Source organism: Passer domesticus, chromosome 11 (assembly GCF_036417665.1).
Source record: "Passer domesticus isolate bPasDom1 chromosome 11, bPasDom1.hap1, whole genome shotgun sequence".
NCBI classification, from domain to species: Eukaryota; Metazoa; Chordata; class Aves; order Passeriformes; family Passeridae; genus Passer; species Passer domesticus.
The window spans coordinates 34,663,129-34,732,418 of record NC_087484.1 but is presented as its reverse complement, the minus strand read 5'-3'; the positions used below and the strand labels follow the sequence as shown (position 1 = coordinate 34,732,418).

Here is a 69,290-nt window from a genome sequence, read left to right as displayed (position 1 = left end):
AAAGATGGATGGTATTTTTACACAATTCCTACATCAACCCACTGAAATTTATACATGGCAGAGAAGCATTTTGGTGGGGTGCAGACCCCTGCCCTCCAGTCAGCTCAAGAAAAGGGCTTTTGGTGGACAATGCATTTGTCTGCAGATTTCTTTGAATTAGGGAGACCCCTCGGGACTGCTGTATCCTGAGGGAACACCATGGGCCCTGACCTGTGCCTCAGCTTCCAGGACTGCTCTTGGCCAGCATCCTGACGTGGATGCAGGACAACTGCCAGGCACTGCTGGGACCCAGTGGGACAGGACCGGCTGTCTCGTGTCCACGGAGCCCCCCTCACACAGCCAGGGCCACCCCAAAACCAGACAAAGGCTCACGTGTCAGCAGAGAGGAGCAAGGAGCACTGGGCTCCTCTCAGGGGATCTCAGCGTGGTGCTCCAGTGGGAGGGGCAGGCAGGCCACCCACCTTCAGGGCATCCCCTGCATCAACAGGGCGTGCATTTTGTCCTTTTCATCCCTCCACACCAGAACCAGGCCTGACATCTCCTCCTCTGCAGTTTTTACACTTAGGACGTCATCTCACGCTTGGCCAGTGCATCAGATGAGGCCGCAATCGCTTCTGATACCACCTCCATGCCAACCACAGCTCCACTGTGTGCTGTTCGTCTTTCACAGGTTAACTTCCCATCAATTGACCAATCCATTGTTTCTCTCAAGGGTCACATTCCCACCAGTTCAACCATAAGGTTTCCTTCACTGTCTGTTCTTCATTATCTTGCTGACGTGCACAGCAGCAGATCAAATGTGGCAGGACCTTAGACACGACTTCACTCCTGACACACGGGCTCCTTGTGCCACTGCTGGCCTTCCGTGTGCTCAGCAGGATCCGTACCTGCACAGGGTTGTGGAACTGCACCTTCAGCACAGGGACCGTGCCAGCCTGAGCTGCCCTCGTTCCTCTGGGTCTGTGCACAAAACACGGCGTGGCAGAGAACGGCAGCAGGGGCCTGTGTGTCCCAGGGCCCTGGATTTGTTCTGCTGCAGCTCCACAGGGATGCAGGCAAAGTGAAGAAGCCAAACTGTTTATTCATGGAAGGCGAAGCAAAGGGTTGAGCTGGGTGGGGAAAAGGGGAAGGGCAGGATCTGAGGACTAGAGGGAAAGAGCCGTGAAAAGGGAGGGAGAATGGAGGGAAAAAGAAGGGATGGGCAGAGTCTGAGGGCTGGAGGGAGGGAGCTATCTATAAGCAGGGAGAGGGCTGAAGCCATGCAAGTTTCCCACAGGCTCAGCTGTGCCAATCATCAGCGGTGCCTGGAGCTCCAGCTGGTCTCTTCTGGTCTCAAGGCAGTCTCATCTTCCATGGCATTTGCAGGTCTTCTACAAACTCTGGTTCTTCTGTGCCAGTTCTGCAGCTCTCCCACTGACTATCTGTTGAACTAACATGTATGCCTGGGAAGGGCTGTCATCTCTCCTCAGGGCTTGAATGGCTGGAAGGGAGAGGAACAGAGCCACAGTCAGAGCCTGGATCGGTGGGAATCCTAGGAGACCGTCCTGCCAGGGCCATCCCACCCAGCTCTGGCCATGGCCACAAGAGAGGGGGTGTCAAGTGGATCCGCTGGCCACGAATCCCCCCCCCCCCCTTCTAGGCCATTCCCACTGACTAAGAAGATACCTTTGGGCAACTCAAAAGATTTCAAGAGATTTTCTAATGCTCTCCCAAAAAGATTGGGTGACTCCGTGAAACCTTGCGGTAGCACCGTCCACCCAAGCTGTTCCCTTCTACCTGTATCCGGATCTTCCCCCTCAAAGGCAAAATAATCTCTACTGCCCTCATCCAAAGGGCAAGTCCAAAAGGCATCTTTCAAATCCACTACACCGTACCAGGTGTAATTAGGGGGCAATTGACTCAACAAAGGATATGGGTTAGCAACTATGGGAAAATGAGGAATAGTTCTTTGATTTATTGCCCTTAAATCTTGAACCAGTCCGTAGCTCCCGTCACATTTCTTTACCGGTAAAATGGGAGTATTATGGGGTGGCATGCAAGGTTCTAATATTCCTTGCCCTATTAAATTTTCAGTTACTTGTTTTAATCCCCTCCGGCCCTCCAGTGATATTGTTTATTGCTTCACTCAGATTGGTATTTCTGGATTTTGTATTTCAACTTGAATGGGCGGAATGTTCAACCTCCCTACTTCACCTGAATGCCAAAAGGTATTATTAATTTCCAGATTATCCTCTTCATTTAAAGAATAGATTTTGAGTTTTCCTTCACAGGGGTTTATCTGTATTCCCAAGGCTGTTGTTGAATCTCTGCCCAACAAATTATTCTCAGCCTCCGGGAGCAACAATAAGTCACTCACTCCAAATCTCTCATCTGTCTCTATTTGCACCCCTTTAAATACAGGAACTGCAAAAGCCTCTCCCTTAACTCCAATTACTGGAATTTTCTCCTGACTTATCTTACATCCCTGTGGTAATTTCCTTACTGTTGACCTAGAATTTCCCATGTCCACTAAAAATATAATTTCTTCACTATGGGGACCTAGTTTTAACTTTATCAAGGGCTCTTCTGGTTGTGTTTCAGTCCCCTTCATTAAATAGAGCCCCTGACCACCCTAATCTTCCTGAAAATTTTCCTCATCTTGCTGCTTTTTCCTACAACTTTTTTGTAGGTGTCCCTTTTTATGACAATAAAAACAGGTGGGTCCTGTACCCATAAAGGCAGGGCAAGAATTTTGGAAGTGTCCCTTCTTGTGGCAGAAAAAGCACGTGGGTCCTGGGTTTCTAAAAAGAGGACCTGACGTCTGCTGTTTGTTCTTTCCTGAGGGTTTTTCTCTATTCAAAGCTGCCTGCATTTCTTTAACTGCTGCCACCAAGGTTCTTGCATCTGCCCTCTGCTTCTCCTCATCCCTCTTTACATACACCTTTTGTGCTTCTCTCAGGAACTCCTGAAGCCCCCTGTCCCGCCAATCTTCTCATTTCTCCAGCTTCTTTCTGATGTCTCCCCAAGATTTCGCCACAAACCGAGGTTTGAAAAGAACCTGCCCAGCTGCAGAATCAGCATCTATACCTGAATATAATTGCAAGTCCTCCTTTCATCTCTCTAACCATGCTGCCGGGGACTCATCCTTTCTTTGATGCTCACTCAAAGCTTTTCCCATATTTTGTCCCCTGGGCACTGCCTCCCAAATTCCTCGAATAATTGTCCACTGAAGATCACTCATATTCTGCTTATGCCCCACATCCTGATTATTCCAATTTGGATCCTGCACAGGCCATTTCTGATCACCCCGCTCTGGTCCCTGATGTTCTCTGTCCCAAATCCTCATCCCTGCCTGTCAGATCATCTCTCTTTCTTCTCTGGTAAACAAAATTCCTAGGATAGACTGCAACTCCACCCGGGTATATGTGTTTGGTGCCAAAACCTCATCCAACTATTTTGCCACTCCAACAGGGTCCTCTGCATCTCGCCCATCTCCTTCTTAGACTCCCTGACATCCCCTGTATTTAGGGGAGCACTCACATAACTAATAGGTGGTCCCTGTCCTGCATTTGCCATTGGAACGCCTCTATGTGGGTAATAATCAATTTTCCCTTTCTTCCCCCTCATCTCCATCATTCTCCTCCCCTTGCCTCCCCCTGCCTCTGGTGCTGTGTGCCACTGGTTCCTCTTGAATAAGAGGTGCCTTTGGATTCACAGGGGGACCCTCAGGGACTTGAGGCTGAGCTAGCTGCTTAGGTTGTCCATAGGGGGGTGGGAGATGATTCAATGGGTTTCACGGCTCCTGCCTGTTCCTTTTGACCGCTTGCTCTTTGTATAATAAAGGATACAACGGGTAACCCTTACCTTCTTGCTTCTGAACAACAAACCCACTTCTCCCCTCAGGGATCTGTAAGGCAGCATACTCACTCTCTTCCTGATTAACAGGCTCTTTGGAATTCACATATATATTTAGAGCCTGGCAAATCCAATCCTCAAATAATCTAAACTTAGGCCAATAGAAATTATTTTTCTGGATCATTTCCTTTGTCTATTCAAACATACAATACTTAATCATTTTCTGCTGACTTTTTCCCCTTTGGGATTCTCATTCATCTTAAAACTGTATCATCATCCCCAGCGGGCTGTCTTGAGGAATGCTCTCTTCTTGAGAATTTCCTTCACTGTCCTCAGATCCTCCAAATTCCTGTGAATTTTTCACACAATCCGCAGCCCCTGGGTTTAGGCACTTACTTTTTCCCTGACTTATCCCTTGCGGCACCAAACTCCAGTAGCAGGAGAATCTTGGTTTCTCACACTCATCCCGTGCTTCCACTGCCTCACTTATTCCTCTGTCACACTACCTTCTCAAACTACTTGTTCTACACCTATTGATTTTTCTCTCTTTCTCAATCTATTTCCACTTCTCTTTTTTAATTTTCTCCTTCTTTCTCAATCTATTTCTACCTTCCTTTCTTCATTTATTTTACACTTTTCTGGTTACCTCTTCTCACTATTTCATCACATACTAAACCTCTAGCTATCAACTCTTCAAAGGAAATGGAACTAATTCAATCACTCTTCTCCTTAGTCTCCTTACTGAGTCACTCTCCTCCTCAAGGACCTTCCCACAGGTTCTTGGACCTTCCAAGGGAATCCCTTCCTTCCTTGGTCAATCCCTCCCAGGGGCCTCCCTTGTTCACTTCTTGCTTTCTTCCTTTCTCGGCCGGTCTCCTGGCGGAGATCTCGCAAACGCGGTACCGGCAGCTCCCACTCACTTCGGGGGTCCAAGGCTGCCCAGCCCCCATCTCAGATACTCCACACACACTCACACATGCACACAGCAGCCCCCCAGACCCAAAACCTCGTGATACTCACAGCCTCCTTTCCTCACGAGGGTCTTGGTGCACAAAGAAGTTTTATATGGCTACTCCCTTTCTCCTCTAAGCCGCTACTCTGATAGGAGCCTCATTTGCGCGCTCATAATAACTAATTTGCTTATGCGTTATTGGAATTAAGGCTCTCTTTTCCAAGGGAGACTGGTCTAGTCTCAGGACCACTTAAAAGTCTGGTGGTGGGGAGCTCCTTTCCCGAGGGCTACCCATCTCCCCGGGACTTGGAGAGCCTTCCTGGGTGTCGGCACCAAAATTGTTGTATTTGCCTTTCTTCAGCCCCTCTGGGCTCAGAGTTGCTGCTCTTCTGGCTCAATCCTGCCTAAAGCCAGAGAGCTCGGCCTCCCCCACACCAACAGGAACAAGACTCGGCAAGCAGGCACTGGAGCTCAGTGCCTAAGGCTGAGGGGCCGCGGGCTCCAGTCTCGAGCACAGGGAGGGCACACGCCCAGCCCCACAACTCCTGGCCTCACAGCCCTGAAAGGCCGGGACCAGGGTTCCACACCTGATGCCAGGGGTTCCCTCCAAACGCCCACTGAGGAAGCGCCAGAGCAGCCGGCTGTCAGGAACAAGGCGGCTGCCAGGGCGCTGCTCATGGCCTCTGACACCCAATTGCTCAGGGCTTCCCAGTGCCCCAGCCCCTCAGGCTCTCCCCCAGCCCGGCCAAGCTGCCCGGCAGCAGCGCCACAGCCCCACAGGAGCTCCAGAGGAGCCCCAGCCAGAGGCACCTGGGAGCCCTCAGCAATGCAGCCAGCAGCACACGGCCAGGAGGACACGGATGGCGCTTCCTGCCTGCCACAGGCCTTGTGGCCATCTCCAGGCACCGCTCCAGCATGGATCCCCGCAGCGCCAGCCCTGCCCACCCGCTCTGCCGGCAGCACAAAGGCTTCAGCAGAACCACCACAGGCCAAGGGGCTTCTGGCCATTGTCCCTGCAGCACTGCACGCCTGGGCAGCTGGCTGAGTGCAAGCACCATTTTCCCCCTCCTCATCTATGCCCTGTGGATGCAGGGCAGCAAAAGAAACATCCTGGAGCCTGTGTATTATAACGCATTCTATATTTATAAAGTAAAAGCAAACAAAAAGGAGAACATTTTAGAAGAAAAAAAAATTCCCCATTACTCAGGGTCCCAGCAAAAAGAGCCTCTGGGATTAGTTCTCCACTGAGCTCCAGCAGCTCAGCCTGCGGAGACGCGAGAGACGCGGCCGAGCCTTCCACACCCTGCGCAGCTGATCTTGCAGCCTCTGGAACCTGGAGACTGGAGCCCGCTCTGCTGACCTCAGGATGCACAAGGTTTCAAGGGCCAGGCTTCCGACACCAAGGCTGATGTCACTGGCCATTTCTTCAAGGGCTGCAAGAGAAAGGAACAGAGTCACGGTCAGAACCTGGACCTGTGGGGATGCGAGCAGAGTCCCCTGTCAGGGCCATCCCAGCCGGCTCTTGCCATGGCCAGGAGGGAGCAGGGACCAAGGGGATCAGCCTGAAGCTGCTGGCTATGGATCCTCCACGTGGCCCTGAAATCTGTGTGTGCTCTGCCCAGACCAGCCTTCCTCTGCACCGGGAGCAGAGCCCTCCACAGCTGGGGCAGGGCTTGCAGGTCTTCACCCGCCAACCACTGGTGTCAGCCCGCTGCCCTCACTCACCAGTGTAGATCATCAGGAGCTCTCCTGGCTGCCCCCTCAGGTGCCGCCCGGCCACCCCTGTGAACACAGAGCCTGTCACGGCGGCAGCGGCACAGCTCCCTGCCAGCGGCGCTGCCAGCGCTGCGGCCACACGCCCTGCTGGCCCGGCAGGGCTCAGCCCGGGCCCTTGCCGCACGCTGCCGCCCAAGGGCACGGCTGCCAGAGGGCGGCAGCAGCGCCCGGGCCAGGCGGGGCTCCACGGCGCCGGGCCCGGATGGCGCTGCCGGGGCAGCGGGCGGGGCTGGGGCCGAGCTGCGGCGGGCCGGGGAGGGAGCCCGGCCTCGGGGCTCACCCATGAACCTGATGGCCGCCTCTCGCAGGGGCTCCTGGGGGCTCTCCAGGTAGCGCAGGGCCCGGCGCAGCTGCTCGGCCGCTCGGCTCGTGTCCTCTGCCAGCTGCAGAGAGCGGCAGCAGGGAAGGCTCGGCGCGGGCTCAGCCCCTGTGGCGGGCGCTCCCTGCGCCCAGCCCCGGCCTCCCCTGCCCGCACAGCCCTGAGGCGCGGCCAGCAGCCGCTGGCGCCGGGCTCCGCAGGGGGCAGAGGGCCGGCTGCTGCCCGGGGAGCCGCGGGGCCGCCCCGCAGCCCCGCCGCGCCGGGGCTCCATGGGCACCCGGCTCGGGCCCACAGCAGCCTGGAGAAGAGCCCGCGCGGCCTCTGGGAGCAGCGGCGGGCAGGGGCACAGCTGCCAGCCCCGCACACTGAGCACCGCGCTCAGGGGCCTTCTCCAGGCTGAGGTTGGGGATTCTCGGTCGTCCTTACCAGGCACTTGCTGAACTTCCACAGTTTTTCCTCCTTCACCAGCTTTTTTATATCCCTCCTCTTCAGGAACTTGGCTGCACAAAGCAGCGTTTCCCGAGAACACTGGAGAGCAGCAGAAACGTGGAGATGGCCCCACAGCCCAGGGCACAGGAGCATCCCAATGCCACAGCCTGGGGGAGGCTGCAGCCTGCAAGGCGCCAGGACAGGAGGCAGCCCAGCCCCCTGCCAGGGAGACAGCAGCCGGCCACAAGTCCTCACCTCAGCAACAATCTGATTCTCATCATGGCAGTGGAAGTAGAGTGGCAGCAGGCTGTGGTGCACGGGTGACTTCAGGGCATGTTTTCCATCTTCCGTTAATAACTCCAGCATCTCTTGAAAGACCATCATGGAGCTCAGCTGCACCTGGCTATCATCCTGTATGAAAGCAAGAACAAAAGAGCTCAGCATCAGCTGCTTCGGGCCCCGCAGGGCACAGGCCTGCATCTCCACAGGGCACCAAGTGCCCGGGCAGCAGCCAGTGGCCGTGGCTGTGGGCACAGAGCCTTACGCGGTCAAAGAGTGGCAGGAGCGCCTCAGCCAGCTGCAGGGCGAGGGAGCTGGGTATTGGGGTACCATTATCCAGGAATAAATATCTGAGTAGGAGAATGGTCATCCTGATCACGTCACTATCATTTTCCTCCAGGAGCTCCACAAGACTTTCAGTCAGGCTCCACATTTTTTCAGCCTGTGTGGAACACAAGTTTGTGAAAGGCCACCCGGCTGCAGCAGGGCCTAGAGGCCAAAGCCTGTCCTGAAGCACTCGGGCAGCTGAAGCGGGAGGCAGGAGAGCTGGGAGCAGCTGCCCCGGGCCCAAAGCCCAGCCAAGCCCAAGTGACAGCCTTTTCCAGCCCCACACTGCCGGCAGGGCTTCAGCCACTGCCCCCTTCTCACCATCAAGGGATTCTTGCCCAGCACCACGAGGCCTCGGAGTGCCAAGTGACGCCTCTCCCCGTCCTCGCTCCGCAGGTTCTTTGTCATGATCTCCAGAACACTGTCGCTGCATTCCCTCAAGTCCAGGCACTCGAGGACCTGAAAGGCACAGGGCAGTGACAGGGCACCTGGCCAGCAGCAGCCCGGAACCGCACAGGGCTGGGCCCAGGCAGCAGCACAGGGCACGGGCACCGTCCCAGGCAGCTGCGGCTACGAGAGGGCAGAGAGCTGGGAGGCAGCTCAGCCAGGCAGCGCTGGCCTTCAGGCTCACCTCCACAAGGAACGCCAGGGCAGGGAAATCCCAGTATGGCATCTCTTTGCTGAGCAGGCCAAGCAGGTAGAATGCAATCCCACAACAAAAGTGTATGGATGACAGGCGAATTTCTCTGACAAGAGGAAAAAGGAAACAAGACCCTGAGCCAGTGGGGCAAACCTCTGCCAGGAGTGACACACACAGTTCACATCTTTCCTCACCACCCTCCCAGCAAGGGGCCCTGGGCCATTTGGGAGTTGTTTGCTCCAGAGCAGCCTCCTCTCCCAGCCTTTTCCAGTCTGCTTGGCCATCCCTCAGTGACAAGGGCCTCTGGCCCACAGCCACAGGGACTGTGTGGGGCTCCCTGGGCACAGAGCACAAGTGGCTGGAGCAATGGGGAGAAGGGGGTCTCACCTGGCCAGCAGACCCACGGCATAGTGGTGGGTGTCAGCACAGAGCAGTGTGTCCCAGGCACCCTTGCGTTCCATTGCCACCACCACATCCTCACAGCGGAGAAGGCAGAGCAGGGACTTGAGGGTCCGCACTGCAAACCTGTGTGCAGAGCAAAGCCCAGGTCACACTGGGAGCACTGGCTCCTTCCCAGGCCACGTGGCAGGGACAGGAGCTCTAGGATGGAGCACCTGTTGGGGCTGGTGGCAAGGCCGTGTTCTTCCTGGCATCCCTTCCAGAAGGTATCCACCTCTTCTGGCATATCCAGAGTGCTGAAGAACACTTGGAAGAGCAGGTGCACAAACAGGTGTGGGAAATACACCTTCATTATACGTGGGATGCAGGGCACCTGGAGGACCTTCCACATCACCAGAGTTGCCTGCAAAGGACAAAGGCCCAGAGAGAGCGCTCAGTGCCGAGGTGTCCGTGTGGCAGGGCCCGAGCGTGGCAGGGAGAGACCTGGAGAGACGCGGGGGGAGCAGGGGGCCTGGTGGCCCTGAAGCTGCCCCTGGGCCAGGTTTCAGGCCAGTGCCTGAGGCAGGGAGATGCAGTGGGGGAAGGAGGATGGAGAGCTGCTGGAGAGGCAGCCTTGGGGCCAGCAAAGGCCACTTGCAGAAACTCACAGCCAGGGCAAAGACACCCGTTTTGTCCCCATCGGAGGTGCACGTGCTGTGCTCCGGCCAGCTCCCCAGCACATCCAGGAGCACCAGCTGTGCCAGCTCCGCAGTCCTGCTTGAGCCCATGATGGTTTTCCACATGGCCGCGGCAGCTCTGCAGGGTTAGAGCTCTGTCTCAGGGGCGTGTCAGACACAGCACCGCTGGGAGCTGAGCTGGCTGCCAGTTCTGCCTCTGCCCTCTGCCCCTGGCCAGTAGCAGCCAGGCAGCCCAGCCCTGTGGGGACAGAGCCCTGAGGGGCAGGGAGGGAGCACGGCAGCAGGCTCGGGGGCTGACATGCCAGGGCTGGGAAAGGGAGCAGCCAGAGGGCCCTGGAGGTCTCTGCTGCTCAGGCACCTGGGCCAGGCTGTGCAGGGTGATGGGCTGGGGAGCCCTGAGCCCTCTGGGCAGCTGGGCCCTTACCTGTCACAGGACGGGGCCACACGCAGGAGCGTCATGACCGCGTCATTTGTCAGTGCTTCAGTGAGATCCAGCAGGGCCATGTCCAGCCTGTGCTCAGCGGAATCATTGGCCAAGAGCCACTGGTGGATGTACCTCACCATGGCGGGCACCTGGAGAAGGCACAGGGAGACTTGGAAAGCTGCCAGAGGGAGCAACGTCCCCAGCTTCCCCAGAGATGTTCTTCCCATCCCACCACACTGTGATGGCCTCAAAGGCTCACAAGGACCAGCAGGTGTGGCTGGGGAGGCCAAGGAGTTCCTGGGAGGATGAAACGCTGGCCACAGGCTGCTTACTTGCTTTGGATGGTAACAATCTTCCTCTACAAGCATATACAGCAGGGCAGCACTGGTCTTGCTTTGGAAGATGGGCGAGTATGGTCTGTACGCAGCGCCCCTGGTGATGGTCTCTTCCTGCCGAATCCTCTTGATGAATTTGCAAACGAGCTGTAGGAGAAGGGCAAGAAGCCAGGGATGTTCCATGGAGTGCTCCACACACGGTGCTCGGTTGAGCAGGGACAGCAGGCCCAGCCCAGGTGGGCATGGCTGCAGGTACCTGCGCTGTTCTGTGGAAGCGGCCACGGCTGGATTGCTGCTCTTGTGTGCGCTCCATGGCTGCATCTGGCAAAGAGCAAGTACAGCCAGAGCTGAGGGGCTGTGGGAGAGGCCGGAGAACACAGCCCAGCCCTGCGCTCCCCAGGCAGGGACAGCCCCGGGATGCCCCAGGGGGATGGAGCACGGCCAGTGCGGGGTGTCTGCCTGGGCCCTCTTCTGTCCTGTCCATGGGCATTTCCCCAGGGGATGGGACGGGACGGGACGGGACGGGACGGGACGGGACGGGATGGGATGGGATGGGATGGGATGGGATGGGATGGGATGGGATGGGATATGCCACAGGATGGGGCCAAGCTGGCTGCAGGCTCCAGTCCTATGGCCCAACTCTGCCACTCACCCTCCTGTGGTGGATGGAATGGCACCACCTCTTCTGTCTCCTGTCCTGGGTCAGCTCCAGAGCCTTCTTCCTCCTCCTCCACCCAGGCCATCCTAGGGTCTCTTGGGGGTCTCTGCTCCATGTCAGTGACTGGAGCTAGTAGCAGGACAGATGCCTTGGAAATGCTCCAGAGCACCAAGTCCCACGCTCTGCCCTCGAGGGCACCTGCAGAACAGAAGCCTCGGAAGGCCACAGGTCACCAGGTCCTGAGTCTGGCCTTGAGGTCAGCTGCAGGAACAACGCCTCAAAAAAGCTCCAGGTCAGACAGGAACGAGTGCGCTGTGCGGGGGCTCCTCACAGCACCGCTCTGTCCTGTCCTGTCCCGTCGCCTGCTCCAAGCGCTGTGGAGTGTTCTTGTCACTGCCAGCTTCTATGTCACCACGTGTCACAAAGGACACACTCCTCCATTCCATGCCACCGTGACCGTGCTGCAGCGTGTCACAAAGGAACCTTGCACACACTGCCACCTGCCCTGGGGCCGCCCCCAGCCCACCCAAAGTGGCCCCGGTTGGAAGGAATCCCTGGCCCCAAGTGTCTAAGGCAGCCCGACAGGATCTTTAGGAAGGGCTCAGCCCATCAGCAAAGGCTGCCCTGCTCTGCGGGCTCAGGGCAGCAGAAGGAGCCCCCAGGGCTGCCGAGGCAGCCGCGCTGGCAACGGCACGGGGCCTTCCAGGGAAGCTGGCATGGCCTCCTTGGGACACGTCCTGGCTGCTGGCCATCCTAAACCCACGGCTGTGACAGGCACAGGGAACGTGTGGGCCAGGGCACCAATGCTGCTCTGAGCCCTGGGGCCCGGGCAGCGCTGCCATCAGCAGGTGTGGCAGAGTCCCCGCCCAAGCAGAGCTGCCACCCCCCGAGCCCTGGCAGCGCTGCTGCCCCTCTCCTGCCCCAGAGACCTGTGCCCCGGGGGGCTTGTGTGCCACAGGGAGCCAAAGCCCACGTGCACTGGGGGCTGTGCTCCTCCCTGCAGGGGCTGTTGGCAGCAGCACCTGGAGCTCTGCTGCAACACTTGGTGTCTGTCAGAAGCTCTTACTACATGCTGGAAGTGTTTTCTCATTAAAGTAATTTCCTGCAGTACAAAAGCCTCTTTACCGTGATGACACAGAAGAATCTGGCATTAAAGACTCCTCACTTCAGGAAAGCTTTACTTTCCATTTCTCAACTCAAGTAGTTCCAAAAAAGTTGCAAACTCCCCCAATCAATTGTGATGGCCTGAGAACATGAGAGTTGGAAATTGCCTTCCCCTCTCAAAGCAGCAACTCATGTGCCTTGATGTCATGCATAGGGAGTCACTTTACAAACATCACACTACCCAGAGGTGAACAGAAGGCCATTCTTTGCTTTCAAATGGTTTTCAATGAACGGATGGTAACATCCTCATTCCCTTAAGGAATAGAAGCTCTAAAAGAATGCAAGTCCTCTTCTTCCCTGCAGGATAATCAGGTCCATGAACAGACATAGTCACAGGTATTCTTTCTGCCCTCCATAACCAATGCTCCACCAAACCACAGATGCTGTCTTCAAACTGACTCCAATTCCAGCCTAGACCTCTCCCCTTCCAGACAACTCCTTCCCCAACCTGCCCCCCAATACCAGTCCCCCCAAACACCCGCACAGGAGCCCTCAACACCCCGCCAGGACCCCCAGCTGTCCCTGTCCCTCCGCAGAGATTTCCCAGCCTCCAGCAGACCCCCTGGTTCCCTGCACGTGCCGTGGGATGGCCCTCAGGAGGATCTGCTCCAAGGCCTTTCCCGGGAGCAAGCTCAGGCTGCCAGGCCCATGGTTCCTGGATCATCCTTCCCACCGAGCCTTCCTGTGCACGGCTGTTCCCTTGGCACATTTGCGCTCGGCTGGGACTTCTCCACTCAGCCAGGGCTGCTGCTAAAGGATGGAGAGCAGCCTGGCAAGCTCTTCCTCCAGCTGCCTCTTTCCTCTTGGGGGAGGTAGAACATTCCACAGGCAAGAAACTGGTGCCTCCACAGACCCTGGATCCATGCTGGGACAGACAAGGATGTGAAGTATGTCATATGGAAAAACTCTTTATCACTAACCGCTCGCATTTGTTCTGTCTGTTCCTTTGTTACCCGTGGTATAAAGCAATACTCACTCGTTTGTCATACACAGAGGCCCCCGCCTACACAGCTCATTCACACCATGTGGGTTCAAGTCTGATGGGTGCCTTGCACAGGTGGCACAGGGAGTCCCACCTACACGGTCCCGGGTCAGGGGTGAGCGTCCCCTTGGTGGGTTAGAGTCCCAGAGTTCGGGAGTGGTATGCTAACTGGCATTGATTAAATGTGGCTGGAATTTGGATTGGGAGCTGGTTTAGAGAGTTTATTAAGTCTGGTATAATATCGTGTGTGTGTCCATGTGTTAAATCTGTCAATGCATCATCGTTTATTCTTTCCTTATGTGAAGATAAGGAAGGGAATGTGCTCAACACTGTTACCTTTTTCCTTTGGGGATGGAATGCTATTAATTGGAGTAGAAGTAGTCAGAAAATTGAGTGTGTGTTCCAAGGTTCATCTCTAAGAATGCAAGAAGTGGAGACACAGTCTCAGAGGGAAACAGCGTTGTATGGTTGTCCTGGGTTGACTATATGATGCTTTTATCCCCAGTCGTCTTGTTCTGTTTATACTGAATAATAAGTTTTACACCTTTAAGATTCTCTTCCAGACAGTGAAGAAGGGAGGGAAGAAGCGCGCAGTTTGTTTTCAGACTGCTCTCACTCCTACACAATCCTGCTCCTGGACTGTGTTGTCTGCAGATGGACAGACAGACGGACAGAGCTCCTTTTTTCCTCTTTTTTTTTTTTTTTTTTTTTTTTTGCTTTTAGTTAGTTTTAGCTAGCTGAGGCAAAGAAGTTCCCTGGACTGTGATTTTTCCTTTTTCTTGCACCTGTTCAAGCCTGCTCTGGACTGAACACCCAGAAGAGCACCGACAGCTCCACCTGTGGCCCCCTGGCCGGGCCTGGGCCGCGGCGTTTCCAGCACCAGAGAGACTGATCAGAGACTGAGTGAGCCGAGCTGCAACCCGGGGAGGGGACTGTTCTGAGTTTGCTTTTTTTTGTTTTTTTGGAGTAGCGAGAAGTTTTATTGTTTAATATTGTTTGGGTTCTATTGTTTAATAAACAGGTTTCTTTCCACTTTTTCTCCAAGGGGGTATTTTCTCCCAAACTGTTTGGAGGGGGGAGGGGCAATTGGAGCTGCTTTTGTAGAGAAGCCCCTTTGGGGGTTATGTCCCAAACAAGACCCGAACCAGGACAATGGTCTTGCAGATTGGAAATTGAAATTGATTGTCTAGAGAACTTAAAATACTCTCAGGAGGTTCTGGAGGACATAGGTCCCTGGCAGCCTAGCTGGGAATTTTTCCAGCAATAGGATGATATCTTTTGGATGCTTGGAGCACCTTAAGCACTCAGACAATTTTCTAGTTTGTGGGAAAGCCCCTAAGTACCCTTTTGTGTTGTATGAAAGAGTGTGAATATGTGGAACTGCATTTGCATTGTCACCCAGAGGGGCTTGGCAGGTGAGGGACAAGGAAGAAGTAGATGGTGAGAAAGGCCAGAGTGACTCTGACACAAATGAGATTTACAATCTGACAGGAACCAAGTGCAGGAGCTCTACCTGCATTTCCATTTTCTGATGACGGGAGTGGCAGGGAAAGCAAAGTGGCTGATGCCCTATGCTCCTTGTAACCCTCTGATCCCTTGTTTGTTGTGTAGGGGGCATAGAGATTGCAGTCCTTGTAGTGGCCCAAACAATTGGCCCATAGAAGAGAGCAATAGCCTACTTCTCAAAACAACTGGATGAAGTGAGTAGGGGACAGCCTGACTGTGAGCAGTTGCTGCTCTTGTTTCAAACATCCAAGAAGCCTGAGAATTCACTCGAGGTCAACAAATAATTGTATTTATCTCACATTCAGTAGCAGCACTTCTTGAGCAAAAGGGTGGGCGTTGGCTTTCACCCTCCAGATTGCTTAAACATCAGGCAATTTTGGTGGAACAATGTGGTATTACCAAACTAATCTCTTCTCTAGTTAATCCAGCAGCATTCCTGGCCACTCACCAGACAGACAAGGAACCTTTGTAGCATGACTCTATCAAGACCATGAAGTCCACTTTATTCCAGCTGCCCAGATCTTAAAGAAAGCCCAAATCCAGGAGCAGAATCTCAGTACAAAGATGGGAGTAGCTTTGTAAGAGCAGATCAGTGAAAATCAGGATATACAATTAGCATGGAGCAAGTCAGCTCAGAAGGCAGAGATAATCACTTTAAGCTGTACCTTCTGACCAGCCTGAGGAAAAAGGATCAATATATGAACAGATTCCAAGTATGCCTTCAGAGTAATATGTGCCATGAAGCAGTTTGCAAAGAAAAGGACTATTGACAGCTCAAGGAAAGCAAATTAAGCATCAAGAAGAAATCTTAAAATTGCTGGAGGCAGTACTAGTACCTCAAGAGGTTGCAGTTATGCACTGCAAAGGACATCAGAAAGGAGAAACAGACCCCAAAAGGGGCAACAGGTTGCAAAAAGAGCAGCAGAACAAAGCCATGCTGAGTTTTGGGCACTAATTCCCAAAGGTAAGGAACAATATGACAATGATGTATGTCGTATAAGATCTAGAATTAGCAAGGAATTTATGAGCAGAATGGAAACATATTGTTTTTGCAACTCCTCAGGTATAGACAGTTATACCTGAAAAAGCATTGTGAAAATTAATTACAGATGAACATAATTGTATACACTGGGAAGAGGATGCCTTACAGAATTATTTGAGAAGGACAAGAGTAAGATGCAACCTGTACTCTAGTGGAAAGCTGGTAACCCAAGGGTGTGAAATGATGTCTTAGAACCAATCCACAAACTAGGACTAGAGTTGAGCTTGGCATAGTAGACAAGGGACAATATCCTGGACAGCACTGGAAAGTTGACTTTTCTCAATTGCCAAGAAAATGGGGCTATAAATACATTTCACCTTTCACTGATTCCTTCTCAGCGTCACCTGAAGCATTCCCGACCCAAAAAAATAAAGCTAAAGAAGTTGTCAACATTTGGTTAAAAAGGATAATGCCCTGGTTCAGAGTGCCTTTAGACATCTCCTCTGATCGAGAGCCACGTTTCCTAGCAAATATTGCACAGCAACTTTGCAATAAGCTCCAAATCAACGGGCACCTACACATGGTGTATTGGCCGCAGGCCAGCAGCCAAGAGGAAAAGAGGAATTATCTGCTAAAACAACAAATAGTCAAAACTGGACAAGGGGCCAACATACCTTGGCCCCAGGCCCTACTTTTGGCTTTATTATGGATTTGAGAAGACCAAGAACAAAAGAAAATCTGAATCCCTTTGAAATACTGTACAGAAGACCATATAAGCATAACTGTCAAAGGGAAGACATTGTACAAGTTGGGGAGGGGTATCTGCAGAACCATGCTGTGAAACTGACAAAACAGCTGCAGCAAATAAATCAACACATTTTGAGCAGAGGAGCAAGAGGATGCTCCTCTCCACAAGTCCAGCCTGGGGACCAGGTATACATCAAATCCCCGGGGGGAAAGCCTCTTATCCCAAAATGGAAAGGACTCTATTTAGTACTTTTAATCACTTATACAGCCTTTTAGGCTTGAAGCGTTAACCTCTTGGCTACACTATTCCAGAATTAAAAGACTTCTGCAAAAGGCAAGATGAGTACACAAGTGGACCTCAGAAAGAACAGAAGAAACCAAGATGCGCTTCACACCATCATTGTCTTCCTGATATTTCTGATCAGAATCCAAGCCACAGTAGGTGACTGTCACTACCATCATGATCTCCTTGGCCTGCGAGATCCTGCTAGATGAAACACTCAAAAATATTCAGGACTTAACTGGCTAAAAGGGATTAATAATGTAAAAACTCTTTACACTATTTTAAGGATTAATGACTGAGCAGTTGAAGATTGAGGAAAACCTGACTCCATGCCAGCCTTTCTTGTCCCACCTGAAAGCAGGACCTCTATGGCGTGTGAATTTGAAACTCACAAACCTCTTTTAGTTGTGATTATTACTGTGACCATGCACATCCGTGACCTTTCTAACAAGCAGCGTGTGAATCCATTCTCATGTGATTCCTATCAGGATTTTGCGCTATGCAAATTAAAATGGGAGACTATAACCTAGCACAAGATAGTTCCCTTCTTCTGCAGGGCACAGGTGGGGTGGGAGGACCATCATCACACAGAGATACAGGAATTGAGCCTGCCAGGAATGCAACCCAACACATATTGTTTCCAGCAGGCAGCTCTTGTGCCACTAGAATAATAAATTGTCCTGTTGGTATGCTTAGTACATGAAACAGGTCTCACAGAGCATCTGCTTTTGAGAATTGAATTTCATTCTTGGCATATTCCAGGCCATCAGAAATAGTCACCAATCCAGTTGGAGGGGAAGCCGGGAGCACAATCATCCTCTTAGGGTATATCATGCCCAATGTCATGACCGCGTGATGGCAACCCAGATATGCATGGAATCCTGACAGCACAACTACATCCTCTTATGGGCTGAGGTACTCAGAATACTCAGCCATTTGTACTGGGAAATTTAGTAAAGTAAGTGTCCTTTGTAATACTACCAGGGGCCAGTGGAAGGTGTCTGAAGGTTTCTGAAACGCTTGCCTAAAGGCAGGCAATGTATCTGAAGAAACCAGTTACCACGCCTTGGGTACTCGACAAGGAGCGAAACGGAATGGGTCACACAATAGGCATTTAAAATAAAAACAAACAACTTTACATTAGCAAACAATGGCATAGCATGGGACCCATATGTGAAATAATATAGTCTCTCACTCTGTGGTAAGAAAAACAAATGAACAATTGTTGCTTTTAGATCCACAAATGCTGGATGTAAAGATAGAGGCTAATAGAACCAAAATTAAACAGCAATACTACCCATTCATACAGCAAAGCCTAAAAGGCTGGGAGACATGGATACATTGCCAGACACCAAATCATAGGTCTAAAAAAGGCTTAAGGGGACAGTTTGGGTCTGAACTGGGAATATGAAATTCTATTGATCAAGAAGTCTTAATAAATGAAGCACAGTGAGTTTTTATATTGGACAGACACAAACTCCTCTCAGATCAGCCCTGCTAACACTTGCCCAAACCCACAGCCTGGCAGCTAACCTATTAACCACCCTGGCCAACAATACACAGCAGGATTGTTTCCAGCAGTTGTTGGCTTTATGGGGAAACTACAGGGTAACATTTCTTTAGCATTTCAGTGTAGACAAGCTCAGCTGTGGCTACAGTCTGTAATCTCAGGAAAACTTAGAAAAAGGAGAGCTGAGGAAATTGCCAAGAGAATTAACTAAATCATGCCTAAAAATGAAACCACAAAGGAATTTGAAAAACACTTCCACACTTGGTGGCAGTTGGTCAGTTTCACATAGAATGAACAGAACCCTGCAGTGTTTTACATTAACCATTAAGAATGCAACAAAATACTGTGTAATTCAAATTTTGGCCCTTTGAGCTATAAGAACTCACGTAACTGTCACACCCATTCAGCATAATGTGTGGGCCATTTTCAACAAGAAAACTGGAAACTGGCAAACTCTTAGTATCAAAGCATGTGTGCCAAGGGATGCACTGAATTTTGTGTGCAAAAATGCAGGGCTTGACAGAGAGGATTGGTGTCTGCACACTGAGGACAGCTCTTGTATTTGTGAAATGAGCCCAGTAACCCATGCACAGTCACAGGTATGTTATGTGGGAAGGGGATGTGCCTGGGTGAGATCTGCTAGCACAACTATGACAACAGATTCATTTAATGAAACTGCTAATGGTACTACCTTCTCTATTTGTAATTCACAACCAAAAGTGGATATGACTTCAGCTGCACCACACAATAACTTCTCTTGAGATTATGCAGAATGTGTACGATGTGTATCATGAAGCACCCAAATTCCAAACTGGAAGGAACATTGATGTTCCAAAACAAATACTGTACCAGCCTAATATATAATGGCTAGTGGCAGAAGTCAAAAATGCATCTCACAGAGCCTTATGGACACTCAGATTGGTATCAAAGAAGTTACCAAAATCATCACTAAAATAGAGAAAGATAGAGAACATCATGAGTCAGATGTCTTCTTGTGATGGACAAATCTGCAATCACCAACAGCTCCTCAGATTTTTAGCTTCCTCAGCAAACCCGTTCTAATTTTTAAAAAAAATGAACCCTCCTCTAAATCATCATGAACCTATGGATGTGGTAGAAAATGAAAAGAGCAGCATAACAGTACATATGTCCTGTGGACTGTGGAGGGAATCTTGCAAAAGAATTTGCATCAGGATAAAGAGAAGGGGAGGATGAAACAAGGCCTTTGTTTGACATAAGCACAAGCAATTCACATAAGCAAACAAGTACTTAGCACAGACACAGGGAAGTACTTAGCACCAGTTAGCATAAGAAAAACCTGGCGGGGCTAACTTGACAGGAGAGGGACTTGAAAAAAGCTTTAGACACATTCTAGCAGAAGAAGGAAGGGCAAGTAGGGAATGAGCCCTGTGCAGGGAAGGCATGAGGAAGAAGTGCTGCTTTAGGGCATGGAGACCGCTCTGGCCAGCGCCTGCACATCAGCTTCAAGTACAGGAATCTGACAGAATGTATTTCTAACCCCCTGCCTATGCAATCACCTCGGCAGGGTAAAGATGGATGGTATTTTTCACACAATTCCTACATCAACCCACTGAAATTTATACATGGCAGAGAAGCATTTTGGTGGGGTGCAGACCCCTGCCCTCCCGTCAGCTCAAGAAAAGGGCTTTTGGTGGACAGTGCATTTGTCTGCAGATTTCTTTGAATTAGGGAGACCCCTCGGGACTGCTGTATCCTGAGGGAACACCATGGGCCCTGACCTGTGCCTCAGCTTCCAGGACTGCTCTTGGCCAGCATCCTGACGTGGATGCAGGACAGCTGCGAGGCACTGCTGGGACCCAGCGGGACAGGACCGGCTGGCTCGTGCCCACGTAGCCCCCCTCACACAGCCAGGGCCACCCCGAACCCAGACAAAGGCTCACGTGTCAGCAGAGAGGAGCAAGGAGCACTGGGCTCCTCTCAGGGGATCTCAGCATGGTGCTCCAGTGGGAGGGGCAGGCAGGCCACCCACCTTCAGGGCATCCCCTGCATCAACAGGGCGTGCATTTTGTCCTTTTCATCCCTCCACACCAGAACCAGGCCTGACATCTCCTCCTCTGCAGTTTTTCCACTTAGGACGTCATCTCATGCTTGGCCAGTGCATCAGATGAGGCCGCAATGGCTTCTGATACCACCTCCATGCCAACCACAGCTCCACTGTGTGCTGTTCCTCTTTCACAGGTTGACTTCCCATCAACTGACCAATCCATTGTTTCTCTCAAGGGTCACATTCCCACCAGTTCAACCATAAGGTTTCCTTCACTGTCTGTTCTTCATTATCTTGCTGACGTGCTCAACAGCGGATCAAATGTGGCAGGGCCTTAGACACGATGTGGCTCCTGACACACAGGCTCCTTGTGCCACTGCTGGCCTTCCGTGTGCTCAGCAGGATCTATACCTGCACAGGGTTGTGGAACTGCACCTTCAGCACAGGGACCGTGCCAGCCTGAGCTGCCCTCGTTCCTCTGGGTCTGTGCACAAAACACGGCGTGGCAGAGAACGGCAGCAGGGGCCTGTGTGTCCCAGGGCCCTGGATTTGTTCTGCTGCAGCTCCACAGGGATGCAGGCAAAGTGAAGAAGCCAAACTGTTTAGTAATGGAAGGCGAAGCAAAGGAGTGAGCTGGGTGGGGAAAAGGGGAAGGGCGGGATCTGAGGACTGGAGGGAAAGAGCCGTGAAAAGGGAGGGAGAATGGAGGGAAAAAGAAGGGATGGGCAGAGTCTGAGGGCTGGAGGGAGGGAGCTATCTATAAGCAAGGAGAGGGCTGAAGCCATGCAAGTTTCCCACAGGCTCAGCTGTGCCAATCATCAGCGGTGCCTGGAGCTCCAGCTGGTCTCTTCTGGTCTCAAGGCAGTCTCATCTTCCATGGCATTTGCAGGTCTTCTACAAACTCTGGTTCTTCTGTGGCAGTTCTGCAGCTCTCCCACTGACTATCTGTTGAACTAACATGTATGCCTGGGAAGGGCTGTCATCTCTCCTCAGGGCTTGAAGGGCTGGAACGGAGAGGAACAGAGCCACAGTCAGAGCCTGGATCGGTGGGAATCCTAGGAGACCGTCCTGCCAGGGCCATCCCACCCAGCTCTGGCCATGGCCACAAGAGAGGGGGTATCAAGTGGATCAGCTGGCCACGAATCCCCCCCCCCCCTTCTAGGCCATTCCCACTGACTAAGAAGATACCTTTGTGCAACTCAAAAGATTTCAAGAGATTTTCTAATGCTCTCCCAAAAAGATTGGGTGACTCCGTGAAACCTTGCGGTAGCACTATCCACCCAAGCTGTTCCCTTCTACCTGTATCCGGATCTTCCCACTCAAAGGCAAAATAATCTCTACTGCCCTCATCCAAAGGGCAAGTCCAAAAGGCATCTTTCAAATCCACTACACCGTACCAGGTGTAATTAGGGGGCAATTGACTCAACAAAGGATATGGGTTAGCAACTATGGGAAAATGAGGAATAGTTCTTTGATTTATTGCCCTTAAATCTTGAACCAGTCTGTAGCTCCCGTCAGATTTCTTTACCGGTAAAACGGGAGTATTATGGGGTGGCATGCAAGGTTCTAATATTCCTTGCCGTATTAAATTTTCAGTTACTTGTTTTAATCCCCTCCGGCCCTCCAGTGATATTGTTTATTGCTTCACTCAGATTGGTATTTCTGGATTTTGTATTTCAACTTGAATGGGCGGAATGTTCAACCTCCCTACTTCACCTGAATGCCAAAAGGTATTATTAATTTCCAGATTATCCTCTTAATTTAAAGAATAGATTTTGAGCTTTCCTTCACAGGGGTTTATCTGTATTCCCAAGGCTATTGTTGAATCTCTGCCCAACAAATTATTCTCAGCCTCCGGGAGCAACAATAAGTCACTCACTCCAAATCTCTCATCTGTCTCTATTTGCACCCCTTTAAATACAGGAACTGCAAAAGCCTCTCCCTTAACTCCAATTACTGGAATTTTCTCCTGACTTATCTTACATCCCTGTGGTAATTTCCTTACTGTTGACCTAGAATCTCCCATGTCCACTAAAAATATAATTTCTTCACTATGGGGACCTAGTTTTAACTTTATCAAGGGCTCTTCTGGTTGTGTTTCAGTCCCCTTCATTTAATAGAGCCCCTGACCACCCTAATCTTCCTGAAAATTTTCCTCATCTTGCTGCTTTTTCCTACAACTTTTTTGTAGGTGTCCCTTTTTATGACAATAAAAACAGGTGGGTCCTGTACCCATAAAGGCAGGGCAAGAATTTTGGAAGTGTCCCTTCTTGTGGCAGAAAAAGCACGTGGGTCCTGGGTTTCTAAAAAGAGGACCTGACGTCTGCTGTTTGTTCTTTCCTGAGGGTTTTTCTCTATTCAAAGCTGCCTGCATTTCTTTAACTGCTGCCACCAAGATTCTTGCATCTGCCCTCTGCTTCTCCTCATCTCTCTTTACATACACCTTTTGTGCTTCTCTCAGGAACTCCTGAAGCCCCCTGTCCCGCCAATCTTCTCATTTCTCCAGCTTCTTTCTGATGTCTCCCCAAGATTTCGCCACAAACCGAGGTTTGAAAAGAACCTGCCCAGCTGCAGAATCAGCATCTATACCTGAATATAATTGCAAGTCCTCCTTTCATCTCTCTAACCATGCTGCCGGGGACTCATCCTTTCTTTGATGCTCACTCAAAGCTTTTCCCATATTTTGCCCCCTGGGCACTGCCTCCCAAATTCCTCGAATAATTGTCCACCGAAGATCACTCATATTCTGCTTATGCCCCACATCCTGATTATTCCAATTTGGATCCTGCACAGGCCATTTCTGATCACCCCGCTCTGGTCCCTGATGTTCTCTGTCCCAAATCCTCATCCCTGCCTGTCAGATCATCTCTCTTTCTTCTCTGGTAAACAAAATTCCTAGGATAGACTGCAACTCCACCCGGGTATATGTGTTTGGTGCCAAAACCTCATCCAACTATTTTGCCACTCCAACGGGGTCCTCTGCATCTCGCCCATCTCCTTCTTAGACTCCCTGACATCCCCTGTATTTAGGGGAGCACTCACATAACTAATAGGTGGTCCCTGTCCTGCATTTGCCATTGGAACCCCTCTAAGTGGGTAATAATCGATTTTCCCTTTCTTCCCCCTCATCTCCATCATTCTCTTCCCCTTGCCTCCCCCTGCCTCTGGTGCTGTGTGCCACTGGTTCCTCTTGAATAAGAGGTGCCTTTGGATTCACAGGGGGACCCTCAGGGACTTGAGGCTGAGCTAGCTGCTTAGGTTGTCCATAGGGGGGTGGGAGATGATTCAATGGGTCTCACGGCTCCTGCCTGTTCCTTTTGACCGCTTGCTCTTTGCTTAATAAAGATTACAACGGGTAACCCTTACCTTCTTGCTTCTGAACAACAAACCCACTTCTCCCCTCAGGGATCTGTAAGGCAGCATACTCACTCTCTTCCTGATTAACAGGCTCTTTGGAATTCACATATATATTTAGAGCCTGGCAAATCCAATCCTCAAATAATCTAAACTTAGGCCAATAGAAATTATTTTTCTGGATCATTTCCTTTGTCTATTCAAACATACAATACTTAATCATTTTCTGCTGACTTTTTCCCCTTTGGGATTCTCATTCATCTTAAAACTGTATCATCATCCCCAGCGGGCTGTCTTGAGGAATGCTCTCTTCTTGAGAATTTCCTTCACTGTCCTCAGATCCTCCAAATTCCTGCGAATTTTTCACACAATCCGCAACCCCTGGGTTTAGGCACTTACTTTTTCCCTGACTTATCCCTTGCGGCACCAAACTCCAGTAGCAGGAGAATCTTGGTTTCTCACACTCACCCCGTGGTTCCACTGCCTCACTTATTCCTCTGTCACACTACCTTCTCAAACTACTTGTTCTACACCTATTTATTTTTCTCTCTTTCTCAATCTATTTCCACTTATCTTTTTTAATTTTCTCCTTCTTTCTCAATCTATTTCTACCTTCCTTTCTTCATTTATTTTACACTTTTCTGGTTACCTCTTCTCACTATTTAATCACATACTAAACCTCTAGCTATCAACTCTTCAAAGCAAATTGAACTAATTCAATCACTCTTCTCCTTAGTCTCCTTACTGAGTCACTCTCTCCTGCTCAAGGACCTTCCCACAGGTTCTTGGACCAGGGACTCCCTTCCTTCCTTGGTCAATCCCTCCCAGGGGCCTCCCTTGTTCACTTCTTGCTTTCTTCCTTTCTCGGCCGGTCTCCTGGCGGAGATCTCGGAAACGCGGTACCGGCAGCTCCCGCTCACTACGGGGGTCCAAGGCTGCCCAGCCCCCGTCTCAGATACTCCACACACACTCACACATGCACACAGCAGCCCCCCAGACTCAAAACCTCGTGATACTCACAGCCTCCTTTCCTCACGAGGGTCTTGGTGCACAAAGAAGTTTTATATGGGTACTCCCTTTCTCCTATAAGCCTCCACTCTGATGGGAGCCTCATTTGCGCGCTCATAATAACTAATTTGCTTATGCGTTATTGTAATTAAGGCTCTCTTTTCCAAGGGAGACTGGTCTAGTCTCAGGACCACTTAAAAGTCTGGTGGTGGGGAGCTCCTTTCCCGAGGGCTACCCATCTCCCCGGGACTTGGAGAGCCTTCCTGGGTGTCGGCACCAAAATTGTTGTATTTGCCTTTCTTCAGCCCCTCTGGGCTCAGAGTTGCTGCTCTTCTGGCTCAATCCTGCCTAAAGCCAGAGAGCTCGGCCTCCCCCACGGCAACAGGAACAAGACTCGGCAAGCAGGCACTGGAGCTCAGTGCCTAAGGCTGAGGGGCCGCGGGCTCCAGTCTCGAGCACAGGGAGGGCACACGCCCAGCCCCACAACTCCTGGCCTCACAGCCCTGAAAGGCCGGGACCAGGGTTCCACACCTGATGCCAGGGGTTCCCTCCAAACGCCCACTGAGGAAGCGCCAGAGCAGCCGGCTGTCAGGAACAAGGCAGCTGCCAGGGGGCTGCTCATGGCCTCTGACACCCAGTTGCTCAGGGCTTCCCAGTGCCCCAGCCCCTCAGGCTCTCCCCCAGCCCGGCCAAGCTGCCCGGCAGCAGCGCCGCAGCCCCACAGGAGCTCCAGAGGAGCCCCAGCCAGAGGCACCTGGGAGCCCTCAGCAATGCAGCCAGCAGCACACGGCCAGGAGGACACGGATGGCGCTTCCTGCCTGCCACAGGCCTTGTGGCCATCTCCAGGCACCGCTCCAGCAGGGATCCCCGAAGCTCCGGCCCTGCCCACCCGCTCTGCCGGCAGCAAAAAGGCTTCAGCAGAACCACCACAGGCCAAGGGGCTTCTGGCCATTGTCCCTGCAGCACTGCACGCCTGGGCAGCTGGCTGAGCGCAAGCACCATTTTCCCCCTCCTCATCCATGCCCTGTGGATGCAGGGCAGCAAAAGAAACATCCTGGAGCCTGTGTATTATAACGCATTCTATATTTATAAAGTAAAAGCAAACAAAAAGGAGAACATTTTAGAAGAAAAAAAAAAATTCCCCATTACTCAGGGGGTCCCAGCAAAAAGAGCCTCTGGGATTAGTTCTCCACTGAGCTCCAGCAGCTCAGCCTGCGGAGACGCGAGAGACGCGGCCGAGCCTTCCACACCCTGCGCAGCTGATCTTGCAGCCTCTGGAACCTGGAGACTGGAGCCCGCTCTGCTGACCTCAGGATGCACAAGGTTTCAAGGGCCAGGCTTCCGACACCAAGGCTGATGTCACTGGCCGTTTCTTCAAGGGCTGCAAGAGAAAGGAACAGAGTCACGGTCAGAACCTGGACCTGTGGGGATGCGAGCAGAGTCCCCTGTCAGGGCCATCCCAGCCGGCTCTTGCCATGGCCAGGAGGGAGCAGGGACCAAGGGGATCAGCCTGAAGCTGCTGGCTATGGATCCTCCACGTGGCCCTGAAATCTGTGTGTGCTCTGCCCAGACCAGCCTTCCTCTGCACCGGGAGCAGAGCCCTCCACAGCTGGGGCAGGGCTTGCAGGTCTTCACCCGCCAACCACTGGTGTCAGCCCGCTGCCCTCACTCACCAGTGTAGATCATCAGGAGTTCTCCTGGCTGCCCCCTCAGGTGCCGCCCGGCCACCCCTGTGAACACAGAGCCTGTCACGGCGGCAGCGGCACAGCTCCCTGCCAGCGGCGCTGCCAGCGCTGCGGCCACACGCCCTGCTGGCCCGGCAGGGCTCAGCCCGGGCCCTTGCCGCACGCTGCCGCCCAAGGGCACGGCTGCCAGAGGGCGGCAGCAGCGCCCGGGCCAGGCGGGGCTCCACGGCGCCGGGCCCGGATGGCGCTGCTGGGGCAGCGGGCGGGGCTGGGGCCGAGCTGCGGCGGGCCGGGGAGGGAGCCCGGCCTGGTGGCTCACCCATGAACCTGATGGCCGCCTCTCGCAGGGGCTCCTGGGGGCTCTCCAGGTAGCGCAGGGCCCGGCGCAGCTGCTCGGCCGCTCGGCTCGTGTCCTCTGCCAGCTGCAGAGAGCGGCAGCAGGGAAGGCTCGGCGCGGGCTCAGCCCCTGTGGCGGGCGCTCCCTGCACCCAGCCCCGGCCTCCCCTGCCCGCACAGCCCTGAGGCGCGGCCAGCAGCCGCCGGCGCCGGGCTCCGCAGGGGGCAGAGGGCCGGCTGCTGCCCGGGGAGCCGCGGGGCCGCCCCGCAGCCCCGCCGCGCCGGGGCTCCATGGGCACCCGGCTCGGGCCCACAGCAGCCTGGAGAAGAGCCCGCGCGGCCTCTGGGAGCAGCGGCGGGCAGGGGCACAGCTGCCAGCCCCATACACTGAGCACCGCGCTCAGGGGCCTTCTCCAGGCTGAGGTTGGGGATTCTCGGTCGTCCTTACCAGGCACTTGCTGAACTTCCACAGTTTTTCCTCCTTCACCAGCTTTTTTATATCCCTCCTCTTCAGGAACTTGGCTGCCCAAAGCAGCGTTTCCCGAGAACACTGGAAAGCAGCAGAAACGTGGAGATGGCCCCACAGCCCAGGGCACAGGAGCATCCCAATGCCACAGCCTGGGGGAGGCTGCAGCCTGCAAGGCGCCAGGACAGGAGGCAGCCCAGCCCCCTGCCAGGGAGACAGCAGCCAGCCATAAGTCCTCACCTCAGCAACAATCTGATTCTCATCATGGCAGTGGAAGTAGAGTGGCAGCAGGCTGTGGTGCACGGGTGACTTCAGGGCATGTTTTCCATTTTCCGTTAATAACTCCAGCATCTCTTGAAAGACCATCATGGAGCTCAGCTGCACCTGGCTATCATCCTGTATGAAAGCAAGAACAAAAGAGCTCAGCATCAGCTGCTTCGGGTCCAGCAGGGCACAGGCCTGCATCTCCACAGGGCACCAAGTGCCCGGGCAGCAGCCAGTGGCCGTGGCTGTGGGCACAGAGCCTTACGCGGTCAAAGAGTGGCAGGAGCGCCTCAGCCAGCTGCAGGGCGAGGGAGCTGGGTATTGGGGTACCATTATCCAGGAATAAATATCTGAGTAGGAGAATGGCCATCCTGATCACGTCACTATCATTTTCCTCCAGGAGCTCCACAAGACTTTCAGTCAGGCTCCACATTTTTTCGGCCTGTGTGGAACACAAGTTTGTGAAAGGCCACCCGGCTGCAGCAGGGCCTATAGGCCAAAGCCCGTCCCGAAGCACTCGGGCAGCTGAAGCGGGAGGCAGGAGAGCTGGGAGCAGCTGCCCTGGGCCCAAAGCCCAGCCAAGCCCAAGTGACAGCCTTTTCCAGCCCCACACTGCCGGCAGGGCTTCAGCCACTGCCCCCTTCTCACCATCAAGGGATTCTTGCCCAGCACCACGAGGCCTCGGAGTGCCAAGTGACGCCTCTCCCCGTCCTCGCTCCGCAGGTTCTTTGTCATGATCTCCAGAACACTGTCGCTGCATTCCCTCAAGTCCAGGCACTCGAGGACCTGAAAGGCACAGGGCAGTGACAGGGCACCCGGCCAGCAGCAGCCCGGAACCGCACAGGGCTGGGCCCAGGCAGCAGCACAGGGCACGGGCACCGTCCCAGGCAGCTGCGGCTACGAGAGGGCAGAGAGCTGGGAGGCAGCTCAGCCAGGCAGCGCTGGCCTTCAGGCTCACCTCCACAAGGATCGCCAGGGCAGGCAGATCCCAGCGTGGCTCCTGTGTGCTCAGCAGCCGGAGCAGGTAGCGAAAGATCCGGGAACAGGAGGGTATGGAGACACAGGACATCTCCCTGGCAGGAGAAAAAGTCTACATGACTGTGAGTCAGGAGAGTAAACCTCTCCCAGGACTCACTCACACAGGTCTGGTCTTTCTCCAGCAGCCTGCAAGGGGACCTGGGCCATTTGGGAGGAAGCTCCTTGGGGGCACCCTCCTCTCCCAGGCTTTACCAGTCTGCTTGGCCATCCCTCAGTGACAAGGGCCTCTGGCCCACAGCCACAGGGACTGTGTGGGGCACCCTGGGCACAGAGCACAAGTGGCTGGAGCAATGGGGAGAAGGGGGTCTCACCTGGCCAGCAGACCCACAGCATAGTGGTGGGTGTCAGCACAGAGCAGTGTGTCCCAGGCACCCTTGCGTTCCATTGCCACCACCACATCCTCACAGCGGAGAAGGCAGAGCAGGGACTTGAGGGTCCGCACTGCAAACCTGTGTGCAGAGCAAAGCCCAGGTCACACTGGGAGCACTGGCTCCTTCCCAGGCCACGTGGCAGGGACAGGAGCTCTAGGATGGGAGCACCTGTTGGGGCTGGTGGCAAGGCCGTGTTCTTCCTGGCATCCCTTCCAGAAGGTATCCACCTCTTCTGGCATATCCAGAGTGCTGAAGAACACTTGGAAGAGCAGGTGCACAAACAGGTGTGGGAAATACACCTTCATTATACGTGGGATACAGGGCACCTGGAGGACCTTCCACATCACCAGAGTTGCCTGCAAAGGACAAAGCCCCACAGAGAGCGCTCAGTGCCGAGGTGTCCGTGTGGCAGGGCCCGAGCGTGGCAGGGAGAGGCCCGGAGAGATGCAGGGGGAGCAGGGGGCCTGGTGGCCCTGAAGCTGCCCCTGGGCCAGGTTTCAGGCCAGTGCCTGAGGCAGGGAGATGCAGTGGGGGAAGGAGGATGGAGAGCTGCTGGAGAGGCAGCCTTGGGGCCAGCAAAGGCCACTTGCAGAAACTCACAGCCAGGGCAAAGACACCCGTTTTGTCCCCATCGGAGGTGCACGTGCTACACACTGGCCAGTTCCCCAGCACATCCAGGAGTGTCAGCTGCACTGGCTTTGCAGTCCTGCTTGAGCCCATGATGGTCTTCCACATGGCCATGGCAGCTCTGCAGGGTTAGAGCTCTGTCTCAGGGCGGGTCTCAGACACAGTACTGTGGCCTGGGCATCTCTAAGGGCCCAGGCTGACTGCCGGCTTTGCCTCTGCCCACCATCCCTCGCCAGCAGCACTCAGGCAGCCCAGCCCTGTGTGGACAGAGCCCTGAGGGGCAGGGAGGGAGCACGGCAGCAGGCTCGGGGGCTGACATGCCAGGGCTGGGAAAGGGAGCAGCCAGAGGGCCCTGGAAGTCTCTGCTGCTCAGACACCTGGGCCAGGCTGTGCAGGGTGATGGGCTGGGGAGCCCTGAGCCCTCTGGGCAGCTGGGCCCTTACCTGTCACAGGACGGGGCCACACGCAGGAGCGTCATGACTGCGTCATTTGTCAGTGCTTCAGTGAGATTCAGCAGGGTCTTGTCCAGCCTGTGCTCAGCGGAATCATTGGCCAGGAGCCACTGGTGGATGTACCTCACCATGGCGGGCACCTGGAGAAGGCACAGGGAGACTTGGAAAGCTGCCAGAGGGAGCAATGTCCCCAGCTTCCCCAGAGATGTTCTTCCCTTCCCATCACACTGCGATGGCTTCAGAGGCTCACAAGGACCAGCAGGCGTGGCTTCGGAGACCAAGCAATTCCTTGGGGGATCAAACCCTGGCCACAGGCTGCTTACTTGCTTTGGATGGTAACAATCTTCCTCTACAAGAATATACAGCAGGGCAGCACTGGTCTTGCTTTGGAAGATGGGCGAGTATGGTCTGTACGCAGCTCCCCTGGTGATGGTCTCTTCCTGCCGAATCCTCTTGATGAATTTGCAAACGAGCTGTAGGAGAAAGGCAAGAAGCCAGGGATGTTCCATGGAGTGCTCCACACACGGTGCTCGGCCGAGCAGGGACAGCAGGCCCAGCCCAGGTGGGCATGGCTGCAGGTACCTGCGCTGTTCTGCGGAAGCGGCCACGGCTGGATTGCTGCTCTTGTGTGCGCTCCACGGCTGCATCTGACAAAGAGTGAGTACAGCCAGAGCTGAGGGGCTGCGGGAGAGGCCGGAGAACACAGCCCAGCCCTGCGCTCCCCAGGCAGGGACAGCCCCGGGATGCCCCAGGGGGATGGAGCACGGCCACTGCGGGGTGTCTGCCTGGGCCCTCTTCTGTCCTGTCAATGGGCATGGCCCCCAGGGATGGATGCCTGGGATGGGATGGGATGGGATGGGATGGGATGGGATGGGATGGGATGGGATGGGATGGGATGGGATGGGATGGGATGGGATGGGATGGGATGCCATGGGATGGGAAGCCATGGGATAGGTTGGGATGGGATGCCATGGGATGGGGCCAGGCTGGCCGCAGGCTCCAGCACTGTGGCCCAACTCTGCCACTCACCCTCCTGTGGTGGATGGAATGGCACCACCTCTTCTGTCTGCTCTGCTGTGGCAGCTCCAGAGCCTTCTTCCTCCTCCTCCACCCAGGCCATCTTGGGTACTCTCGGGGGTCTCTGCTCCATGTCAGTGACTGGAGCTAGTTGCAAGACAGAGGCCTTGGAAAAGGTCCAGGGCACCAAGTCCCAAGCTCTGCCCTCGAGGGCACCTGCAGAACAGAAGCCTCGGAAGGCCACAGGTCACCAGGTCCTGTGCTCTGGCCTTGAGGTCAGCTGCAGGAACAACGCCTCAGAAAACCTCTGGGTCAGACAAGAACGAGTGCACTGTGTGGGGGCTCCTCACAGCACCGCTCTGTCCCATCGCGTGCTCAGAGAACTCTGGAGTGTTCTTATCACTTCCAGCTCCTATGTCTGCACGTGTCACAAAGGCCCTTGGATACCCAGTACCATTCCATGCCACGGTGACCGTGCTGCAGCGTGTCACAAAGGGCCCTTGCACACACTGCCATCTGCCCTGGGGCCGCCCCCAGCCCACCCAAAGTGGCCCCGGTTGGAAGGAATCCCTGGCCCCAAGTGTCTAAGGCAGCCCGACAGGATCTTTAGGAAGGGCTCAGCCCATCAGCAAAGGCTGCCCTGCTCTGCGGGCTCAGGGCAGCAGAAGGAGCCCCCAGGGCTGCCGAGGCAGCCGCGCTGGCAAGGGCGCGGGGCCTTCCACGGAAGCTGTCACGGCCTCCTTGGGACACGTCCCGGCTGCTGGCCATCCTAAACCCGCGGCTGTGATAGGCAGAGGGAATGTGTGGGCCAGGGCACCAATGCTGCTCTGAGCCCTGGGGCCCGGGCAGCGCTGCCATCAGCAGGTGTGGCAGAGTCCCCGCCCAAGCAGAGCTGCCACCCCCCGAGCCCTGGCAGCGCTGCTGCCCCTCTCCTGACCCAGAGACCTGTGCCACAGGGGGGCTTGTGTGCCACAGGGAGCCAAAGCCCACGTGCACTGGGGGCTGTGCTCCTCCCTGCAGGGGCTGTTGGCAGCAGCACCTGGAGCACTGCTGCAACACTTGGTCTCTGTCAGATGATGTTGCTCTTTCCTGGAATGATTTTTACCATAGCTGGGATTAGCTGCAGTACAAAAGCACCAACAGCTACTGAATTTCACAGGACAGAGAGACTCTACAGAGCCACTTGCATGTCTTCTTGGACTTTTCTGTGTGTTTTTCATGCATCCTTGCATAAAAAACCAGGGGAGTTTAAAGTTTAATGCAGCATTGTTTATATGTCTAGCTGAGGCCAGCAGCTAATATCTGGAGCACTGCGAAAGTGCAGAGGACAGACATAATTCTCAAAGGAGAAGGAGAAGGTGTTCTGTGTCTCTGAGTGTGGTGCGATCACCCTAAAGGAGCAGCCAATGGAAGTGCTGAAAGTAGACTTGCTGTTCTTGAGCACATTCCTGAGCAGACTCTGGTGCTGTTTCTGTGGGGCCAAAAGCTGCCGGGGCAGCAGCGACTGTGCAGCCCTGCTGGAGGAGACGCGGGCGCCCTCGCCATGGTGGCAGCAGCTCTGTGGGCTCAGAGCTCTGTGACAGGGGCGCCGCGGTCACGGCACCGTGGCCTGGGCAGCCGCCAGGGCCCGGGCTGGCCGCCAGCCCTGCGACTGCCCCCTGCCCTTTATTGGCAGCACCCAGACAACAGCCCCTGCTGGCCCCCTGCCCTCGCTGAAGGTGCAGACACCGAATACTGGGCCCTGAGCCTGATTTAGACACTGACTGCTGGCTCCTGTACGTATCTCCTTCTTCATTAACTAACGGTATTATGTCAGTGTGACCTTTGTCAGCTAGCCAGCTGTTCACAAAATCCTCCACAATGCTGAGACCTCCTCTCTCTCTCTCTCCTCCTCCTTCTCTCCAAGCTGAACAAGCCAGTTGACCTCAGCTGTTCCTCATACAGCTTCCCCTCCTGTCCCCTCATCATCTTCATTCCCCACTTTGGATGCTCCCTGCTAGCTTTATATCCTTATGATACATTCAGAGAGGTTGCTGCTCTTTTCTCCCTGCATCTCATGACCCAGCTGTACTGTGTGCTGTGCATGACACCATCCTGGGGGATCCAGCACTAACAGTAGCAGTGCTATTTGTTTACATGGGGAAATATTTCCTGCTGAAAAGGAGCCAGGCTTTCACTCATTCACATGGCAGTTAGCTTGCATCATACATTCTTGAGATAAGGTTCCTTGCTGGAAATTAATTTTCCCTTAATCATTTCTCTGCCTTGGATGTGAAAACTGTGCTTTTTGTTAATTCCTTCCTATATAAAACCTTTGGAATCCTTTGAACCCTTCAGGACAATCCCAAGGGCCTTGCCTTGCAAGAATATACCAGAGTCTCCACCTAGGCTGAAAGAGAAAACTTCCCCATGGAGCCTTGCAACACAAAGATCCACCCCAGTTCTTTTCCCTACGTGTCCCAAAGACTCCTGGTTTTCCTTTCCCTGTTTCCTCACTGATTGTGGTACCCCTGGTGGCCAGCCCCGTCTTCCCTGTAGGCCAGTGCCCTTTGCCCTGCCCTTGGTGCTGCCCCCGTGTCCCACTGGCCCCTACTTAACCTTGTGCAGACCCCATGGCCAGGTCTTTGTCCCTGATCCTTTTGGCATGGTGGATGCAATAAACCTTCACTGGAATACATCAAAGACCCCTCCTGTCTTTCCTCTGCTGAGCTATGTGAGGCGTGCATGTGTGCATGGACTGTGAATGGCTGTTCTTGTGGCCTTGCTCCAAGTGGTTTCTGAAGGAGATGCTTCGAAGGAGGTGGCAGCACTTCTACCATCCTGCCACATGGAAACAAGAACCTGCTGTGTGATTGCCCAAAGCTCTAGAGATCTGTTATTGTGTGAATGTCACTGTGAAACCATGTTCTGTAAGGTCTGAAGTCTGGAGTCAGTCCATGTAAAGTGCTGTACGCAGGGGTGCCAGCATCCACCCCACACGCCGCTCCCTTGCCAGAGGCCGCGCGGGCTCTTCTCCAGGCTGCTGTGGGCCCGAGCCGGGTGCCCATGGAGCCCCGGCGCGGCGGGGCTGCGGGGCGGCCCCGCGGCTCCCCGGGCAGCAGCCGGCCCTCTGCCCCCTGCGGAGCCCGGCGCTAGCGGCTGCTGGCCGCGCCTCAGGGCTGTGCGGGCAGGGGAGGCCGGGGCTGGGCGCAGGGAGCGCCCGCCACAGGGGCTGAGCCCGCGCTGAGCCTTCCCTGCTGCCTCTCTCTGCAGCTGCTAGAGGACAGGAGACAAGCGAGCGAGCGCATGCAATGGGCCCTGCGGTTCCTGGATAGCCCACAGGAGTCCCTGCGAGAGGCGGCCATCAGGTTCATGGGTGAGCCCCGCCTGGCCGGGCTCCCTCCCCGGCCCGCCGCAGCTCGGCCCCAGCCCCGCCCGCTGCCCCGGCAGCGCCATCCGGGCCCGGCGCCGTGGAGCCCCGCCTGGCCCGGGCGCTGCTGCTGCTCTCAGACCGCCCTGCCAGCTGAGAAATGCTCCTTGGGCCTTGGCCTTGGTCAACAGCCCCTGGGCTCAGCTCCTCTGCAGCTCAGCACAAACACTGTCTGCCCGAGGCACTGCTGCTGCCCAACCAGCTCCTGGTTGCTGTAGGAGCAGCCCTGGGAACTGGTTTTGTTCTCTCAGTGGCACAACATCCCTGTTCTCACACTGCCAAATAAAGCTGTTGATGCCAAGTACGGCCAGGAGGAACCATTGCTGTGACTGAAGCCCCTCTCTTGGGGCCCTACAAACAGCGCTGCAAAAGGAGCCCCTTGGAGCTCTCCTGGGCCAGCGACTCCCTCTGAGTGGGGCCTCTCCCAGCCGGGAACTCTCCCGTTTGCTGCACTCGGGGATCCTGAACAAGGACAGAGCCTGGGCCGATCCCCCCACTCCTCCAGGCTCAACCCTTCACCCGCTGGGGAGATGCCAAAGCATCCACAGGGAGTATTTCCTGCCCTCAGGGGAATTTGTCACAGGTGCCTTGCACTGACTCTTTGTGTCTGTGTGCACACAGGAGTGCCTGTGCTGGGGAGATGTGGCAGAAATGCTGCTCTCGGAGGGGTTGGAGTGCCTTGGATAGTTGAGTCAGTCAGACCTGTAAATGAGGTTAAGGCACAAGGTCTAAGTGAAGTTAAATGCTGCTAAGAGTTGCTCCTTTGCTATGTTGTTATGTTTAATATAAGTTATAAGCTGAGTTAAATACTGTTATTTCTCTATTATATTGGTATGGCATAGGTTGCAAGTTAGGTGAAATACTATTATCTTTGTTCTTTTGCTAAATTGTGAAGTTCAAGGTAGAAGTCAAGGTTTAGTCCTGTTAGGTTTGAGCTGTGTTAAGCTTTTAGGCCATATTCCTTTTATCCTTGCCTTCACTGCCCTTTTGGCACACTCACACACACAGGGAGAGTTCTTGTTTCATTTCTGGTTTGATTGGCTGGATTTGTTTTGGCTTTGTTGTTTCTTTGTTTCCTTTGTGTGCCTGAATTGCCCATTCAGGAACAGAGTGACTCTTGCCAAGGAACTTTGGGCTGCTATCCCTTAATATTAAATCTGTCTTTTGCTGATCCCTTGCTGGGGATTTTTTGCGCGCTCTCAAGCGCTCGTGCATAAGAGGGTGAAAGAGCCCTGGCCCAGGCTCTGGCCCTGGGGGACACGAGGACACTGCCGGGGGGTCCCTGTCCCCCTGTCCCCCCACCAGGGCCCCGACCCCCTGTCCCCGTGTCAGGCTCGGGGGTCGATCTTGTGGAACATCCTCTGGGGGAGGCTGCAGCATGGGGGGCGGGGGGACCCGGGGGACAGGGGACCCCACTGTGCACGAGCAGCGTTGGACTGCTCTGGGGGAACTGTGATGGGGGGGCTGGGGCAGAGGGACCTCCCCAGTGACCTCACACAGCTCCTGTGATGTCACACAGCTGATCTGTGATGTCACACAGCTGATGTGTGATGTCACACAGCCCCCTGTGATGTCTCACAGCTCCCTGTGATGTCACAGAGCCCACTGTGATGTCACAGCCCACAGGATGGTGTCACAGATTCTTCTGTGATATCACACAACCTATCCTGGGATGTCATACAGCCATTCAATGATGTCACAAACTGATCTGTGATGTCACAGCCCCTCTGTGATGTCAGAGAGATACCCTGTGATGGCATAATCCGTTCTATGATGTCCAGCCATTTATGTCACAGAGCCTACTCCTCGATGTCGAAGGCAACTCTGAGATGAAACACACCTACTCTGTGATGTCACAGCCTGCTCTGTGATGTTACACAGTCACACGGCGATGTCACAACCCACTCTCTGATGTCACAAAGCCACTTTCCATGTTGGCAGAGTTTGCTCCATGGCCTCACACCCTATTCTATGACATCACAGCCAGCTCTGTGATGTCACAACCCCCTCAGTGATGTCACAAAAACCTCTCTATGATGTGATACTGCCACTGTCTAATGTCACAGCACAAACTTTGACCTCACAGCTTGATCTATGATGTCACACAGCCATGTCATGAAGTAACAGCCTGCTGTGTGATGTCACAGAATCCCCTCTATTATGCTGTAGTTACTCAGTGACCTCTCACAACAAACTCTGTGATGTCACAGCCCAACCTGTGACCTCACACAGCCCACTCTGTGCTGTCACACAGCCCCTTGCTGACATCAGAGCTGCTCTTTGCCTCTAGGACACAGCCATGGAGGTGCCGCTGTGACACAGCCCCCTCTGGGACATCCCCCAGCCCCTGCCAGTGCTGAGCCCCTGTCAGCTCTGGCTGAGCCCTGCTGGTGTCCCTGAGCTGCCCTGGCAGTGCCCCAGCCCTGCTGGGCTGTGCACAGGAGCTGCTCCTGGCCAGAGCTGTCTCTCTGCAGCGCTGCCCTTGCCAGGAGCTGCCTCTGGGCCAGGAGCCCGGCCCAGCTCAGCAGCACAGACACAGCACAAGGACTTTAATGACCCTCTGGGGCTTTGGTGCTCTTTGCATCAGACTCAGTCCCTCAGAGTGTGCTCAGAGAACTTCTCAGGGACTCAAAAAGAGAGTGAAACACAGAAGTTTCTCATACTTGAAACCAATCCTTCTGAGGGACAGGACTGAGAAAGTGTCTCCAGGTTGCAGCCAGAGAAGAACACTGGAGGCAGTGATGACAGGTGGGGACAAGCAAGGGAAAGATGTCTCTGATGCTGAGCAAAGCTGCGCTTCTGTCCCTGCAGGCTGTCGTCATCCCCTGGCTGCCCCACCTGGCTGGCCCCTTCCTTTGCTGACAGCTCTGCCTTCTGCCTGCCTCTGCCTGCCCACACAAAGCCTTGGACTGCTCCAGGCGCCTTCTGGGGGATGTGTTGCACCACAGCCTTGCCCTGGGAGGGAAACTCCTTTCTCCTGCTATCCAGTCTGGGCCTCCCCAGCTGCCCTTAGCACAATTATTTCTTCTTCAGGCTCATTCCCACTATGAAGAGAAGCTCCAGGCTCTGTGAAGCCACCCTTTACTCCCTCCCAGTCTACTCCTGTTCTGTCCTCAATCTCCACACCCCTGAGCCCAGAGCCTGCAGCCTCTTCCCGCTGGTTATGTGATGAGGCCTTCAAACCCCATCTTGGGAGATTTTTGGGTTCTCTCCAAAGTCTGTGAAAATGGAAGAATAGTGGTAGAAATTATTTTCTCCCAAGTCTTGCCGTGACAGAACAAGGCTCAATATCTCTGAAATGAATGAGGGTGGATTTACATTTGTTAGAAGGAGGAAATATTTCACAATTATGAGAGTGGCACAAAACTGCAATTGTTTTTCCAGAGAAGTGGATTCCTCATCCCAGGAATTATCCAAGAGCAGGACCTTTGTGCAACCTGACCCTCTCATCCCCAAGGACAGAATTCCTGTTGTGTGGGTTCTCTGCTGTGCTGGGTGCCCTCACTACGCTTCTGGCCAGAATGTCTGCTGAGGGCAGCCAGGCTGCTGCAGGGGCAGGGACCTCACAGCCATCACCATGGCAGCCCTGTCCCCTGGGCCTGGCTCTCTCCTTTCCTCTTTCCTCTGTCCCTGCCTTGTCTCTGCTGGCATGAAAAGTTTTGTCATTAATATCTTGTGCCCAAGGTGCTGGGGCCAATGGCTTCCCAGGCAGGCTCCTGGAGCAGAAGTGGCTTTTCAGAGCCCAGGCAGAAATGAGCCCTGAGGCAGCAGCTCTGCAGTGCTGGCCACCAGGCCGGGCTGCCAAGGGAGGCTTCTGGCCATGCCCTGCAAGCAGCTGCTGCTGCCAAGGTGCCTTTGGTGCCTCAGGCTCTGCCTGGCACAGCTCCCAGCACGGCACTCTGCCCTTGTGCCCAAGCCCTCCCCTGTGCTGGGGCTGGCCTGGGGCTTTTCCTGCAGTGGGACCTGCCCTGCTGCTCCAGCTGGAACAACAGTTCCTGCTGGAGCAGGAGGCTCTGCCTGCCATGGGCTCCAACAACTCCAGCAAGGCATTGTTGACTTCAAAATTGCTTCCTGAAGCAGAATATTTGAATAACTGTTATAGTTCCCATATTGTGGAGTAAATAACTAGTTTGGTTTTTTTTAAATTTACTCTGTGGTGTAAATAAGCCGTGTTATCTAATCATGATCAGAATCATTCAGATCCATATTTATATAAATATATCTGGTATTCCATTGTTAATCCTGTGGGACAAATTGAATTAAGGTTCAATTCTACCTGTCCAATCTTTTACACCTTTGAAAAATTCTGAGGCTGGGATTCCATCCAGCCGCTCCCAGTTTCCTTTTTCAGAAGGAATTTTAGAAGTAGAGGCCCTGCAGGGGTTTGAGGATCCATGGTGGGTGTTGGGTGTCATTTCTCCACCTCATGACTCAGCAGGAGTTTCCCCAATAAAGAAATAAAGCTTTTGCCTGAAGCTCCCACTTTGCCCATGACAGGAACCCCTGTGAGTGTCTGGGACATCCCGGCTCGTTGGCAGCCTGAGGACCACTGGGATGTCACCGTGGAGCCCCCGTGAGTGCCTGTGACAGATGGGTGCCTTTGCAGCCCAAGGTGCCCTGGGAGGTCACCGTGGAATGGCTGTGACTGTCTCTGACCACAGAAGATCTTTACCATCCCCAGAAAGCCCTGGGAGGTGTCCATGGAGCCCCCATCTCTGCCTGTGACATTCCAGCTCTTGAACAGCCTGGAGACTCTTGGAAAGTCCCCATGGAACCCCTCTGTGGGCCTGTGACTAATCTGATCCTTAGCATGGCCACCAGGGCTGGGACCAGCTGGGATGCTTGGTTTCCACAGGGCGGGGTTCAGGAATGGGATTCCCCAATTTCCTGCTCCCCCTAAAACCGCGCTGCCGATTGCTGCCCTCCTGCCTCCCATGGAAAGCACAAAAGGCAAAGATCCTGGGCTAGGATAGGAAGAATTTATTGGGAACAGCAACAAGATCAGGAACAAACAGGAACAGCAACAATATTGATAACAAAAGGGATAAGAAAAATGGAAAACTACAACTCAGCTGACTGTCTCTTCCCGGCCACAATTTCCTCCTGCCTGGGAAGGACACCCTTCTCCTCGAGGGGAGAGAGAGACTCCCTTTCCTGCCCCTGGCAATGACCAGAGGTGGGAGTGAATGGAATGTCACGGCCATGGCCACAACCTCATGTTATTCGATTCCACATCATGTCATTGGCAGGGGCAGGAAAAGGGACAGGTGTCCTCCCAGCATGGATCACAGGAAACATGGATCACCAGGGCTCTGACCAGCATGGGTCATCCAGTGGGGGATGAAGCTGGAGCAGTTCATGAAGCTCTTCCTGCAGCAGGGGCATTTGCAGGGCTTCCCTTGCCGGTGACTCCATTGGTGTTGGGTCAAGTTAGAGCTGCTGATGAAGCTCTTCCCACACTGGGGACACTGGTAGGGCCTCTCCCCAGTGTGGATGCGCCGGTGGGTGACGAGAGTGGAGTTGTGCTTGAAGCCCTGCCCGCAGTCGGGGCAGCGGAAGGGCCTCTCCTCGCTGTGAATCCGCTCATGCAGGAGGAGATTGCAGCTGCTGTGAAACCTCTTCTGACAGGTGTGGCACTCGTAGGGCCTCTCCCCAGTGTGGATGCGCTGGTGGGTGACGAGTTGGGAATTGCGCTTGAAGCCCTTCCCGCAGTCGGGGCAGAGGAAGGGCCTCTCATCAGTGTGGATGCGCTGGTGGGTGACAAGGTGGGAGTTTTGCTTGAAGCCCTTCCCGCAGTCGGGGCAGAGGAAGGGCCTCTCCTCGCTGTGAATCCTCTGGTGCCTGAGGAGAGTGGAGCGGGTCTGAAATCTCTGCTGACACTCAAGGCATTCATAGGGCCTGTCCCCGGTGTGGATGCGTTGGTGGGTCACAAGGGTGGATCTGTAGCTGAAGCCCTTCCCACACTCCCCACACTCGTAGGGCCATTCCCCGGTGTGGATCCTCTGGTGGCAGATCAGGTGGCAGCTCTGCCTGAAGCTCTTCCCACACTCCAAGCACTTGTAGGGCTTCTCCCCATCATGAAGCTGCTCATGGACCATCAGCTCTGAGCTCTGGCTGAAGCTCTGTCCACCTTCCTGCAACAGGCTGGGTCTTTCCTCCTCAGAGCACCCTGGGCTGGGTTTGGAGCACCTCCTCCTGCAGGATCTCAGGGAATTTTCTTCCCCATTGGATTCCTGTGCCATGGAGCCACTCAAAACGGCCTCTTCCACAAGGTTCTGCTGTGGAGATTTGTCCTCGCGGGTCTCCATCCTCATCTCCTTGTCTGAGGAAGGCAGGGCAAGGAGAGGATGGGATTTCCCACCATGCCAGAGGGAAGGGGAAGGAGATTCTCCCCGTGCATCCCTGGCAGGACGGCCTTGGAAGCAGGGTTGTCCTGCAGCCTTGGGCTGTGCTCTGCAGGGAGATGGAGCAGGAGAGAGAGGGAAAGGGGCTGTGACTTCCTCCTCACCTACCTGATGGTCCCGGGACATCTTCCTCTTCCTCGCAGCCTTCTCCTCCATCTGGCAGGTTTTGAGATGGGAAATTCTGTTTTGGGAGGAAAACAAGAGATGAGTGCATTGAGTTATGTACAGGTTTGAGGGTAAACCAGGGGTACAGTCTAAGACAGAATTACAATTTAAGAAGAAAATTAAGATTAAGGCAATGATACAGAAACACTGCCTTAAACTGACAGTCAGGATATAACCTGGCACCCTGTTGGTCAGGGTGGTGGTAGCAGTCCCATTAGATGGTGGCTGCAGTCCTGTTGCAGTGATGAACGTGATTCTGTCGAAGCGGTGATCCTGTAGAAGGGTCTGGTCTTCCTCTGAAGGTCCAGTGGTGGTGATGGAGCTCTTGTCCTCTGGGAATCCAGTAGCCAATGTGCTCCTGGTGCTGCAAGTCTCAGCTTATATCCAGGTAGGAATGTGTGGCTCCTCCCCCTGGGTGGAGCATCCCACAATGGGATGATGTCATTTTACCAGTCCTGCAGGGACACTCAATGGCCCATTAACCTAAGATAGCCCCTGGGGATGTTATCAGGGCTGAGTCATGGAAGAGATAAAGAACACTGCCCCGCCTGTTTATAACAGTTTCTAAAGGTGGTGATGGAAAACATGCATTTGGTTACATCTTGCACTGCAACCTGAAACAGTGGGGTAATCCCTGCTCGGGGGGTGAACACCACCCCCCCTACCCAAACTGGCTCAGGTGTAAAACCCTCTCCCTGAGAAGGCCACACACACAGGGGACAATGTCACACTTTGGGGTCCCAGGGTCCCCATCTCCAGCCTCCAGCCAATCCAGTTACTTGGGGCTCTCTCCTCTCCCCACTGCCCTGTCCCGGTTTAGGGCAAATTTGGGAGAAAACCTCGAAAAGGGGATTCCACTAGAAAGCAAATTCAAGCGGCCCCTCCACCAACCAGTTTGGGAAAAGATTTCCTTGGAGAAAAGTAGAAAACACCTGGTTATTTAACAGGCAAGGGATTCACGAGCAGAGCAAATGACCAATATTAAACAACAAAACCTCTTGCCACTCCAAAAGAGATGACAAACTCAGCAAGTCCCTCCCTGGGCTGTAGCTCAGCACACTCATTCTCTTATCAGTCTCTTATCTGTCTCTTATCAGTTCCTCCATCACTGGAAAAGCCACAGCCCAGACTCAGCCCAATGGGCCACAGGTGTGAGCTGCCAGTGCCCTTCTGGGTGATCAGTCCAGAGCAGGTTAAAACAGCTCCAAAGAAAAAGAAAAATCACAGTCCAGGGAACTTCTCTGCCTCAGAGAGCTAAAAAACCCCTAAAAGCCAAGGAGAGCCCTGTCCCACCATCTGTCCCTCCAGGAGCTGGAATGTGGAGGAGTGAGTGCAGTTTGTAAAACAAACTGCTCACTTCTTCCTCCCTCCCTTCGCTCTCAGAACCAGCCTTAAATGTGCAGAACTCATTTCTGGGCTAAACAGACAAATGTGGGTAGGAGCATGATCCCAGGTCCAGCCCTTCTGGGGGTTTGGGGTGTCTCTGTCCCTCTGACCCTGATGATGTTTGGGTGGGGTCACACCAGGGCTGAGAGGGACAGAGACCCCCAGCCACCACAGGGATGGGAAGGTCGGAGAGCCCCCCAGCCCCAAGCACCCTCAGCAGTGAGAGGGACACAGAGCCCCTGGTCCCCAGCCCTGCACAGGCATTCCCTGAGGCCAGAGGGATGGAGAGACCACCGAGCAACCACCAGGGCAAGGGGACAGAGACCCCCGAGGATCCCCTGGGCTGAGAGGGACAGAGACTGCCCCGAGCATCCCCCTGGCATGGGGGTGAGAGGGAGGGAGACCCCCAGGCATTCCCTGGGGTGAGAATGATGGACACCACCTCAGGAATGGCCTGAGGTGACAGGGACAGGGACAGAATCCCCCCAAGCCCCTCCCAAGCATCCCTCAAGCATCCCCTGGGCACTGGACAAAATAAACTTGGCAGAAATCAAACTTAACACCATGTTAAATGCCTTGAGGAACATTTGCTCTTGCCACAAGTCACTTTGATGGAAATGTAAACAAATCCCAAGCATTAATAAACCAACAATGGAAGCAATTCTGTGCCAATTCCAAGTTTCATCGGTTCCTGCACAGCTCCAGCTCAGCTGCTGGCAGGTTCCAAAAAAAAAAAAAAAAAAGATGGAAATTTGGCCCAAGATTATTAAAAGGAAGGAAAAACTCTGTATAGCTGTGACAAAGGTGACAGGGACGAAGACACTTATGATTTTCACATGTGGCAAAGTCTCCAAGCCTGTGAATTCAGGACTAATTTAGGAATCTAGCTACTTGAGCTGGGCTTCCTGTGGGACTTCTAGCAGCCTTGCGTTCCTCACATTGGGGTGAATGAATCCCATTCCTAAACCTCAGCCTGTGCAGACCAAGCATCCCAGCTGGTCCCAACCCTGGTGGACATGGCAACATCCTTGGGAGTGGGGGAGAATCCCATTCCTAAACCCTGGTCCATGGAAACCGAGCATCCCAGCTGGTCCCAGCCCTGGTGGCCATGGCAACAGCCTTGGGAGCGGGTCCCTGGCTGGGGCTGTGGGAACCTCTTCCCTCTGGTGCCCAGGGACAGGACTGGAGGGAACGGCTGCAGCTGAGTCGGGGCAGGCTCAGGCTGGATCTCAGGAAAAGGTTTTTCCCCAGAGGCTGCTGGGGCACTGCCCAGGCTCCCCAGGGAAGGCTCCCAGCTCCAGGGCTCTCTGAGGTCCAGCAGCGTTTGGACAGCGCTGCCAGGCCCAGGCTGGCATTGTTGGGGTGTCCTGTGCAGGGCCAGCAGTTGGACTCCAGGATCCTGATGGGTCCTTCCCAGCTCAGCCAATTCTGTGGATCTGGGATCCCATGACCCTGGGGATGGGACGGCCAATGGTTGCCATGGCAACGGGCTCTGGCTGCAGGCCTGAGCTGGTGTCCATGGCAACCACCCCTGGCATGGGGTCTGCATGGAGCTGCCGAGGGACTGAGCACAGCAACAGGGGGCTGGGGATGGTTGCCATGGAAACTGACCATAGCAACAGGGGGCTGGGGATGGTTGCCATGGAAACTGACCATAGCAACAGGGGGCTGGGGATGGTTGCCATGGAAACTGACCATAGCAACAGGGGGCTGGGGATGGTTGCCATGGAAACTGACCATAGCAACAGGGGGCTGGGGATGGTTGCCTGCTAAGGATCAGATTTGTCACAGGTCCTCAGAGGGGTTCCATGGGGACATTCCAAGAGTCTCCAGGCTGTTTAAGAGCTAGAATGTCACAGGGAGAGACAGGGGCTCCATGGACACCTCCCAGGGGTTTCTGGGGATGGTAAAGAGCCCTGTGGTCAGAGGCAGACACAGCCATTCCATGGTGACATCCCAGGAGTCCCCAGGCTGCCACAGAGCCGGGATGTCCCAGACACTCACAGCGGTTCCTGTCATGAGCACAGTGGGAGCTTCAGGCAAAAGCTTCATTTCTTTATTACAGAAACTCCTGTTGAGACATGAGGTGGAGAAATTACTTCCAACAGCCACCATGGATCCTCAAAGCCCTGCAGAACCACTAGACTTGTAAAATTCCTTCTAAGAGAGGAGACTGGGAGAGGCTGCATCCAATCCCAGCCCAGACTTTGTCAAAGGTTTATGTATAAAAGATTGGAGAGGTGGAATTCAGCCTTAATGCAATTGTCACGATTAATGATGGAGTACCAGAGAAATTTATATAAATACAGCCCTAATGGATTGTGATCATGATTAGTCAGAAAGATCTTAACCACAGTACTGGAATTACAACAATTATTAGAATATTCTGTTCTAGGAAGCAATTTTGAAGTCAACAGGGCCTTGCTGGAGTTGTTGGAGCCCATGGCAGGCAGAGCCTCCTGCTCCAGCAGGAACTGCCTTTCCTGTGCCATCAACAGGGCAGGTCCTGCTGCAGGAAAAGCCCCAGGCCAGTCCCAGCACAGGGAAGGGCTTGGGCACAAGGGCAGAGTGCCGTGCTGGGAGCTGTGCCAGGCAGAGCCTGAGGCACCAAAGGCACCTTGGCAGCAGCAGCTGCTTGCAGGGCATGGCCAGAAGCCTCCCTTGGCAGCCCGGCCTGGTGGCCAGCACTGCAGAGCTGCTGCCTCAGGGCTCATTTCTGCCTGGGCTCTGAAAAGCCACTTCTGCTCCAGGAGCCTGCCTGGGAAGCCATTGGCCCCAGCACCTTGGGGACAAGATATTAATGACAAAACTTTTCATGCCAGCAGAGACAAGGCAGGGACAGAGGAAAGGAGAGAGCCAGGCCCAGGGGACAGGGCTGCCATGGTGATGGCTGTGAGGTCCCTGCCCCTGCAGCAGCCTGGCTGCCCTCAGCAGACATTCTGGCCAGAAGCGTAGTGAGGGCACCCAGCACAGCAGAGAACCCACACAACAGGAATTCCGTCCTCGGGGATGAGAGGGTTTCACTGGGTCAGGCTGCACAAAGGTCCTGCTCTTGGAGAAGTCCTGGGGTTGGGAATCCACTTTTCTGGGAAAACAGTTGCAGTTTTGTGCCGCTCTCATAATTGTAAAATATTTCCTCGTTTTAACAAATGTAAATCCACCCTCATTCAGTTTAAAGACATTGACCCTTTTTCTCTCATTGCAAGATTTGGGAGAAAATAATTTCGACCACTGTTCTTTTATTTTCACAGACCTTGGAGAGGACCCAAAAATCTCCCAAGATGGGGTTTGGAGGCCTCATCACATAACCAGCGGGAGGAGGCTGCAGGCTCTGGGCTCAGGGGTGTGGAGGCTGAGCACAGAACGGGAGTAGACTGGGAGGGAGTAAAGGGTGGTTTCATAGAGGCTGGAGCTTCTCTTCATAGTGGGAATGAGCCTGAAGAAGAAATAATTGTGCTAAGGGCAGCTGGGGAGGCCCAGACTGGACAGCAGGAGAAAGGAATTTCCCTGCCAGGGCAGGGCTGTGGTGCAACACATCCCCCAGAAGGCGCCTGGAGCAGTCCAAGGCTTTGTGTGGGCAGGCAGAGGCAGGCAGAAGGCAGAGCTGTCAGCAAAGGAAGGGGCCAGCCAGGTGGGGCAGCCAGGGGATGACAACAGCCTGCAGGGACAGAAGCGCAGCTTTGCTCAGCATCAGAGACATCTTTCCCTTGCTTGTCCCCACCTGTCATCACTGCCTCCAGTGTTGTTCTCTGGCTGCAACCTGGGGACACTTTCTCAGTCCTGTCCCTCAGAAGGATTGGTTTAAAGTATGAGAAACTTCTGTGTTTCACTCTCTTTTTGAGTCTCTGAGAAGTTCTCTGAGCACACTCTGAGGGACTGAGTCTGATGCAAAGAGCACCAAAGCCCCAGAAGGTCATTAAAGTCCTTGTGCTGTGTCTGTGCTGCTGAGCTGGGCTGGGCTCCTGGCCCAGAGGCAGCTCCTGGCAAGGGCAGCGCTGCAGAGAGACAGCTCTGGCCAGGAGCAGCTCCTGTGCACAGCCCAGCAGGGCTGGGGCACTGCCAGGGCAGCTCAGGGACACGAGCAGGGCTCAGCCAGAACTGACAGGGGCTCAGCACTGGCAGGGGCTGGGGGATGTCCCAGAGGGGGCTGTGTCACAGCGGCACCTCTGTGGCTGTGTCCTGGAGGCATAGAGCAGCTGTGATGTCAGCAAGGGGCTGTGTGACAGCACAGAGTGGGCTGTGTGAGGTCACAGGTTGGGCTATGACATCACAGAGTTTGTTGTGAGAGGTCACTGAGTAACTACAGCATCATAGAGGGGATTCTGTGACATCACACAGCGGGCTGTTACTTCATGATATGGCTGTGTGACATCATAGATCAAGCTGTGAGGTCAAAATTTGTGCTGTGACATTAGACAGTGGCAGTATCACATCATAGAGAGGCTTTTGTGACATCACTGAGGGGGTTGTGACATCACAGAGCTGGCTGTGATGTCATAGAATAGGGTGTGAGGCCATGGAGCAAACTCTGCCAACATGGAAAGTGGCTTTGTGACATCAGAGAGTGGGTTGTGACATCGCCGTGTGACTGTGTAACATCACAGAGCAGGCTGTGACATCACAGAGTAGGTGTGTTTCATCTCAGAGTTGCCTTCGACATCGAGGAGTAGGCTCTGTGACATAAATGGCTGGACATCATAGAACGGATTGTGCCATCACAGGGTATCTCTCTGACATCACAGAGGGGCTGTGACATCACAGATCAGCTGTGTGACATCATTGAATGGCTGTATGACATCCCAGGGTAGGTTGTGTGATATCACAGAAGAATGTGTGGCATCATCATGTGGGCTGTGACATCACAGGGGGCTGTGTGACATCACAGATCAGCTGTGTGACATCATAGGAGCTGTAAGACATCACAGGGGGCTGTGTGACATCACAGATCAGCTGTGTGACATCACAGGAGCTGTGTGAGGTCACTGGGGAGGTCCCTCTGCCCCAGCCCCCCCATCACAGTTCCCCCAGAGCAGTCCAATGCTGCTCGTGCACAGTGGGGTCTCCTGACCCCCCGGGTCCCCCCACCCCCGGTTCCGCAGCCTCCCCCAGAGGATGTTCCACGAGATCGACCCCAGAGCCTGACACGGGGACAGGGGGTCGGGGCCCTGGTGGGGGGACAGGGGGACAGGGACCCCTGGCAGCGTCCTCGTGTCCCCCAGGGCCAGAGCCTGGGCCAGGGCTCTTTCACCCTCTTATGCACGAGCGCTTGAGAGCGCGCAAAAAATCCCCAGCAAGGGATCAGCAAAAACCAGATTTAATATTAAGGGACAGCAGCTCAAAGTTCCTTGGCAAGAGTCACTCTGTTCCTGAATGGGCAATTCAGGCACACAAAGGAAACAAAGAAACAACAAAGCCAAAACAAATCCAGCCAATCAAACCAGAAATGAAACAAGAACTCTCCCTGTGTGTGTGAGTGTGCCAAAAGGGCAGTGAAGGCAAGGATAAAAGGAATATGGCCTAAAAGCTTAACACAGCTCAAACCTAACAGGACTAAACCTTGACTTCTACCTTGAACTTCACAATTTAGCAAAAGAACAAAGATAATAGTATTTCACCTAACTTGCAACCTATGCCATACCAATATAATAGAGAAATAACAGTATTTAACTCAGCTTATAACTTATATTAAACATAACAACATAGCAAAGGAGCAACTCTTAGCAGCATTTAACTTCACTTAGACCTTGTGATAAATCACCTCACTTACAGGCCTGGCTGACTCAGCTATCCAAGGCACTCCAACCCCTCCGAGAGCAGCATTTCTGTCACTTTTCCCCAGCACAGGCACTCCTGTGTGCACACAGACACAAAGAGTCAGTGCAAGGTACCTGTGACAAATTCCCCTGAGGGCAGGAAATGCTCCCTGTGGATGCTTTGGCATCTCCCCAGCGGGTGAAGGGTTGAGCCTGGAGGAGTGGGGGGATCGGCCCAGGCTCTGTCCTTGTTCAGGATCCCCGAGTGCAGCAAACGGGAGAGTTCCCGGCTGGGAGAGGCCCCACTCAGAGGGAGTCGCTGGCCGAGGAGAGCTCCAAGGGGCTCCTTTTGCAGCGCTGTTTGTAGGGCCCCAAGAGAGGGGCTGCAGTCACAGCAATGGTTCATCCTGGCCGCACTTGGCATCAACAGCTTTCTTTGGCAGTGTGAGAACAGGCATGTTGTGCCCCTGAGGGAACAAAACCAGTTCCCAGGGCTGCTCCTACAGCAACCAGGAGCTGGTTGGGCAGCACCAGTGCCTGGAGCAGACAGTGTTTGTGCTGAGCTGCAGAAGAGCTGAGCCCAGGGGCTGTTGGCCAAGGCCGAGGCCCAAGGAGCATTTCTCAGCTGGCAGGGCGGCCTGAGAAGGGGAGGGGAGAATGCAGCAGCACAGGGCCCATGGAATCAAGAGACCATTGTGACACTGTGGGGCCTTGTGACACCAAGGGACCATTGTGACACTGCGGGGCCACATGGAATCATGGAGAGCACTGTGACATCGCTGGGCTCATGGAACCAAGAGGACTGTACTGATACTGTGTGACTCCATGGAATGTAGGTATCATTGTGACACTAAGAAGCCCCATCAAACCAAGGGTCCATTGTAACATTGTGGGGCCTCCTGCAACCGTGGAGACCATTATGACACTTTGCGGTGTCATGGGACCAAGGGGCCATTGTGACACTGAGGGGACTCCATGAAGCCAAATGTCCCTTGTGACATTGCAAGGCCTCGTGGAACCATGGAGGCACCATTAAGTGACTTTACAGCCTCATGGAACCATGGGGCCGCTGTGACAAGGAGGGCACTCATGGAATCATGAAGATACTATGGGGCCCTATGGAATAAGCAAAGCATTTTGATACTGTGAGGCCTCATGGAACCAGTGAGACCATTGTGACCCTGGGGGTCCCCACAGAACCAAGAGGAACATTGTGATATTGTGGGGCCTTGTGAAACCAAGAGGCCTTTGTGACACTGCAGGGCTGGAACCAAAGTTCCATTGTGACATTGCAGGGCCTCGTCACATCAGTGCTCCATTGTGACACTGGGCAACCAAAGGAGACAATTGTGACACTCCAGGGCTCATGGAACCAAAAGCTCCAGGGCGACACAGAGGGGCCTCCTGTCATCAATGGTCTATTGTGACACCACCTTTGTGGAGCCAAAGGAGACCATTGTGACACTGCAAACCCCCAGGGTCCAAAGGTCCATTGTGACATTGCAGTGCTCATGGAACAGAGGAGTCACATGTCATTGTGGGGCCTAGGGAACCACAGAGACCATTGTGACAATGCAAGGCTTCATGGAACCCAGGCATCGTTGTGACATTATGAGGCACCATAAAACTAAGGGAACCCGGAACAAGTCTGGCTGGTTTGACCTTCCAGGCACCCTGAATGGTCCAGCTGACCTTGGTATGTTGAGAATCTCCTGTTACCTCCTACTGAAACACTGGGGCTCTGTTCTTTCCTTCCTATGGAAAAGAACTCTCCTTCTCCTCCAGGCACACATGGCCAGAATTCAGATTTCACCTCCAAATTTCCTTATATCAAGGAATTCTTTCCACAGGAATATTGCCAGGACAAGTCTGGCTGGCAGTGGTTTCATGGTCACTTCCCATCTGTCTTCAAAACACCAGTGAAGGCTCCGTGCTTTCCTTCCTAGGGAAAGAACTGTCCTAGGGAAAGAACTCTCCTGCTTCTCCAGGCACCCATGGCCAAGACTGGGGCTCCATCTCCAAAATTCCCTAAATCCAAAGACTGCTCCCAGACAAAATCTGCCATTCCTGACAACTCTGCTGGCCTTGGCCTAGTGAGGCTCTCACCTGCCTTCCAAACACTGGGGCTCTGTGCTTTCCTTCCAATTGAAAAGAACTGTCCTTCTTGTCCAGGTGCCCATGACCAGAATTGGGATTTCGCCTCCAACATTCCCTATTGTGACAGACTGGAGGAGATTGTTGGCTGGAAACATTTCACGTGTGGGGGAGGAAGGGGCAGGTCCAGCTTTGCCCTGGAACCCCAGCACTGCCCTGTCCTGGAACCCCAATCCCCCCAGAGCCTCTATCCCAGCCCAGCAGTGGCTGCCAGTCCCTGGCACAGCACAGGCAATGCTCCACAGCCACCTCTGGAACCACCAGCCCAGCTCCTTAGTGACCAAATGAGCCCAAGTCTCACCTGGGGGAAGGGCCCAGGAAGACCAAGGGGTATTGAAGGCTGACCACAAGGCAAGCACACATCTTGACTCTACCTCCTCTTGGAATTTCTTTCTGAACACGGCTGGAATCCAGGAGGCGGTAGCTGTGTGTGTGCTCCTCTGTATCTTTCTTACTTTTTTTCTCTCTCCCTGTCTGCTTCTACTTTATATGCCCCTTGGAAATTTTGATGAACTTAAAATTGAACAGCTTAGAGTTTGCGAAGTTGAATGTGCCAAATTAATGCTTTGAAAAGTGCTTTTTGTTGATTTAATGTCATAATAAACCTTTTGCCAAAGTTTCTCTGATTTTCTAAAGTTGCCAGTAAAGGCTGTATTGCTCTTTTGAGCTTTTCAGAATCTCTTGCTGGTATTTCTCCAGGGAGTCCAACTCAGAGTACACAAACAATTGTAATTCCTATTAAAAGTCTCTTTGAGAGAGTTTTTTAGTGGATGGGAGTCAGGGCTTGTCTGTCCTGCTTGGCACAGCCCAGGCAGGGCTTTCCCAGCCACATTCCACTCTCCATTGCCCAGCTGGAGCCACTGGTGCCTCTGAATTCTGCTGGCCCAGCCCCAGGGACGCTCTCCTTGTCTGCCCATTCCCCCACGGTCTCTGGGCAGGGATGGCCTCAGTGGGGGCTGCTGACATCCTCAGCAACTTGGAGGCTGCTGCTGGATTTCACTGCTGCAGAGGCTTGTTCAGCCTTCAGCTCTTCAGTGCAGGAATTCAGTGTCCCAGGCCTCATTAACATTCAGAACACCTTAAAAATCCAAGACTCTGGGAAGAATTTTTTTCAAATAAACCTTTCAAATAATTTAATTTGTGGTTATTAGACAGATTTCAGGAGTGTATTGAAACTGAATACATTCTATTTTAAAAGACAGTGAGAAATCATTTTTTTAGGTCCTGTTTAGTTTTTTTTCACTTCTAAAAAATTGATACGTGCAATCTACAATTGATATTGAAGCCAAGTACCTCCTCATGCAGCTTGAATAGATATGAAAATCAAGACCCTTCATGGCTGACAATCAATCAGACTCTGTCCCTACGCCCACCGCACCATTTCCCCCATCCAAGCCCTGGCACTCAGAGCAGCCTTGTGCAAATCTGAGCTCCCTCCAGCCCAGGCTGCACCTGCAGCTTTCAGCTCCTTGGCTCCAACTCCCACCTGCTTTCCTTGGAGAAGGAACTGCCTGAGACACAGAGGGATGTTCATTGATTGTCAGCCAACAAAGCCAAGGGAAGGCACAGCTCCATCAAATGCAAAAGTCATTCTTCTCCCTGGCTCTGCCCTGGCCCTGATCCCCACAGCCTGTCCTCTTTCCTTCATCCCTCCTTTGCCAGGGAGCTCTGCTGTGGCTGTGGAGAGAGATCCAAGTGCAGCCCCTGGAGTGGGAACCACAACTCATCAGGTTTGTGTGCTTTGAGGGAGCAGGAACGGGTGAGACTCAGAGGCATAGAAAGGTTTCTCTTCATGGCACACATAATAAATGTAAACATGATAAAATTTAAGAAACATCAAAACCCTTCCCTCAGCACCTTGTGACATGCCAGCAACATCTGACATGTCCACCATCCACAATGGATTGCCATACAGGAAGGATTTTAGACAAAGACTTAGGAAGAGGTGACATAAAAGATACAAATACAACTAAAATGCCCACTGAGAAGGTGTTGAAACTTCTGAAAGATTGGGCAACTCCCTGATTCTCAAAGCACTAAGGCAGTCAACAGAGACACAATGGAATGAGCAGAGAACAGCTGCAGGAGGAAATCTGGGAACAACTGGAATTACATAGATCCAGCTGCTCCAAATCAAGAGATCTCAGACATGGCATTTCCACAGGAGAGCTGGAAACACCTGAAGGAAGAGAGCCATGAAATACTAGAATGAAAGTTGGTAGCAATGGTTGAGGGGAAGATCAGTATTTCTTCTCCTGACATCAGTAGAAGAAACCAGTAGATCCAGGAAATTCCCCTTCCTGGTGGGAAAATTTTGCCATTTCTTATAAGTACTCAAATGCCTCAGATAAAAAATATTTTCTGATATATTATGAAACCAACAGGTATTAAAACCTGTGCCCCTTTCCAGGCAGACATCAGTTTTGTGTCCATGAAGAGGCAGTGCCACTTCTGCATTGAGGTGCCCAGGGATTGGATCTCTCTGAGAGCACCTGAGGGAGAGCAGAGCACCTTGCAAGCTGCAGGTCCCTGACAGCCCTGAACGGCTCCTGTCCCATCAACATCTGCCCTGCCCCAGTCTGAAACAGGGCCCAGCATGGTGCTGGGATCATCAGAGAGCTGAGGTGTGTGCTGGAATTCCATGCTCTCCCCATCCTGCAGCAGCCCTGCATTTCCCTGCTCCAGCCTTGGTCTCCAGCACAGCCATGGAGGCTCTTTGGGCTCCTGACTGTTCCTGCAGCCCCCAAGGGCAGCTGAGCTCTGCCTGTGGCACAGTCAGCCCTGGCCAGCGCAGGCCATGCTCAGCAATTGCTTGTGTGTGCCTGGCCTTGCTGTCAGCCCTGGCAGTGGCTGCGTGGCTGGCCAGGGCTGGCCATGGCCGGGAACAGGCCCTGAGCCCCGCAGGAGGATGGAGCTGGGCCACAGCCAAACTCAGCCCAGGGCAAAGCTGGGCTCAGCAGCCAGGGCTGCCAAGGCCTGGGGACAGAGGCTGGCAGTGACAAATGTCCTGGGCCCCCTCCCTGCTCTGTCCATGCCCCCAAGGGCACAGAGCAGCCTCCTCTCTGGGGCACTTGCCTGTTTGCAATGCCTTGCACAGGCGCTGGCCCTGCCCCACAAGGCCTGGCCTGAGTCCTGCCCCTGCACGCTCAGCCAGGCTGAGATGGACACTGATGGTTTCTGGGGCAGGCTCTCTGAGCCCAGCCCAGCTCCCTGCAAGCTCTGCCAGCTGCCCTGAGCTCTGGGCAGCACCAAGGGCCTCTCCCCAGCCCAGCCCAGCCGCCTCTGGCCCCACAGCTCTGCTCAGGCCAGGCTGCTCTGGCCACTGGCCCCACGGCCTCAGCCCCTGCCAAGGGCACAGCAGCAGCTGCAGCTCACACAGGACTCAGCCCCAGCCATGGCGGAAGGTGCTGGGCCAAGGCCAAAGGAGGCTCCCTGCCTGCCCTGCTCCCCTCTGGCTCAGGTGCTGAGAGCTCTGCAGCCCCTGCTGCCATCCCATGCGCCCAGGGCAGCACAAGAGCCCCGGCCTTGGGGCCCTCAAGAGCTGCTCCTGCTCCAGGCCCAGGGCCCATCCCAAAGCTGGGGCAGCCACAAAGCTGTGCCCATTGCTGTTCATTGCTGCTCTGATGGGGATGGATCCTCAGCCACTTGGAGGTTGATGATGAATTTTCCTACTCCTAAGGCCTCTTCTTTCTTGAGCTCTTCAGTTCAGGAATTCAGTGAGAAAAGCTCATAAACATTTGTTCAACATGCCCAAAGAAGAAAAGCCATTTGGAATAACAGAAGTTTTCAAGTTTTCTCTAATTAATTCGACAGATATCTGAAGTGTATTCAAAGTGTATATAGTGTCTTGAAAACAATGCAGACAGAACAGTTTGTTCTGTTTAATTTTTTTCCTGTTTATAGATTGATATCAGCAATGTCCAGTTGATACTGACCCCCAGCACCTTCTAATGCAGACTGAATAGCTATGAAAATCAAGACCCTTCATGGCTGAGAGTCAATCAGACTGTGTCTCCTGCCCCCTCCCGACCATTTCCCTCATCCAACCCCTGGCACTCCTATGGACCAGGAATGGTGTCACCAGCAGGACCAGGAGAGCAATTCTTCCCTTGTGCTGGGCGCTGGTTGGGCAGCACCTCGGGTGCTGTGTCCAGTTCTGGGACCCCAAATTTAGCAAGAATTGGAGGGGCTGGAGTGTGTCCAGAGAAGGACAACAAGGCTGGTGAAGGGTCTGGAGCAAAAATCCTGTGAAGAGAGGCTGAGGGAGCTGGGGTTGTTTATCCTGGAGAAGAGGAGGCCCGGGGGAGACAAGGTGGTGTCAGGGCACAGGTTGGACTTGATGATCTCCAAGGTCTTTTCCAACCTTGCTGATTCTGGGATTCTCTGAAACCACCCTTGCAGCAGTTGCACGATGAGCCCTGGGCCTCCTCTTCAGAAGCTCCAGCAGCCCAGGTGCCTCAGCTTCTCCTCCCAGGCCCAAAGCCCATCCTGTCAGTCCTGCAGAGCCTCTGCAGCTCCTCCTCATTGCCCAGAACAGGGAGCCCCACAGGCAGACACAGCAGCCCAGATGTGCCCCCCTGGCCTGTGGTGCCTCTGGCAAGGGAGCAGCACCAGGCACTGCAGGAGCCTGCAGACAATTCCTGCAGCACTTGGAGGATGATCCTGCTCCCCAAGGGACGTTCCCATGGTGCCAAGTCAGGAACTGCAATGGGGAGTGGGGCCAGAGAGGAAAGGGCAAACAGGGATGGGCTTTTTGCAGGGGAGGGAACAGGGATGGGCAACAGGAAGAAATTTGTACCAAAAAAAAGGGGGAAAAAAGCAAAGCTGAAGCCAAGGAAATGCTCAGGGCAGTTCAGGGGTGGCTGTCAGGCAGCCCTGGCTCTGAGCAACAGCATCTGCAGTGGGACAGGAATCTCCCAGCTAATGGGAACAAACTTTCTGGCTGACTGCAGAGGCCAGGACAAAGCTGAGTGGTTTCCCTGCTGTCCCCCAGCTCTTCCTGGCCCCAGGGGCTGATGGCATTTGTGCTCCCTCATGTCCCCACAGCAGCAGCATGGGTGTGCTCCTGCCTGCTCTGTGCAATGCAAACAGGGGCTCCTGAGCCAGTGCTGCCGTGGCTGTGCCTGCAAGGATGCAGCACCTCTGTGAGCTGGGGGAGAGGCCAGGGCTGCAGAGGGGGGATGTTGTTGGCAGCTCCATGAGGATGCTCTGGGATGCTGCCCTGGGCTGTGCAGCACCCTGGGGATGGATCAGCCCCTGCTCTGCTGCTCCTTCCCGTCTCCCCCAGGGCCCTTGCAGAGCCCCAGCCATGCTGTTTGCCCCCAGCCTGCCCACGGCCAGCCTGGGGCTGCTCACCCTGGGGCTTTTCTGTGCTGAGCATTGGGCTGGCCGTGTTCTTGAGAGAGCCTGGGCAAGGAGCCTGCAGCCCCCAGGGCCTGGCCTGAGGCGTCAGCGCTGCCCCAGCAGTGCCCATGGCCTGTCCCTGCTGCAGCCCCGGCACTGCCACCCCCAGGACTGTGCCCGGCCCCGAGAGCACTCAGGCCCTGCAGCAACACCAGGGCCACCAGGGCAGCGGGGCAGGGCCACGGCAGCAGCACTGGCAACACCAAGTGCTGCTGCTGCTGCTGGGCACAGCTGCTGTGCCAGCACTGATCTGCCCCCAGCTCTGCACACAGACATTGCTGCTGCATCTCCAGAGAAGGCAAGAATAGAGGGATCTCTGCAGAAAACTTTGCTGGGATATCCTTTAGTTCCTTTAAAACCTTTGAGACTGCAGCCCCTCATTGGCACAGTCTGTGGCCACAGGGAAGGTGGAGAGAAACAAAGTCAGAGATGGCAGAAACAATCGTCTAGCTTTAGGAAGAATATTTATAAAGGAAAACGACAGGGAAATCAAAGAACCAAACCAAAAGAGCTAGAAAAGATGACTTTTATTACAAGTGATTTGCCAAAATTGGCAATCACTTTAATGCTTCCTAAGATGTCCAGTGATCAGTCTCCACACTGCAGCCTTGAGCTCCTGGTTCCTCAGGCTGTAGATGAGGGGATTCAGGGCTGGAGGCACCACTGAATACAGATAGTATTGACACCAACAGATCCAGGCATGCAGAGGAAATGGAGGAGGGTTTCAGGTAGGCAAGTACTGCAGTGCTGAGAAATACATTTCTCCTGCATTTTCCCTTTTCAGATTCTTTCAGTCATCTCCTGAGAGGTCCAGTTTGTTCTGGTGCTTTTTATGAACTGATTGTACTCTTGATTTAGATGGAGACTGTGGAATTGTTTTCAGATGTAGAAGAATCTGGACTGAAGACAGAAACAAACTCCCTGTCAGCCCATTTGCATCTTCTAGATCATTTTCAAGATGTCCTTGGGGGTGTTGGAATGATTATCACACAGCTCTCCACTTCTGGCTGCAGGCTCTAGAGTTTCTTTCTCTGCATTCAGTCAGGCTTGCATTCCCTAAGAGTTCTTGGTAGCCTGTCATGTTTTCTTAGGGTAGAACAGTAACAATGAAAACCTTACCAATGGCACAACTGCCCAGCCCACAAGGAAAAGAAAAGAACAAGCTGTCAAATTCTTCAAATATTTCTTCTGCTTTGCTGCAAGTGTTGTGCTGCACCCACAGTGTGGAAAGCTGCAGTTGGTGGCACACCTTGTGACACAAGCTGCACCTCGTTCTCCGGGAAAGGTTCTTGGAAAAAGCAAACAGGACTATGGAGAAGATTCTGGAAAAACTGAAAGAGCTTTTAAGAAATTAAATGAAAATTGAAACAATTCAAGATGTTTTTCTCGATTTGTTTTTATGGTCCCCTTTTCCATCTTGCACTAGTTGTCCATCCCATTAATTCCAAACAGATCTCACTTCTAAGATCACTTCTAAGATCCATGAGTTGGCAAGTTTTAGACATTTTAAGATACCATGACCTAGACACACTTTGGCTTCCCCTGTTTTTCTGGGAAATCAATGCTGGAGAGGTAAGTGCAGTGCTTGGGTCAGGTACAAATTCTGCATTCAGGGAATGTGCTCTGAGAGTGTTTGACCCTCAGCAGGGACAATGCACAGCAGGGACTGAGGGGATTCCTGAGCCACTGTGCAGGAGTCCAGACTCTGGCTCTAGGCTGAACTCGGCAAAGTTCCCGTGTTTGGACAGGCTCAGGGGCTGCCCTCGGGGAACGTGGGGCTCGGGGCGGGGGCGAGCGGGCAACGGACAAACGGACACGGGGACAAACGGCCCCGGAGCTTCAGTTGCAGCAGCGGCAGCGGCAGCGGCAGCAGCAGCAGCAGCAGCAGCAGCAGCAGCGACAGCAGCAGCGGCAGCAGCAGCAGCAGCAGCGGCGATAGAAGAAACTTTAGAGTCTCTTCTCCTCTCCCTTTCCCGCCGCCCCGTACCTCTCCCTCTCTCCCTTTCCCGCCGTCCCTCTCCTCTCCCCGCCTCCCTCTCCCCGTGCCGGGCTGGGCCATGCCCCCGGCCCGCCCCCGGCCCCGGGCGGGGCTGCCCCGTGCCCGCCCCCGGCCGTCCCGCCGCCGCCTGGCCTCAGCCCGGCTCTGGCCGTGCTGGCGCTGGCGGTGCTGGGCGGGCGTCAATGCCTGGGGCTGGGGCGGCATCGCCGGCTTTTGGCTCCGCCTGGCCCGAGCCCGGCCCCGGCCCCGACGCAGGGTCCAGTCCCGGCCCCGACCCCGAGCCCGGCCCCGGCCCCGGCCCCGGCCCCGGCCCCGGCTCCGGCTCCTCCCGGGGCCCGCGGAGGACACAGGCGGCGTTGCCTCTCCCGCCGCCTCCGCTGCGGCTTGCCCGGCCCGAGCTCCGCTGCTCGGCAGCGCAGCCGCCGGCCCCGAGCCTCCCGTGTCGCGTTCTGAAAACCGAACGCCGGGGGATGGCCGGGCCGGGGCGGGTGAGGGGCGCTCGGGGGCCGTTGCTGGCCCCGGGCCGAGCGCTGACAGCCGCGTCCCGCCCGCAGGGAAGGCGCAGGAGGCCCTGCAGGAGCGCTACCGCCTGGGTTCCCTGCTGGGGCGCGGCGGATTCGGCAGCGTCTGGTCAGCGACGCGGCTCTTGGATGGCGCCCCGGTGAGCGGCGGGGCCGGCGGCGGGCGGAGAGGGAAGAGGGAGACAAGGACGAGAATGTCGGAGAGCAGTGGGAAGGGCGTTGAGCTCAGCCCGCTGCTCTCCCTTGCTCGCAGGTGGCCATCAAACGCGTGCCGCGGGATCGCATCCGGCACTGGAGCGAGCTGGTGAGTGAGCGGGGCCAGCGGCAGAAGCCGGGCCGTGCCGGGCGGCGAGGAGCCGGGGCCCGGCTGGGTGGGAGCCACCAGGAGACCTGCGGGGAGAGCGGGCGTGGGCTGAGCAGGGCATGCAGAGCATCCCGGGCTGGCTGAGGGGTCCCAGAGCCCTGGCACGGCCTCAGCTCCACTGACGGCATCGCGCTCCTCCCGCAGCCCGACGGCACCAGCGCGCCCCTGGAGATCGTGCTGCTGGCCAAGGTGTCCTGTGGCTGTGCTGGTGTCATTCAGCTCCTGGAGTGGCTTGAGCTCCCCGACAGCTTCTTGATGGTGCTGGAGCGTCCAGAACGGTGCCAGGAGCTGTCGGATTTCCTGGCGGAGCGGAGGTTCCTGCCGGAGGAGGAGGCGCGGGGGCTGTTCCGCCAGGTGCTGGAGGCCGTGCGGCACTGCACCAGCTGCGGGGTCCTGCACAGGGACATCAAGCCTCAGAACATCGTGCTTGACCTGGCCAGCGGGCAGCTGAAACTGATCGACTTTGGCTGTGGCGCTTTCCTCCAAGACACAGCCTACACCCAGTTTGCAGGTGAGCCCTCGCAGGGGATGCTCCTGGGCATCTCATGGCCCAGCCTGGGTGTAGCACTGGGGCTTCCCCCTACTGCAGCTGGGATGGGATTAATGCTGGACCCAAGTTCATTTGGTTGGGGTGTGAGGGGGGCCAGCTCCCAGCCCTGCTGACAGCCTTCAGTACCCAGTGTGCCCTGGGCTGGGGCTGGAGCTGGTGCAGCCAGCCCGACAAAAACCCCCATGGGAGTAGTGGAGAGGGGGCTCTGAACCCATGCCCTGGATGGTTTGGTGTGCAGGGGAGGAGGGGCTTGGACTGCTCCACTCCCCTTGTTTGCCTTGGCTTATTAACATTTTTTGGGGGCCCATGCAGGCAGAGAGGAGAGTGGGTTTTCTCCACCAGTGGGTGGGTTTTTCCTTTCTGTGTCATGGTTGGGCCTTCCCAGGGTTTCTGCTGCCCTCTTCCAGCACCAGTGGCTTCTTTTCCAGCCCTGAGTTTGTACACAAGTCCCAGGTGATGGTGAGAGGGTCAGCAGTCACCCCGTGTGTTGCTAGAGCAGCCCCCACATGCCCAGGGATGCTGGGGCCAGGCTCTGGGAGCAGCAGCATCCCCCTGCTGAGCTCTGTCTGTGTTCCACAGGAACCCTGGCCTACAGCCCTCCAGAGTGGACCCAGCACCAAAGCTACCATGGCGAGGCAGCAACAATCTGGTCCCTGGGCCTCCTGCTGTACCAGCTGGTTGTGGGGAAGCACCCGTTCAGGAGGGGCCAGGAGATCATCTGGGGGCGCATCTTGTTCCCACCACGGCTCTCTCAAGGTGGATCCTCATCTCTGGGCACAGGGGGAATACCAATGCTGGGAGACAGCAGCGGGCTGATGGGCATCCTGCTCTGGCAGCTGCTGAGGAGGTGGCACATGTCCTGCTCTCCTCTAAACAGAGAATCTGTGGGGAAGTTTAGGCCCAGCTCTGGGCACACCCGTATGGCCTGGGCACAGGAACAGGGGGAAACTTCTCCAAGTGACTGGTGATTTCTGGTTTGTCTCCCCAGAATGCCAAGATGTCATTAAGAGGTGTTTGTCCATGCAACCCTTGGACAGGCCATCATTAGAAGAGCTTTTCTGCCATCCTTGGGTGCAGGGTGCTCCTCGGCCCTAGAAGATGAGAGAGATCCATGTGCACAGTTGGATCCAGGGGCCTGGCAGGTAGGAGCTCCACACATCTCTTGGCACTCAGTGGCAAAGCAAACCAGACTGGTTTTGTCCTGCCTGTAGCTCTGAGCAGGGGTCAGCAGAAGGGAACATGCAGCTCTTGAGCTGGAGCTGAGCTGGAGACCTGGTGTGGCAAGCACTGGTGGCCACCATCCCCCCTGGTTTTGCTTGTCTGGTTCATGGATGGCTGGGGCCCTGGGCAGAGTCCTGACAGCCTGGTCTGGTCCCAGGGAAGGAGAAGGAGCTCCTGGAGAAGCTGTACCAGATGGGGCTGCTGCTGGAGACAGCAAGGACAACCTCAAGGACGACAATCTCTTCCTTGGCCTGGCCAGCTGAAGATGATGGACTTGGATTCTGGCAGCTTCTCTAAAGACACACTCCACACCCAATTTGCAGGTGAGTTCCACAGCCAGGGGGATGCTCCCAGATCTGGGCATGGCATGGCCTGGCTGGGCACCAAAGGGTCCCCCCTTTGCTGGGAGGGATGCAACAAATTCTTCAGTCGACTGCCCAGCTGCTTTTTGGCTCTCGGCAGCTGCTGAGGGCTGGATGTGCCATGGCTGGCTGCAGGCTGGGCACATGTCCTGCCTTCCTGCTCTGCTGTCAAAGGCATCACTGATGGGCAGCTCTGGGCACAGCTCTGGGCACAGCCAGCACGGCCTGGGCACTGCGGGCAGCTGGGACAAGGGGACAGGAGCCATCAGCTGACGGGCAGTTTCTGCTTTCTCTCCTTGCAGCCGGGCTCTGCAGATGCTGAGGCTGCTCTGGGCTCTGGCAGGGCTCTGCTGGAGCTCAGCACCGGGCTGGAATCAGCCAAAGAAGAAATGGTGTCACCTGCAGCACAGACTTGCTTGAGCATTTTGACAACGCAGCTCAAGTTTGCAGCGTGGACACCTCCAATGGAAAACATGACACCTCCCAAAAATTAAAATCATTCAATACCTTCTGAAATCAAATCAGTCTGGGATGACTCCAAATGACATTTTTCAGCTTGCTCAAGATGTAGCTCAGCCCTTCTCTGAACAGTTCTCTCCCCCACCTGCCTTTTACTTCTCAACTGCTCCCTTTTTTCCCCCAGTGAATTCCCAGCCCATCGCAGTCTCCTTTACTTGCTGGCCTTCCGTGTTGCCCCTGACCACAAGGAAGGCCGAGCCCCAGGCTTAGGGACTCGTGCTGTCACTGGCTGAGGAGCAGCAATGTCTCAGAGGTCCAGTGGGATTTTAGTGTCATTCAGAGCCACTCTCCAGCCCTCAGCTCTCCTCACTGCTGAGTTCCCACTCCCTTTTCTTCATCCTTGCAGCAGGATGAGCTCTGTGAATCCCCTTGAGCCTCCCCACTCTTCCCAGCCCACGCAGCCACCTCAGTGAGGCTGAAGCTGAAGCTGAAGCTTCTCTGTCTTCTCTAGCACACCAGTCCAGTCCCCTGTGTGGGGAGCCCCAGCCCCAGAGCACAGCACACAGCAGTGCAGTCCGGGCTGGAGCAGCTGCCCTGCAGCCCTGGCTTGGCTGTTTGTGGCAGCTGAATGCTCCCTGTTTCCAGCTGTCCCTGCGGGATGGCCCCAGGGCAGAGCCCAGCCGGGCTCCCACTGCAGCCCCTGGAGCTTGGTGCAGACAGTGCTCCCAGAGCTGAGGTTCATGGGGAGCACCCGGAGCTGTGCCTCGCACTCAGTGCTGGCAAGTGTTGTGTTCTCATCTCCTGCAGCCTGAGGGGAAAACAACCTGTGCTGCCAGGCCAGCACTGCCCCTCTGGGCAGGGACAATGCTGAAGGGCTTTCCCATTCCAGAGGAGCTGGCACTGAGCCTTGGCAGGGCCTGGCAGGGCTGGAGCCGGGTCTGGCCTGCTGTCTGGGACTCGCTGCCCACGAACCACCCCCACCCACCACGCTCCATCCTCCATGGACAGAAGGGTCTGTGTGTGCCAGGGGCTCTTGGATGTCTCTGTATCCATGTACAGAAGGGTCTGTGTGTGCCAGGGGCTCTTGGATGTCTCTGTACCCAAGGACAGAAGGGTCTGTGTGTGCCAGGGGCTCTTGGATGTCTGTGCATCCATGGACAGAAGGCTCTGTGTGTGCCAGGGGCTCTTGGATGTCTGTGCATCCATGGACAGAAGGCTCTGTGTGTGCCCGGGTTTCCATAATGTCTCTGTACCCATGGGTATGGGATGAACATGGACAGTGAAAGTGTCAGTCATGTTGCTTGCACACTCCTTCCTTTTTACACAAGACAAAACCAGGCACACCCCCAGGTATGGATATATTAATAGGATATGGATGGATAGGGGTTTCCCACAGTGCAGTAACTTTAGCATAACTCACCATTTAACTGGTGGCCAGGGGATTTTTTCCCTACTCTGTGTGAGAAGGTGTCCCAGAGCTGAAGGAGCAGCATTTAGAAGCAGATTCAGGATTTCTAGGTAGGAAGTGGAGCTCACAACCATCCACATAACTCACCATATTCGTTGGGATGGGCTGCTGCTTCTCTAGGAATTTGGCCCGATGCAGACATGAGACTTGGAAAAATCCCAGCTCTCTGTGGGTTTGTGCAAAAGGGGGAGCAGCACAAACACTTTGTTCCTTCCTGGGGGACACAAGGTCCAAGGAGCTTTGGTGGCAGAGGGTGACCTGGGCTGGTGGCAGGTGAAGTTGCATTCTATGACATTCTCAGAGTGGCACAGGACAAAGGTCCAAGTACCCCCAACACCACTGATTAAGTCCTTAGAGTGCTGTACATCCTCTAGGAAAAGCTGCTGTCACACAATCCACTGGGATTTATAACTTTCATTTGCAACACTTTAAATCCAAATTTCAAACTGCAATATTTTTACACTCAAGACACAGTAATGCATAAATGCATAATAGATCTTTCAATTTCCTATTGATGCAATCACAATTTAAAATAACATAATATTGCAAACAAAACCCTGAATGTTTTAAAAAAGGGATGCTGAGGTCAGTAAGATGAATCCATGCCATCAGAACATTTACAGAGTAACTGATTTATCTTCTTGAAAAGATCAGTTGCCTCTTAATGCAAAGTTACCAAAGATTTTCACTACACATTTGTTTTTTTGGTTTTATCTTTCATATTTTTTTCTTTCCTTTTTTTGTCCAGTGTTTTTAACAGAGAACTCAGAGAACTCCTACAAAAGGAATGTACAGCAAAAAGAGAAATATTTCTGATAAACAATGAAAATGTAGGCTCCTCCTCTGTTTCCTTTTCTATGGATACCCTGAAGAAAAATATCTAGCAGATATGAGCAGAGGTGTGAAGTGTTTCATTTGGACTGTGCTGGAGTTCAGCACTGCTGACATCCTGATCTAGTCAAGAGCTGCAGAATTCTTTTGCAGATCTCGAACCTTGTGTTTGCAGGCACAGCACCTGCAGTGCTGACACACCAATGCACATGAATAACTCTGTTATTCCCTCTCAGAATTTGGGCTCTGCCCCAGCACGAGGTGCTGCAGCCCTTTGCTCCTGGTTCCCGTGTGGAGCAGCTCCCTTCCTGCTGGCTGAGCTGCTCAGGCAGAGCCCGGCAGCTCCTGGCCCTGCAGGGCTGAGGCTTTTCCCCACTGCTGGGCACAGACTGATGGAGCAGCACTGCTGAACACAGGGGCACACAGAGGGACCAGGAGCAGCTGCCTTTGGCCACCTGAGGCTCCAAGGCCCAAACTCTGAGCAGCCAGGGCTGGAAGAGACTCGCAGGCTCCCTGTTGGCTGTGCTGCCCCACTTGTGCCCAGCCCAGCTCTGCCTGGGGCAGAGGGAGAACAAGGGGCAGCTCCCTCCCAGCCCAGCCCAGGGACCCCTCCAGCCCCAGGGCTTGGGGCACTGTCAGCACCTGCTGCTCCAGCCACCGCTCCTGCTGGCCCTGACAGCAACACCCAAACTGGGGCTGATCCCGAGGGAGCAGCAGCAGGGCCTGGATCTGATCCCTGACTCTGGGCCAGGGCTGGACAAATGACCCCACAGCAGCAGCAGCAGCAGCACATGGAGCTGACTTTCAGCACAGCCCCTGCCACTCTTCCCTCCTGTGTGCAGCGGTGTCACAGCAGCCTGAGGCACCCGGGAGCCCCCAGTGCCAGCAGGGACTTGAGACGGCAGCCCTGGGCTCCTGGAGGTTGTGCAAGGAACGGAGCTGGGGACTCCCAGTCCATGGGGAGCTTCCAGATGGAAAAGGCTGCTGTGCCCAGGCAGCTCCAAGGGCAAAGAAAGGAGAGTCTCGACCACTGGATCTGAGCCAGTCCCAGAGTCCTGGGCAGCAGCCACTGAGCCTTGGGGGAACAGAGGGCACAGCAAGAGGGACAAAACCAGGCGAGGTCAGAGATTGGAGAGAGCCAGACCTGGGACAGGAACAGCTGCTTCACTGCACTCTTGGAGAAAGCTCTTGGCTGGTTCACAGCGCTGAAAGGCATGAAGGGCAGAGAGGAGGCCTCACCAAACAATGCTCCTGTTTTCACACCCTCCCCTCTCTGTGTCCCAGAAGGAATTGCATGGACTGTATTCAACTCTCCGAGTCGTCTCGTTCAGCATGAGCAGCTTAGCACCAGGAGCTGAAGGAGCTGCCGCCACAGGCCACAGGAGCTGAGCAAGAGGGAACTTTTAGAGCAAAGTAATGCTGCTCAAATAGACCTAGCTGAATGCAGCGGATAGAATAATGGAATCACAGCATCCTTTCTGTTGGAAAAGACCTCTGAGCTCATCCAGTCCAGCTGTTCACCCAGCAGTGTCAAGCCCAGCACTAAACCATGTCCTGAAGTGCCAAGGCCTGGATAACAGCCCTGAGTGAGGCCTGAGCAGCAGGCCCTGAGCCAAAGGTGACCTCTGGATGAACCTTCCAACCAAAGGTTATCTTTGTATATGCTCACTGATGAAATATGCATGGTCATTAGCACTGTGATAGATGTAGCCACTTATTAGTGAAATATGTATTGACCTTTCTGTATTTAGAAGCTGGACAAGGCCATGAAATCTGACACATCTGGCCTTGTTTGGGGCTGTAGGATCAAAGTCAGCTCCCTTGGTTTCTCCTTGAGCCCTGGCCAGGCTTTGGGAGGGACCCAAGAGGAGGATGAAACCAGATGTTCCCACACTGGAAGTGCTGTCAGTTTGTTCATTCAGCACTGTCAGAGCTGGGCCCTCTCACAGCGAGGTTGGAGCCTCACCTGTGGCTGGAGGCACCTGCAGGAATTCCCAGTGTCCAGGAGTGGCTCTGCAGCCCTTGGCTGGGACAGCTTCCCCCAGCTGCTGTGTGGATCTGGGGGATGGTAAAGGCTGAGGGTAACAGGTGCTGGATCTTTCTTAATCACTGCAGGCAATCTTTGGTTCTGATGATTGAGTGCATTGCTGAGCTGCTCCTTTTGTGATCCTTTGCTGCTTTGAGCTGCAGTAAATGACACTGATTCCTTCAGTTGGAGTCTGTGTCTTTGGTGCTGACCCTGCCCACTGGTAAAACAAAACTGGCAGAGTCTGGCCAGATCAGAGCAAAATGTCACTTGTTAAATGTAAATATGAGGAATCAGTCCTGCCAGAAATTCCTGGTTTTCTTTTCTTTTTCCTTTTTTTTCTTGGTAAAACAGAAACCATGCCCTAAAAAGAGATTGGAGCAGTGAGCAAGCACTTAAAAGTCTTTTAATGCCAGATGTATTAAAATGCATCCAAAAATTGCATATGCAAAAAGGAAAAGAACTTGTGGGTTTGGGAAGACAAAGATTAATTTTGTTAACAGCACATTGGAAACAGCACCAACTGAAGGAAGAATTGGTTTTGGAATGCTCCCACATAGAGGGACAGAGGAAAGTTTAAATCTTGAGGTCAGGTTCATTTGTGCAAGTGAAACTATTTACTATTAATATTAATATTATTATATCACACAAACAAACCTGAGCTCAAGACACAAACCTTTTTCTGTCACTTCATGTGGGAGTGTTCCAACAACAGTTTTTCCTTCTGTTGGTGTTGTTTCCAATGTGTCATTAACAAAATTCACCCTCGTCTTCCCAAAAACACAAGTTGTTTTCCTCTTCCCATAAAAAATGGATAATGTGAAATAATGTTGAAAACTGTAATTTGTTAGCTTTGGCTGCTCACTGTAACACTAAATACCCTACAGAAAAGGACTGGCCACGACCCAAATGTCAGTGGTAAACTTTGTATATTGTGTGTAATGAATAAAGGAGGACAGGATGAAAGTGGGTATTTTCATAGGGTTTGCTGATACTGTGATGCAGAGTGCTTTTTCTATTACTGTGAGAAATAAAGACATTAAGACTTCTGGGTTTTTCATGTGCTAGACAATCCACAAGCTGCAGGATTGATTGAACAGGTGAAGGGGTTGTTAAAAGAGCAGTTGACAAAATGAGGAGATGGGAACGTGTCCCCATGGAGAACCCATCTCCCAGGTGTGCTCCAAGCCCTTAACAATGGCCCACTGGGGAAACGGAAACCCCTGGCTGTGCATGGCTGCCCCCAATTTATATTAGAGCTAAATCAATTATTACAAGAAATAATAAGTGATGCAGTGAAAATGTCCAATAGCACATACTGTGAGCTCCAACCAACACAAATGAGGCTCTGCAGAACCACACAGCCTTGGATTATCTGCTTGCTGGCCAGGGAGGAACCTGGGCTATTCTAGGGCAGGAATGTTATAGGAATGTCTGGCAGTGCTGGGTTTGATATCCAACCATCAGGAATCTCCTTGATAGAAAGATCAGGAGGAGAGAGGCAGAAAGGAGAAAATTCTTCCTGGTGGGATTGGCTCCCAAATTGGAGGCTGCTGTGAAATGAATTTGTGGCAGTCACTGTCATCATTGCAGCACTTGGTGTGTCATGATTCCATGTTAGAGTTGTTGTGACACCTTTTGCTGGAAATGGAGTACTGAGACTTGTCTAAAAAAAAAAGACACAGGCTCAAGAAAAAAGGGACATTTGGTAAAATAACAGAGAATAGCAGCTAATTAAGCAGGTTTTAAAGGGAATGCAAATTAGAGCTCTGAGTAATGAACTTGAGCAGTACTTCATTGAAGAACAAGAGGTGACACCTTTATGCCTGTCATGGTTTGACCCTGGCACAATGCCAGGGCCCCCATGAAAGGTGTATTTCCAAAATGGTTACTGTGAGATGTGACCCGGAAACAGAACAAAGCAGGCTCCCACCTGGGGATGGAGGGAAAAACACAACACTTGAATAATCTACAACACAGAAACATAAGGGAAAAAGAAAAAAACAGACACAACAATCCACAATGGAACACTCCCAAAACACTCCTCCTCCCCCTAGTCCTCTAACATTCAAATCTCAGTCCAATACCCTCCTTCACACATGCTCCCCCAGTTCATCCGGGGAGACGAGTCTCCCTCTAGCACCATGGTCCTTTCTCGGAAACACAGTTGGAACTTCTTGTGCTTCTGTGTCACATGCGGCAGCCGCCCCGAGAGAATCTGCTGTGGTGACCATTTTCTTCCTATGTCCAGCGCTCTCACTACCGGCCATGGATCCAAACTGCTCCTTAGGTCCTTTTAAGAATGCATCACCCAGTTTTAAGAAGTGGCCGCCTCTTACCATTTGGGACACCTGTCCCCCCTATATTTTTATTCTCTTGGGGTCTGGGTCTCAGGAACAGAGATCTTTCGCTGAAGGCAGAGGGCTCCACCACACTTTCCCCCTTTGTCTTTGTTCTCTCTATTTCTCTTCGCGGCCTTATCATTCTTGGCTTCCGGCCAACTGCCTCTCTCAAGGTGCAGTCTCTGCATTATTGGAAGAAATTTGTTTCGCTCGTGGCTATGTGAGAGAAAAGTTCAGATAAAGCCACTCCAATCATCTCTTCCATCTAAGGTACTCGCATCTGCTGGCATTTCCTTCAACTACTCAAACCCTTTCTTCTTTCTTATCCTCCGTCCTCTCTAAACTCGCAGCTGGGGAGGATCAGTGTTTTTACAGCTTCCATTGTTTCAATACTAAAAGAGTTAAAAGCTCAGCCCGGTCTCCCAGCGGCTGGGCACCTTGCGCCCCCGCGCTTCTCCTCCTGGCCGTGGTGCCGGCAGGAGATATCAAATTCCAAGCCAGCACAGACTCTATCACTCTCTCCCGGGGGGGCTGCCCAAACCGTCCCAGTTCTCCTCCACCCCTGCCTCTTGCAGGGGCTCCAGCCTCTCTCCCCACAGGCCGCATGGCCTTCCCCTCCACCACCCAGACGCAGCTGGGCAGGGGGAAGACGTCAGACCAGCTCACCTGCCTGCCGGACTCCAAAGACGGAGTTTCTCTCCGAATGCTCTGCTTTTAACCACTGTGTGTTCTCAGAGGCGTATCCAAATCCCAGTGGCCACACCAGGTGCCAATTTCAAATCTGGCCACTGACTGGTTTGACTATAACCCTTCCAAAAACTCACTTCCGGGTCAAACCAAGACAAACACCCACCCAGAAAGTGCCCTACAATTCCAAGGTCAATCTTTCCTCTACAGCATGGGTTTGCTGTCAGAGTCTGCACGGGATTGTAAAATCACCAGGAGAAAAGTTCTTTTAGTTCTTTTAGTTCTTTTAGAAGTGAGTTCTTTTAGTTCTTTTAGAAGTTCTTTTAGAAGTGAGAAAATCACCAGAACAAGTTCTGCTTTGTCACTACCTCAAGACTTTGAGGGAGAGGGTTTGTGGTTCTTACTTGCTCACAGGGGTGCACAACAAGGGTTGAAACAGTAAAAATAGCCCAAACCCTTTAGCAATTGGAAGGAAAACCTGAGGCACTGGGAGCTAGCAGCTCAGAAACACGTGGCTTTTGCTCCTCTCTTCTACCTGAGAGCTTCCTGGGCAGGGGCAATTCTTCCAGTTGCATCACCGTGGCCATGGCTAGCAGGGGCAAGGAGCAGATGGATTTAGCTTCTCCTGCCAGCCCCTGAAATGCCAGTTGTCATTTGTGTGCGCTGAGGATTCTGTTTCAGACTCTGAACTTGCGCAGCTGCTCCTTGGGCGCTGCTGGCCCGCAGGCGCAGCGGTGCTGCAGCAGCTGTCCCGCACACAGGGAGGGCTCTGGAGCCTCCCCAGGGCCACCAAGGAGCGGAGGAGGGAACGTGCCAGGGATCTGCTGCAGTACCGTGGGGTTGTGGGGGATCCTTCGGTCTCTTTGATGGGAGAGGGAAGGGGGCAGATGGAATCAAGATGGGACAGGGATCAGACAGC

General features: G+C 54.0%; 3 protein-coding genes across 3 annotated transcripts; 1 reads left to right on the top strand and 2 right to left on the bottom strand.

The window, feature by feature from the left end:
• Window positions 1-27,851: 27,851 nt before the first annotated feature.
• Window positions 27,852-31,232, bottom strand: LOC135278316 (uncharacterized). The gene is made up of 6 exons (XM_064384871.1): window positions 30,880-31,232; window positions 30,433-30,497; window positions 29,842-30,323; window positions 29,372-29,519; window positions 28,011-28,148; window positions 27,852-27,887 (listed from the first exon to the last, which is right to left on the bottom strand). The coding sequence occupies exons 1-6, from the start codon at window positions 30,998-31,000 to the stop codon at window positions 27,852-27,854; spliced, it is 990 nt and encodes a 329-aa protein (XP_064240941.1). The 5' UTR covers window positions 31,001-31,232.
• Window positions 31,233-39,561: 8,329 nt separating this feature from the next.
• LOC135278315 (zinc finger protein 239-like) lies at window positions 39,562-42,361 on the bottom strand. The gene is made up of 2 exons (XM_064384870.1): window positions 40,789-42,361; window positions 39,562-40,598 (listed from the first exon to the last, which is right to left on the bottom strand). Exons 1-2 carry the CDS (start codon window positions 40,892-40,894, stop codon window positions 39,562-39,564), a joined length of 1,143 nt encoding a protein of 380 aa, XP_064240940.1. The 5' UTR covers window positions 40,895-42,361.
• A 15,649-nt stretch (window positions 42,362-58,010) lies between these two features.
• LOC135278314 (serine/threonine-protein kinase pim-1-like) lies at window positions 58,011-60,300 on the top strand. Its single transcript, XM_064384869.1, has 6 exons — window positions 58,011-58,028; window positions 58,100-58,201; window positions 58,315-58,365; window positions 58,570-58,936; window positions 59,555-59,731; window positions 59,964-60,300. The coding sequence occupies exons 1-6, from the start codon at window positions 58,011-58,013 to the stop codon at window positions 60,068-60,070; spliced, it is 822 nt and encodes a 273-aa protein (XP_064240939.1). The 3' UTR covers window positions 60,071-60,300.
• The last annotated feature ends 8,990 nt before the right edge of the window (window positions 60,301-69,290 follow it).

What these genes read in the sequence shown, in the direction of transcription:
- LOC135278316 (XM_064384871.1), bottom strand. Translation starts at nt 31,000, where the DNA reads ATGGAGCAGAGACCCCCGAGAGTACCCAAGATGGCCTGGGTGGAGGAG. An exon ending in ATTCCATCCACCACAGGAGG is followed by an intron (nt 30,498 to 30,879) that starts GTGAGTGGCAGA and finishes ACTCTTTGTCAG; the next exon opens with ATGCAGCCGTGGAGCGCACA. An exon ending in CGGGTGTCTTTGCCCTGGCT is followed by an intron (nt 28,149 to 29,371) that starts GTGAGTTTCTGC and finishes TGTGCCTTTCAG; the next exon opens with GTCCTCGAGTGCCTGGACTT.
- LOC135278315 (XM_064384870.1), bottom strand. Translation starts at nt 40,894, where the DNA reads ATGCACTCATCTCTTGTTTTCCTCCCAAAACAGAATTTCCCATCTCAA. An exon ending in AGATGTCCCGGGACCATCAG is followed by an intron (nt 40,599 to 40,788) that starts GTAGGTGAGGAG and finishes TGCCTTCCTCAG; the next exon opens with ACAAGGAGATGAGGATGGAG.
- LOC135278314 (XM_064384869.1), top strand. An exon ending in AGCCTACACCCAGTTTGCAG is followed by an intron (nt 58,937 to 59,554) that starts GTGAGCCCTCGC and finishes TGTGTTCCACAG; the next exon opens with GAACCCTGGCCTACAGCCCT. An exon ending in CCCACCACGGCTCTCTCAAG is followed by an intron (nt 59,732 to 59,963) that starts GTGGATCCTCAT and finishes TTGTCTCCCCAG; the next exon opens with AATGCCAAGATGTCATTAAG.